Source organism: Brugia malayi (assembly GCF_000002995.4).
Source record: "Brugia malayi strain FR3 genome assembly, contig: Bm_v4_Chr4_scaffold_001, whole genome shotgun sequence".
Taxonomy (NCBI): Eukaryota; Metazoa; Nematoda; class Chromadorea; order Rhabditida; family Onchocercidae; genus Brugia; species Brugia malayi.
This window is the reverse complement of record NW_025062478.1, coordinates 11,379,130-11,451,218: the sequence shown is the minus strand read 5'-3', so window position 1 is coordinate 11,451,218 and position 72,089 is coordinate 11,379,130. Positions and strand designations below refer to the sequence as shown.

General features: G+C 28.1%; 6 protein-coding genes across 8 annotated transcripts; 3 read left to right on the top strand and 3 right to left on the bottom strand.

Moving 5' to 3' along the window:
* Positions 1–20,011: 20,011 nt before the first annotated feature.
* Bma-crm-1 (von Willebrand factor type C domain containing protein) lies at positions 20,012–30,192 on the top strand (the record flags this gene model as incomplete). The annotated part of the gene is made up of 18 exons (XM_043082456.1): positions 20,012–20,152; positions 20,628–20,739; positions 20,901–21,027; positions 21,521–21,594; positions 22,680–22,880; positions 23,863–23,980; positions 24,273–24,379; positions 24,642–24,813; positions 25,323–25,468; positions 25,822–25,982; positions 26,285–26,357; positions 26,664–26,892; positions 27,216–27,356; positions 27,579–27,697; positions 27,931–28,119; positions 28,659–28,864; positions 29,271–29,413; positions 29,994–30,192. The coding sequence occupies 18 exons, from the start codon at positions 20,012–20,014 to the stop codon at positions 30,190–30,192; spliced, it is 2,658 nt and encodes an 885-aa protein (XP_042938390.1).
* A 5,075-nt stretch (positions 30,193–35,267) lies between these two features.
* Bm9077 (Uncharacterized protein) lies at positions 35,268–35,831 on the bottom strand (the record flags this gene model as incomplete). Its single annotated transcript, XM_001896356.2, has 1 exon — positions 35,268–35,831. The coding sequence occupies one exon, from the start codon at positions 35,829–35,831 to the stop codon at positions 35,268–35,270; it is 564 nt and encodes a 187-aa protein (XP_001896391.1).
* A 630-nt stretch (positions 35,832–36,461) lies between these two features.
* On the top strand, positions 36,462–38,666 carry Bm3025 (Uncharacterized protein; the record flags this gene model as incomplete). 2 transcript variants are annotated; one of them, XM_043082454.1, is made up of 9 exons in its annotated part: positions 36,462–36,491; positions 36,680–36,815; positions 37,028–37,245; positions 37,332–37,399; positions 37,471–37,548; positions 37,692–37,744; positions 37,986–38,074; positions 38,277–38,425; positions 38,609–38,666. In XM_043082454.1, 9 exons carry the CDS (start codon positions 36,462–36,464, stop codon positions 38,664–38,666), a joined length of 879 nt encoding a protein of 292 aa, XP_042938388.1. The 2 variants fall into 2 exon arrangements, with proteins under 2 accessions (XP_042938388.1, XP_042938389.1); XM_043082455.1 differs by having other exon boundaries at positions 37,983–38,074.
* Positions 38,667–40,350: 1,684 nt separating this feature from the next.
* Bm9076 (P40, putative) lies at positions 40,351–40,886 on the top strand (the record flags this gene model as incomplete). Its single annotated transcript, XM_001896354.2, has 2 exons — positions 40,351–40,385; positions 40,748–40,886. 2 exons carry the CDS (start codon positions 40,351–40,353, stop codon positions 40,884–40,886), a joined length of 174 nt encoding a protein of 57 aa, XP_001896389.2.
* Positions 40,887–41,298: 412 nt separating this feature from the next.
* Bm4841 (Uncharacterized protein) lies at positions 41,299–43,101 on the bottom strand (the record flags this gene model as incomplete). The annotated part of the gene is made up of 4 exons (XM_043082453.1): positions 41,299–41,567; positions 41,890–42,156; positions 42,407–42,571; positions 42,678–43,101. The coding sequence occupies 4 exons, from the start codon at positions 43,099–43,101 to the stop codon at positions 41,299–41,301; spliced, it is 1,125 nt and encodes a 374-aa protein (XP_042938387.1).
* Positions 43,102–58,632: 15,531 nt separating this feature from the next.
* On the bottom strand, positions 58,633–66,065 carry Bma-ceh-32 (Homeobox protein ceh-32, putative; the record flags this gene model as incomplete). 2 transcript variants are annotated; one of them, XM_043082452.1, is made up of 7 exons in its annotated part: positions 58,633–59,443; positions 62,716–62,868; positions 63,127–63,231; positions 63,532–63,759; positions 63,871–63,926; positions 64,858–64,953; positions 65,997–66,065. In XM_043082452.1, 7 exons carry the CDS (start codon positions 66,063–66,065, stop codon positions 58,633–58,635), a joined length of 1,518 nt encoding a protein of 505 aa, XP_042938386.1. The 2 variants fall into 2 exon arrangements, with proteins under 2 accessions (XP_042938386.1, XP_001896387.1); XM_001896352.1 differs by lacking the exon at positions 58,633–59,443 and adding an exon at positions 61,899–61,971.
* Positions 66,066–72,089: the final 6,024 nt, after the last annotated feature.

Genomic DNA, 72,089 nt, shown 5'->3' with positions numbered 1-72,089 from the left:
ACTCTCCAAATCTTTTTATGAAATAAATAAATTATTTTTAGGAAAGAAAGAAGAGAGAGAGAAGGGAAAAAAAAAGAAAAATACATTTTCCACCTTTTGACCCTATTTTTAATTGATTTATATCTAACAAAAAATTCAAAATTCTCATAAAAAAATGTAATAACTCATTTTCTGATCATTAAATTCTAGTTCTGATTTAAAAAAAAAAACTAATTAATAATAATTTTTGAAACACTTTTCTTCTTTCTTTTTTCATTTCATTCGAATGATCACAGTTTCAAATTTCAAACTGTGATTTTGAATTTTTAAACACTTTTAACTTCTAATTTTTTCTTTGTTATGTTAACCTTTTAAAATTTAAATTTGTTGAAGATTGAATTTTGAAAATAAAATACCACATAGTTTGAGTATTGCAACTAAAAAAAATTTCAAAATGCAATTCTGAAATTAATTTTTGCATTTTATAAGCTTTCATAAACTAAAGGAAAAGCACAATAAATAAGAAAAGTGCAAAGTTTGAAACGATCAAAATAAGTTAATTTATTACAAATTTACAAAATTCCAGTAATTCTTAATGAAATTTGAAAAATTTTTTTTTTCAAATATTACTATCAAATATATTGCATTAATAATTAATTAACTTTTTTAATTATTTTCCAACAATAAAACAAATTGTTTAGTTGCATTACTGTATTTGTCACAAATTTTGATAAAAAATAGATAAAAATGTAAGAAAAAAAGTTCATTTATTATGCAAAATCTAATTTATTATGAATATATTATTTTGTTTGTTTGATTTTTCATTTTTGCTTTTTTTTCTTCTTTTTGAAAATAAGTATTTAAGTATTCATTGTGTACTATCATATATAGTTGCTGTAATAATTGACCGATTTTTTCTCAATTCAATTAATTATTTTGCCTGCGAAAAAATTTATTATTTTTCACTTCAAAATTGATTTTTTTTTTTTGGTGTTTTTACATTTTTTTCTATTGTAATTTGATATTTAATTTTTACATTTCATTTGTTTGCATTAAAATTTATTATAATTTATAAAAGTAATTTTATCAGAATTGTGAAGTCCTTTAGATTTAATAAAGTTTACACTTTTATATGATATTTTTATTGCATTTTTGATATATGCATGGTATTTCTTTTTGATGACACAAAAAGATTGATACTACTGATAATTTTTAGTGATAAATAAGTTAATAAAGAAATAATTTTAGATAATAATTATGCCATGCACTTAAAAAACAGACATTATAAAGTATATTTAAATTTAATCTATGAATTTAATGTTCTTATTAGAATACAGACTTTTTATTTATTAATTAAATTAATTATTAATTAAACAAAAACTGTATTTTATCATAAAATATCCATTGTTCAATTTCAATCATTTAAAAATTAATTTTATTTCAATTGCAATTAGCGAAAAAAAATGTTGATGTTTTGGGAAAATTTAATTTTTTTCTCAAATAAATTTATGTAACATTCAACAATCATTAATATTTCATCACTTTCAAGAAAAAAAAATCAAAAAATGTTTACTTATCAAATCAAAAAAATTTTTTGTTATTTTTTAACTTTTAAAAAAGAAAAGATTGCTTCAAATGCTTTTGATCACGAAATTGTGTGGGATTTAAAATATTTATATTATAAGTAATCGATTAATAATCTTATATAAATTTATATTATAAATAATCGATTAATAATCTTATATAAATTTATATTATAAGTAATCGATTAATAATCCTATACAAATTTATATTATAAGTAATCGATTAATAATCCTATATAAATTTATATTATAAGTAATCGATTAATAATCCTATACAAATTTATATTATAAGTAATCGATTAATAATCCTATATAAATTTATATTATAAGTAATCGATTAATAATCCTATACAAATTTATATTATAAGTAATCGATTAATAATCCTATATAAATTTATATTATAAGTAATCGATTAATAATCCTATATAAATTTATATTATAAGTAATCGATTAATAATCACACATAAATTTCTTTAATATCAATGATAGCTTATTCTCATTACTGTTATTTATTATTATTATTTATTTACTGTTGTTATTATCACTATTGTTGTTATTATTAATTATTATTGTTAATGTGTCATTCATATTATTTAATTAATTTACTACTCAGATATAACACTTTGTTCTTTTTTTTTTTTTTTTTTGTTGATTTTTATATCTAAAATAAATATTTTTTATTTTATGAGGTGATCCCTTTTTCTATAGTTTGATTTTTTAATTTATAGTTTGATTTTTTTTTTTAAAAATAATAAATTAATCACGCGATTTTTTGTACTTTAATTATTTTTAACTTGAATTAAATGAAATAAACTATAAGAGATTAATTTGTTTACTAAGAACTGCATTAGAATAATGATTTTAACGAAAAAATTGGTATTTTAATTTGTAATAATATAACATATTTTCATGATAAGAAGCAAATTACGATAACATTTTTTTGTAATGCAAAAAATAAACTATCAAATTATATTTATAAATTTATCCAATGCAAATGATTAAATAATAATTTCATCAATAATTACTTCATTTTGTTATTTTGATATGATTATGATTACAACTATGATAATTTTCTCTTACAAATTTATTCTTAGATTTGAAATAAATATGTGTGGCTAAAGTGGCCAAGTGGTAAAGCCTAGTTAGGCAAGCCAGATGGCCAATATCTAGTGGCTAAGCCTAACATAATTTTAGTGCTACATCACTTTTTGCTCAAATTTATGTCAAAAATTTAGTTTCTTTCCTGAATTTAATCACAATTTTAACATACTTCAATCAATTTTCTCCATTTTGATTATTTGTTATGATGCTTCATTCCATCCAATACATTTTATTCTAAGTGATGGTGACATTTTCGGTGACATTTATTGCTCTATTTCTTTTTTCTTTAATATTTCTTCGTACTGTTAAGAAAAGATAAGCATTGAATATCATTAATAGTTTTTGATGATAATTGATAACAACCGCGAAAAATCAATATCATTCGATTGCTTTTTCAAGTGCGATGGCTGTTTTTATTTTTTTTATTTTTCATTACGTATTTTCTTTTTTTAAATATATTTTTTGCTTCATTTTTTTCTTTTTTTTTTAACGAATTTATCAAAATATTTAGTGAAAATATTGAGCAAAACTTTCTAACCTAACTAATTTATGCTTCTTTGTAATTTATAATTTAAAATAAAAATTTGAAGATAATCATTTTACATTCTTATATATTAGCATTTTCTTTATTATTATCAAAAATACGGATTTTTTTATAAAATAAATTTTTTTTGAAATAGCTATATATTTGGAAAGCACTTATATAGCTTCCTCCTTTGATCAGTCTTATCATGATTATCAATAACAAAATAAATTAAAATAATCATGATTTAAATGTTTAGTGAGACTTATCATTGAGAAATTGATAATAATTGAGGCTGTTCAACATATTGTAATATTATCAATAACAAATGGTAACACTAAATTGTTCCAATGAATTTGATTGAAATGATAACAATGAGTGATAATAGTGATTAAAATGAATATATGTTAGAAAATATCTTACTTTGCCCATTTTTTATTTGCATCAAATCCATTAATTAGTATATTAATTAGACAAATACTTCCGTCTTTAACATTTTAAATTATATTGGTCAATTATTTATTGAATTATGCGAACAAATAGGTTTTCATTTTTAAAAAAATCAAATAAAACAGTAAATTCAATTCTCATCGCATTGATTATTAATACTTAAAATCACATCAGAAATTAAATTAATTACTGCGATAACAGGACGGAAATATTTGTTCGCAAAAAACATTTAACAATTTTTAATACTTTCATGTGAAAATTTGAATCATATTGAAACTATTCTAATTTTTAAAAAGATTTTAAACCATAAATATGCATCTTATAATTGTTAAATATAATTTACTTATCGTCAATTCAAAAAAAAAAGAAAAAAGAAATAACTTTGTTTCTCTTCTTGTTTTGCTTAAAATAAAAAAAAAAAATTTCTTTCATGTTTAAGCATTAAAAACTTATTTGTGAAATTTCTCACTTTGAAAAAAAAAAATGAAATATTCAACTGATACTTGAAGTTTCGTTTTTCTTTTTTTTTTAAAAAAAAAAAAGAACGGAAATGAATTATTTGTGCAACTTTGTGAAATAACTTTTTCTTCTTTTTTCCCTTTTTTTTCTTTTTTTTTTTTTTGAAAAAAGAGAAACGAAAAAAAAATTAAAAAATTGGTAAGTATAAAAATATGAAAGGTTATGAATGTTCCAATTTATTTATTTTTATCTTCTTATTTCTAAAAAAAAAAAAAAAAAAAAAAAAAATGAATTCTTTTTCCTTTTCATTGTCATTTCTTTAATTCAAAATGAATAATTTCATATCAACCAATTTCTTAAAAAAAAAAAAAAAAAAAAACGAATTTTCCACTCTTTTATTTAACACAAGTTGATATGAAATAGCTCAAAAGAATTTAAGTGAGTTTTGCTTTTTCTGTTTTTTTTTTTTTTCTTTTCATAAAGATTTATACAATATTAAATTGAAGTGGGGAAATTCAAAAACTTTTCCTTAAGAATTTTTGAATTAAATTTTTAAGTATCTTTTTTTTTTCTTTTTTAAATCGATTTTCAATAGTTGTTTATTTGAATATTACAAGATGAAAAAGAATTTTTTTTTTTTCTGTTGAACAAATAACTATTGAAGACTTTGCTTTATTTTCTCTTTTTTTTTAGTTATTGTTAAATTCAAACAATTAGTAACTAATTAAATTAACCAATCAATCAAATTTTTAGATGCTATTTTAGGTATAAATTATTTCAAATTTGTGTTAACCATTTCAAATCTATTTTCTTTCAACCAAAAATTAAAATAAAAATTTTTGTCTGATGAAGGATTCGTTTTTCTAAAAAAAAAAAAAAACTTTATTTCTTATTTTCAAGGTAATTTTTCAGTTGTGACAAATTTATAAAAAAAAAGAAATTAAAAAATAATTGGAAAATTTTTGATTTGAGAAAAATTTGCGAAGAAATATGATCAAATTTCACCTCAAAGTGTATGTAATTAAAATAATTTTTTTTTCTTTGCATAGCAATAATAGCATATAAAATTTTTCAATTCTTAAAATTTTGACTTTTAAATTTGTAAATCAAAGTTTTTATTATAAAATAAAAATAAATTATTTAAAAATAATTCCTATGTGATTATAGGGGTAAAAATTAAATATAATTTTTGTAAGTTATATGTATTATGAATTATTTATAGCATTTAATTGTTTTTTTTTTTTTTTCTTCCAATATATTCTATAATTTTTACCTGTTCACAACCAATCTTATCACTTTTATCCATCATTTGAAGAGATGATAGTAATGATAATAATGATTGATGATAAATGATTTTGATAAAGATGATGAATGATGATAATAATGTGCACAGATGTTAATCCCATGCATTCGTTATTGATTATCAATAGGGTTCGAATTTATTGCTGCGATCTATCATAATTATTTCATCTCTCTCTCTCTCTCTCTCGTACAGCATTTCTCCTTTTCGGCTCTCTTAAACTAACCTAATTATTTTGTTCCAAAGGTATTGCAAATATTCTTCCATTCCACATATCATTTCATTATCAATGTTTTAAAAATTTTAGTGTTACTCATATAATCATTTATTCATTGATAAGTTATGGCAGCAACAATCATATCACATCTATTTAATATGATAATGATTACTTCTTGTTAACGTTACAATATTTTATCACCACTGAAGGATTACTCAAACAATCATATTACATTTTTAAATGGTCATCAATTTGAAATTGTATATTTTTTTAAGATTCTAAATCAATTATCTGCTAAAATTCACATTAATTTTAAATTTATTAATGAGCTGCAAAATACTATGTATAATAGATTTTAGTATATTTATAGATTCATTTATAAGTTTACTTATACCAGTTCTTCGTTTGAATAAGTATGAAAAAGAAATGCAAACGATGATTACAGGTATTGAAAGGGATAAGCGATAATTGCTTCACCTTTTATTTACTCATCGTTTTTATTTACTGTCACCTATCATCATTCTTCTTCTAACCAATTACTCATTTTTTTCTTTTTTTTTTTTAGAGAAAATATAGTATTTTCAATTTCAACCTTTCATATTTTTTCACTAAAATTTAATACAAATTAAAAAATATATAAATAAATGTAATTATATTATATGATTACTTTTATTTATTGTTTTATATGATATTTCTTGAAATATTCCATTAAAAACTAGAACTACATTACAAAATGCTTATAAAAATCAATTCGATCATGAAATAATTTCAATCTTTATCTAAGAAATTTTTCATAGCATAAAAAAGTTAAAATTTGAAAAGTCTTTAAAGCTTACTGTTTAAGAATTATTCTTTAAAATTTTATTTCAACATCTTTAAGACCTTTTTTTAGGAAAAGAAATACAAATTGGTATAGTAATTTTTTATTTCATTAAACTATTTCAAATGATAAATTGTTTACAAGAATGATAAAAGCAGTAAGCATCATTAGCTACTTCAATTTTTATGAAATATCTACCAGCCATTTCTAAATTTCATCTTATTTAATCATGCTATCTAATTATTTATGTTTGTATTTTAATGATCTAAAATATATAGATAATCGCTAAATTTAAATTAAATTAAGAAGTAAAAGTTTCAAAAAACAATTTTGAAAAAAAAATCATTGAAAAGTCAGTTTAAGGCTGCAAAAAAAGAACAAATAATTGCATAAATTAGCAGTACTTAATAAATGATTATATTTCAAATTACAAATTTATTACACAAATCAATTTCGGATACAGAATACAGATAGATAGTGATTACCGTATTCTCTAAGAGGTATTATGTTCGGTGCGAACTACTGTATGCTGTAGGTCATGTGCAAATTGATAGTCTATCGTATGCTATTATGATCGTATCATCTGGTGCGAACTACTGTATGCTGTAGGTCATATGCAAATTGATAGTCTATCGTATGCTATTATGATCGTATCATCTGGTGCGAACTACTGTATGCTGTAGGTCATATGCAAATTGATAGTCTATCGTATGCTATTATGATCGTATCATCTGGTGCGAACTACTGTATGCTGTAGGTCATATGCAAATTGATAGTCTATCGTATGCTATTATGATCGTATCATCTGGTGCGAACTACTGTATGCTGTAGGTCATATGCAAATTGATAGTCTATCGTATGCTATTATGATCGTATCATCTGGTGCGAACTACTGTATGCTGTAGGTCATATGCAAATTGATAGTCTATCGTATGCTATTATGATCGTATCATCTGGTGCGAACTACTGTATGCTGTAGGTCATATGCAAATTGATAGTCTATCGTATGCTATTATGATCGTATCTCATCTGGTGCGAACTACTGTATGCTGTAGGTCATATGCAAATTGATAGTCTATCGTATGCTATTATGATCGTATCATCTGGTGCGAACTACTGTATGCTGTAGGTCATATGCAAATTGATAGTCTATCGTATGCTATTATGATCGTGTCATCTGGTGCGAACTACTGTATGCTGTAGGTCATATGCAAATTGATAGTCTATCGTATGCTATTATGATCGTATCATCTGGTGCGAACTACTGTATGCTGTAGGTCATATGCAAATTGGTAGTCTATCGTATGCTACAACTTATATGCAACCTAGCTTGTAAATAAATTGTTTTTTTATAGATATATAATATCATCAAAGAGCTTTTCAACAACAACAAAAAAAAATATCTCTAATATAATTAATTATGATACTTAAACTTGCAATTGATTTTTATTTTTAATTTTTTTTTATTTTTTATTTTGTAATTTTTTATATATTTTATATTTTTTTAATATTTTTAATTACATATTTTTTTAAAAATAATTTTAGTTTAATTTATATTTTAATCTAAATTACGAATGATAAAATTTATATTCGAATTATTACAAAAAATATTATATTTCAAATATGCGTTCACTTTGTTCTCCTTCCTAGCATTTAAATTTAATACTTAATTTTGAGTTAATTTATTAAAGTTAGCAAACAAAAAAATTGCATCGAAATTTCATTTATTTAGAATGAAATTTTTTTTTTTTTTTATTAATGATTTTATTTTTTTTTTTTTGAATAGAATATTATCAACTTTTATTTCCTTGTTTCTCCTTTCTTTGCTCATTTTAAAACCATTAACTCATTAGTAATTTTATAGTTTACCAACAGCTCTGTCTTTTTTCTATTTTTCTTATTTTTACATCAAATTGCTATCTGAAATTTAAAATTATCGCTTATCAAAAGTAAGGAAAATTTCTAAAAGTTATATTTTTCATGTTTTTTTCTTTACTATCCATGAAATAATTATGCAAAAGCGAAGAGTAAAAATAACAGTATATCAATTGGAAATGAAAAAATTATAATTGCTGTTCATCCTATCAAAGCATTTGTAATATTTAAATGATAAGAAAGAAAATTTTCTCCAACTAGTAAATTAATAAATGCTTTTGTAATATTTCTTGAATTCTTTAAATAAAATTATTTTTTAAGTTATAAAGCAATCCTTAAAAATTCAAAATATTGAATTGAAATTATTTAGAATATCTCAGCGAAAAGAAAAATTATTTCGAGGGAAAAAATAAAAATCACAATTATATTGTTTAGGAAAAACAGACCTCTTTGTTTTTCAAAACTTTTAAATCAATTAATAATGCAAAATTAACTTTTAATATAAATTTTTGCAGGGCAAAAGCTTCACATTAATCTATTTCTCATAATTTTTTCTCCTTATTTTATATTGTCCTTTTACTTATAAACAATTTTTTCCACCTTTGTCCTTTCTAATTTGCAATTTTTCATCTTTGACTCCCTTCTTGTTTTTTTTTTTTTTATCTATGAGATCAAAAACTGAAAAAGAATTGCAAAAAAAAATTGATTTTCATATTTGAAATAATCATAAAATGATATCATTTAACAATAAAAATTCCCAATTTTAAAATAATAGTTTAATTTCCAAGCATATTTTTCCAGAAATTATTTTTTTTTCTTATTTCATTTCTTTTCTTATCCTCTTTTTTTTCATTTTTTTTTCCTTTCTTCAAAAAAACAACTAATAATTATATGAGAAATTAAAAAAGAAGATTTATTAAAAAAAAATTAAAGTTTTCAAAAAGTATAATTTTCATTTCACATGCACTAATTAGCCACGCTAAAATAAAATCATGAAATTAATAATGAATTGTAAGAAATGAAAATAATTTTCCGGATGAATAAATAAAACGGAACGGATAAATGAATAACTTGTACATAGACAAAACGAAACAAGAAAAAAAAAACGGAAAAAAGGAAAAAGAAAAAAATATAGGACATTAACAGCTGTGCAAATGAATGATTTTAATTTTAATGCACTGCTTACATTTTCAAAATGAAATCTTCCGTGTTGATTCAATTTTTTATTTTTGATTCTTTTCAATTTAAATATCAATAGATGCATAAAAATTGGATAGCATAAAAATTTAATAAATAAATTTGGTAAAAAATATTTCAACTTTTTCATTTCCTTTTATTATTTCTTCATTGATAGTTTTCAAAAATAATTCATATAAAATAATAACATTTTAGATAATTTTTAAAATCAAAACCTTACCAAATCATTTATATATTTAAAATTAAATCTTGTTATTTTCTTTTTTTTTTAGTGAGTTATTACCATTATTAACATTACCGTAATTAATATAATTAATATTGGAATTATTAAGGATTTTGATTTAAATTTTTCTGATTTCTTTTTTACCCAATCATTATTAACAGTATTTTAATTAGCATTGGGATCATTAAGGATTTTAATTTCAGTTTTTCTAAATTTCCTTTTTACACTATCATTATTAGCAGTATCTTAATTAGCATCGTAATTATTAAGCGTTTTCATTTAAATCTTTATTACTATATGCATTTTGCATAATCCTTTTTGCTAAACTTTACAGTTTGTTCCCGCTAACTTACATATCAAATCAAAACTTTCAAGTCTAATTTTCCAAATTTGTTAACTTATTGATACTCTATACTAGTCAAATTAACTTCCAGCAATAATAAACAAATTTAATTGAAACTTTTTTAATAAAATTATTGAAATCAATGATATTATATTACATCCAAGAATTTTCATAGACTGTTTTTCCTATCAATTAATTTAAAAGTTAAAAATAAGAACAGATCTGCTGATAAATTCATTTAATTTAGACAAAAAAAATTTTTTTTCTTTGAAAAAAGGTACAATCTAACTAATCGATAGTGCTATAGGTTCAATGTAATATTTTTTCAACAAATTTTATCAATTATTTACTAATAATTTTAGAAATTCCCAGTGTCTTTTTTGTTTTTGTTTTTTTTTTTTTTTTTTTTTTTTTTTTTATTTCATGCATTTTTTGAAAATAACTTTCTAAACGATACATATGCATTTGATCTTTTTTTGTTTTTGAATTTAATTATAATTAAATTCAATTGATTACTGTTAACATCTCATTTATCAATTCTTGTTTATCATTTATATTATTTTTATTATTTCTTTTTTCTTTTCACTTCCACTTAAATTTCGACCAAATTAAAATTAACAATTTAGGTTATATTTCGATTTTTATTATAAATACACCTATTGACAAATATAGCTTTATACTTTCTATAATTAAAAGGATGGAATAAAGAATAAAAAGCATATATAGAAGGAAGGGTTCATCAAAGGGTCATATGGGAGGGGAAGGAGGGAGAGAGAGAGGAAGAGAGAGACAAGAGTTACAATAAATGATTGGTCAGACCTAAATGACCAGACGTCATTTATGTTCGGTCAATCATTCCATTCATCCAAATATATTTTAACCATCATTTAATCACTAATTTGTTTCCTCATTTCACTTTCCTTTATTTATTGACATACAATAATTATATATAATTAATTATAGAGAATTTTCCAATCGAATAATTAATGCATTCAGTGATTATTTTTCAATAGTATTTATCGCGCAGCTTTCCATTATTTTATTTAATATTTGATATTAAAATTTATTTAGAAAAATCATTAAAATGTTTTTATTTTTAGCATTTATTTTTACAATAATTATACATTGATTAGTATTAATTAATCATTTTAATGAAGTTTGAATTTTTGTTCCTTTTTTTGTTGATAATCTTTTTAAACAATCAAATGATTATCAGTTTCATGACTAATTCCTATCATCTTTTGTAGGATGATCAACTGATCAATTTATTATTTTTGATGCTATCTGATTTCAAATTTAGATAGAATAATAATATCTAAAATGTTGATGACATCCTAATTTTAGCTTAATACTTCTTTCCTCTCATATGATTATCATTTATGAAATCATTTATTTTCTAACATAAATCAAAAACTGATTATTATTTACTGTTTTTTTTTTTTTTTTTTTTTAAATTCAAAGTTTTAATTTTAACTTTTGTTAAAAAGCAATTTGCAAAGAATATTAATTGCAGTAATAATATTAATATTGGTAACATAATAATAATAACAATGATAATAATAGCAATAATAACAATAATAATAATAATAATAATGGTGATACGGTTTCCAGTCATTTTGTGACTTTTTTTTGTTGTGTATAACATTAATTTTTAACTTAATTGCATTACTTTTATTGAAAACCTTTTATTGATAATAAATGAAATAAAAAGAGAAAAAGACAGAGAGAGAGAGAGAGAGATAGGAAAGAGAGAGAAAGAAGGAATGGAAATTGAAGAAATGAATATTAATTATAACAGAAGAATTATTACAAATAGAAATAAATTTTGAAATGATAATTTAAATAAATATTCAATTACTATTTATATTAAATTATGTTATACAAAATATTGAATGGATGGATGGACTAAATTTGAGCATTGTTTCATTTTTTCTTTTTCTCCTCTAATGTTTAATCAATTATTGGAAATAAAACTTTAAAAAAAAAAACGATAAAAATCTCACAACTAAAAATAATATTTATATAAGAAAAAGAAAAAACGAAGAAATAAGGAAGAAACAGAAAAGTTAGAGAAAGGAATGTGTTATCATCAATATTTTGTTACGTCTATTTATCATTTTGCCCCATGAACAAAATGATTTCTTTTTTTTTCTTTCTCTCTCTCTCTCTCTCAAATTTTCAATTTTTTATTTAAAAAGAATAGAAATTTTCATATTTTTTTTTTGAAGCATAATTTTTTTATTTTTAAAAATATGCTATCAAATAATTGTATTATTTATGTGAATTTTTAAAATAATTTTATTTTTATCATAACCTTACAAAAAAAAAAAAAGAAAATGAAGTAAAGTTTCTTTGCTTTTTTCTGTAAAACTATCATAAAATTTAATTTATAACTTAAATTTCTTTGCTTCTAAATGAGCCGCGAATTCCTACCATAAATTATTATTTTTTAATGTGTACAAATGTAGATAAGAGATGAAATGTATTCACAAATATTTTTTCGTTATATATTGACAGATCGCTAAATAAATATAATTAAATCATGAAATGACAAAATAATATATGGATTTACATTAAGTAATATGAAAATAATATATATGATTAAACCATGGAATGACAATATATGGACTTAAATTAAGTAATATGAAAGTAATATATAATTAAATCACAAAATGTGGAATTGAATTGAATAATATAAAAGTCATATGTAATTAAATAAATATAGTTAAATTATGAAATTACAAAATAAATAAATTATAATAACTAATTTATACTAAAACTACAGATGGCAAATAATTTCTACTTGATATTTGGTATTTCAAATACTTCAAAAAATTATTCTGACAAATGCGACAGTTGAAAGTAACTATATGAAGTAAGAATTATTGAAATACAAAGCAATTTTTGAAACTACTACAATTATTTTTTTAAAACATTATTGTTATCACTAGCATGTTATTATCATTATTATTATTTTACTTCAGCGCAATATTAGATAAAAATAATTAGTATGAAATGTTAGAGAAAGCTTAAGTTAATATTCATCAAATGTGATAAATTAGCAAGCGAATGATTAAAAAAGCTGCAAATTAGATTTTTAAAATGCCATTTTAGTATACTGAAATTCTATTAGTGATAAAATTACGATGATAAGAATATAAGTGATCAAATTTTTGTTTTTCAGAATGATTTATAACAAACAATTTTGAAAGTCTTTTCTCCCATACTAATCGATGAATTTCTTCCTGGTTTTAATTAATTGGTAATTAAGGAGAATCTCGGGAGAATGATTTAAAATCAAAATATTTATTTATTTAAGATATGTTTAAAATAGTTTTTTATCAGCACATAGGTACATACAAAACATTATAATATACAATTCTTTTGATCTTCCAATTTTTCTTATTATTTTAGTCATTAATTTCAACTATTTTATCAAAATCATTAAAAAAGAACTCAAAAAAACAAACAAACAAATAAATAAATAAATAAATAGATCATTTTAACGAAAGCATAAAGAAATAAGTTATGGAAATAAAAGAAAAAAAAACTTTTATTTTTTTCCTTTCGTTCTTTATTTCAAAAATCGAAAAATGTAGACTACATTATCGCTAATGCAAATAACTCTAAAACTAACATTTGATACCTATAAGATTCTTCAAATTAACTACTAGTAATTTGATATAAAAAGCTTTAATTTTAAAAGAAGAAGAAGGAGGGAGAGAGAGAGAGGAAGGGAGAAAGAGAAAAAGAGAGAAAAAAATGATTTGATGTTATTTTATGTCAATAATAATTTAATTGAAAACTGATGATGGATAGACAAAACAAAGTATTAACATTTAGTAGCTATCATTAGATATGATAAAAAGTTAAGACAAATAATTAGCTGTGAAAGAAAATTAAAAAAAAAGTTAAATTATTAAAGTTAAACTTGTCAAAATATCTATAACGGATGGTATTATTTATACAAAATTAAATTTTTGAAAAAAAAAAATCTATAATAAAAGATATTATTAAAAAACTATCTTTGACATTTGAGAGTAACTGAATGCATCATTGATGGTAATTTAATATCATTTTTCTAACATATTTCTTTGCTTATATAAAAAAAAAAAGGAAGAAAAATTTCTTTTTTCTTCTTTCATGTCATTTAATCGAACGTTAGAATATTTAGTTTTGCTAAAGTTAAATAATATGCAAGTTTTTACCATTTTTATTCTTTTTATTATTTACATTCTCATATCTATGCTAATAATATGAACAGTAATGACGACAATGTTGGAAATAATAGTAAAATCTATATAACGATAATAATAATGATAATATTAGGAATAATAGTAGTATCAATATAATGATAATATTAGCAATAATAGTAAAATCTATATAATGATAATATTAGAGATAACAGTAGTATCTATGTATGATAATATTAGAGATAATAATAAAATCTGTATAATGATAATAATAGTGACAATAATAATAAAGATAATGATAATGTTAGGAATATAGTAATGTCCAAATAATAATAACAATTGTAATAAAATGTAATTTCTCTTCTTCCCTACTTTTTCTTTTTTTGTAGAGATGAAATAATGTGACATTATCAATGTCATTATTTAATTGTTTCTTTTGTTTTGTCTTCTACAATGAAACAAGAGAATTTTTCACAATAATGAAAAATGTTTTAATATTTAAAATTTTATCAAATAGTTTTTTTTTTTTTTTTTTTTAATTTATATTTTAGAATGAAATAAATGAAACTATAAAAATTATTCATCCGAATAGTATAATTGCAACATTATATCGTCATATTGGTATTTATATCCAATTTTAAATTTAATTTACATAAGATATGGTACATTGATCTGATTATAATTATTACTTTAATCTGAGGTATAGAATTTACAAACTTTGTCCTTTTTTTTTTTTGAAATAATAAAGAATTAAATTATTATTTTAAAAACTATTAAAATGGATGTTTTTTTCCCAAAATTTTTTTCCCTAAATCATTTATATTCATTAATTTATCTATTTATTTGTATGCTAATTGTGCTTCTCTACTGATTAAATTAATATATAATATCTCGCAACGATGCAAGATTGAATGCATCTGAGATCGCAAGCAGAATATATTTTCCAAAGTTTCAAATTTAGATTATAATCTAATCGCCCGAGGACAATGTTCAATTAATCTTATATTTCAATAATTATTTGAATTTAACAAAAAAAAAAAAAAAAAACACTTTTATACGATGAAATGGTAAGACGCCTACCTTAAGTAATTTAAAGTCTAGTTAAAGTTTTTGAACTTTCATATCATATCTCAATAATGATTGAAAAAATATTTGATTATTAATTCTAAGCAGTGTTTTTTTATCAAGGCTGAATTTTGATTTAATTTTAGAATATAAATCTTTTTGAAAAAAAAAAAAAATGGTGTGAAATAATTGCTAATCAAATATTCAAGGAATTAATTAGGATTCCATCAATCAAATACTTGAGAAATTGATCAGAATTTAATATTTAAAATATTTACTAACATAACGGTAAAAACTAAAAGAATTATAAAAATATATATAATAAGTTAATATGTTAATAATTTTCGCAATATCTTATAAAAAAAAAAAAGAACTCATAAACTTTATAAGAGGTTTTAAAAGTTTTACATAACTGTAGCAAATATTTTCAAAAATGATTAATTAAAATTAATTGATGTAGGTGTTGGAAGTAATTAGAAGTAATTTAATTTGATTGTCAATTGAGATAAATTGATTGGACAGCTGGTATCAATGACCTTTTCCGAAAGTGAATATTTTAACAATGACTGATATGCTTATTTGTTTTCACCAATCAATTTTGATAATTGGTTCATTTAGGTTTGTCCGCCTGTCTTTCTAATCTGACGGTGTTGTTTTTGTATTACCTGGATGACGTAATATATTAGTTTATTAATCGATCATTTTGTGTGAATTAAATTGATGCATGATGATGACAATAGTAGATGAGGATGATGAGGATGATGATGATGATGATATCAATAGATGGTGATGTTGGAATGATGATAAAAATAGTAGATGGGGATGATAATGATGATATCAATAGATGATAATGTTGAATGATGATGATAATAGTAGTAGATGGGGATGATGATGATGATATCAATAGATGATAATGTTGAATGGTGATGATAATAGTAGTAGATGGGGATGATAATGATGATATCAATAGATGATAATGTTGAATGGTGATGATAATAGTAGTAGATGGGGATGATAATGATGATATCAATAGATGATAATGTTGAATGGTGATGATAATAGTAGTAGATGGGGATGATAATGATGATATCAATAGATGATAATGTTGAATGGTGATGATAATAGTAGTAGATGGGGATGATGATGATGATATCAATAGATGGTGATGTTGGAATGATGATAAAAATAGTAGATGGGGATGATAATGATGATATCAATAGATGATAATGTTGAATGGTGATGATAATAGTAGTAGATGGGGATGATGATGATATCAATAGATGATAATGTTGAATGGTGATGATAATAGTAGTAGATGGGGATGATAATGATGATATCAATAGATGATAATGTTGAATGGTGATGATAATAGTAGTAGATGGGGATGATAATGATGATATCAATAGATGATAATGTTGAATGGTGATGATAATAGTAGTAGATGGGGATGATGATGATGATATCAATAGATGGTGATGTTGGAATGATGATAAAAATAGTAGATGGGGATGATAATGATGATATCAATAGATGATAATGTTGAATGGTGATGATAATAGTAGTAGATGGGGATGATGATGATGATATCAATAGATGGTGATGTTGGAATGATGATAAAATAGTAGATGGGGATGATGATGATATCAATAGATGATAATGTTGAATGGTGATGATAATAGTAGTAGATGGGGATGATGATGATATCAATAGATGATAATGTTGAATGGTGATGATAATAGTAGTAGATGGGGATGATAATGATGATATCAATAGATGATAATGTTGAATGGTGATGATAATAGTAGTAGATGGGGATGATGATGATGATATCAATAGATGGTGATGTTGGAATGATGATAAAAATAGTAGATGGGGATGATGATGATGATATCAATAGATGGTGATGTTGGAATGATGATAAAAATAGTAGATGGGGATGATAATGATGATATCAATAGATGATAATGTTGAATGGTGATGATAATAGTAGTAGATGGGGATGATAATGATGATATCAATAGATGATAATGTTGAATGGTGATGATAATAGTAGTAGATGGGGATGATAATGATGATATCAATAGATGATAATGTTGAATGGTGATGATAATAGTAGTAGATGGGGATGATAATGATGATATCAATAGATGATAATGTTGAATGGTGATGATAATAGTAGTAGATGGGAATGATGATGATATCAATGCATGGTGATGACAATAGTAGTAGATGAGGATGATAACAATAATATCAATCAATATATAGTGATGTTGGAATGATGATGATGGTGAATGATAAAGAAATTTGATTATGGCTTATTTCTTGAAAGTTTATAAAGTGAATATATTTAAAAGCATGATATCAGAACGAAATAGTACTTGAAAATTAAAAAATTTTGATTACAGAAATTATGTACCAAGTATATTTCTTACTTCTATGAAAACTTGTATGAAAATTAATATGAATTCAATTACTAATATGAATATGTATTGTAATATGTATTGTTATAATTTAATCAATCGTTAAATATCTATATGATTTTTTCAAATTTTTTAAACTGGCGTTATCAAAAAAAAAAAAAAAGAAAAAGAAAAATCCGTAATTTAAAACTAAATCCACTTGGAAAGTTATAGATTTTTTCAGGTAACTCTTTTTTCTAATAATATAATTACAAAAAGAAAAATTTATAATTACATCGAAAGATTTTCTTTCAAATAATTATAAAATGAATTTTAAGCGTTGCATTATAAAAAAAAAAAAAAAAAAAAACAAAGCAATATCGTTTGATTTATTTAGTAATAATCATATAAAAGAATTTAAAACATTTCATGGTCGAATTATAATATCAATTGATTAATTAATTAAGATTATTTCGATATTAAATTAAGATTTTTATAGCTAATAATTTGTTTGAATGAAAGAAAAGATAGGAAATTCTTTATTGAAATGTAAACAACGTTGATTGTATGTGCTTATCGTATTAAGCTGCTAAGTAATGTCATGATGTCACCTTTTCATTTTCATTTTTCATCTTAAGCAAAGCAAAGTGATTTTTAAATTTTCATTTTAAGAAAGAAAAATTCACTTTTTTCTTTCATTAAATATAATAATATAATTTTTTAATTGTTATTATTACCATAATTATTATCATTACCTTTTATCACTATCATTTTCTTATTTTATAATATTTCCCTTTCATATAATCTTCATTAATCGTTAGTACTATTTATAAATACTTAAAAGTTAGCACAAAAAAATTGGAATTTTAATAAAATATGTATGTGAATGAATGTGTATGCATGTCAGCGTTCATGCGTGTATACGCGTACGTGTTTACGTGACACGTGTGCACGTATATGTATGCGTGCATGTGTCCGCTTTTTATTGCTTTGAGTTATTCGATTCGATGATAGCAATTTTGATACCAACTATTTTTAAATAAATATTCATTGCAAATAGTTTATACTTTTTCCTTTTACTTTCTCTTTTCTTCTTTTCCTCTCTCCCTCTCTCTCTCTGTTACATCCTTATCATGTTAGATAAAATACTATCGACTTAATTTTCATTTGTAAAATTGTAAATTTATTTTAATTCATTTTTTCTGTCATATAAAATTTACAATTTTTATTTTTTCCTTCCATAGGTTTATAATTTCAATGCATATGCAATTTTGATTATTAATTTTAATTTCAAATAAAAATTTTTCTCTCAATTCTAACATTAAAAAAATATTTGTTCATTTCGTAAATTTATTCTAATTTATAATTTTTTTTGGTTATAATTATAACAAAAATTTTAAATAAAAGGAAACGAAAGGAAATGACTGCATTTTTTTTTCTTTTCTAATTAAACTTAAAAAATGATTATTTTGATCATCGAAAAGATTTAAAAATTTATTATTATCATTTAATGGGGTGAAAAGAGACGAATAAAAACGACAGATTTCAAAGAAATATAACTTGTTGAATTTTGAAAATAAAAATAATAAAAAATAAAATAAACACATAAAATTTTGAATCATTCTTGCCCTCTTTTACTTCTCATCAAACTGGAACTCTTTTTCCAAACAATTTTTCAAAAAAAAAATTTTGAAAAAGATCCGTTCATCTATTCATGATGAATCACCTCCAATATATTGTTATACCTTTATTGAAATAACCTTTCAAAACTTTTCTATAATACAATTTTTCTTGCATAACTTTTTTTTTAGTACTTCAAAAAACAAAAAGACTTATCGATTTTAAATTGGTAGGCTTTAAATTTAGTTTATTATCTTTTAATTTATATAATTTGATTAAAAGTTAAAAATTAACACTTAATTTCTCATTTAGAAAAATAGAACTGAAAAATACAATTAATTTTAGTTGTTCGATGACTGCTTTTTTTTATTACTTAGTAAGAATCGAAATACTTATTTACTGATTTACTTATTTATTATCATATCCATGCATTTTTTAATTTATCTTTTATTACTATTCAATTGAATTTCTAGCAAACTGCTTTTTTCTCACTTTGTATTTTTTCGAATTTCAATTTTACTAGTATAATATACGTACAAATATCATTTGAATTCGCTACACAGTATGAATATTTTACAATTTTCGTTAATAAATGTTCTCTCCTAATTTAATAATAATTTATTTATGAGAAGTTTAAATTGAAATTTCTTTTTCATTTTAGAAATGTGGCCGGAGAATTGCTTGAAAGCGAAATGTGACATGGTCTATTTGCATAAATGCCCGGAAGATTCTCGATTAGTAATACCGCCACCGCCACCTGGAGAATGTTGTGCACCACCTGGAGAATGTCATTGTGATATACAGGTTAGTTATATATTTGTTTCTTTTTTTTTTTTAATAAATAAAATTAATTAAAAAATGCAAAAAAAAAAAAAAAAAAACAAATTGTTTGTATTTTTTTAAAAAAAAAAAACGAATAAATAAATTCGATATTAGTTGATAAAATAATTTAATAAGTAAAGTTGTATGGAAGTAAGAGTTTCTAACGTATGTTCTTTTTGATATTAAAATAAATTATTTGAGAAATATCGTTGAAAAAAAAAAAAAAAAAAAGGAAAAGAAAAAAGAAGGTAAAATCATTTGTTATTTAATTTTATATTATTATTTCAATAAAAAATAAAAAAAATGGATTCGTATTCATTGTTATGTATCTTAATAAATTTAGTAGGTATAAATTTAAAAACCATGGATTATAATTTTTTTTTTTTAACTTGCAAATTTTTGAAAAATTTAAATTTTATTTTATTTTTAAAAAGAATTATCAATATCAGCATTTTAGAAATGTTATCCATTGGTACCAGTATGTGAAAGTGGTCTTGAACGTGTTCTTGTAAAAAAAGGTATCAATGAACCAGGTCATTGTTGTGATATTTTTGAATGCAAGCAACCAGGTTAATTATCATATTTTATATTATTTAATAATTTAATAAAATTAAGTTAATTACTTGCTAAAATTATTAGCAAATAAAATAAATAATAAATAATAAGTTAAAAATTGTAAAATTTAACATTTAAAAAATTAAATTCATTTTTTTTTTAATTAATTTTACAGAATTGCAATGCGAGAATGTACATTGTGACCGTCATTTTTTGGATTACAACGAAGAAGAATGTCCTAATGATAGCATTCGAACTGCTAGTTATGTACCAGCTGGAACTTGTTGTCCAATTAATCCTGAGTAAAGTTATTTTCCTCTTTTTTTGTTTATTAATAACTAAATTTATAAGTTATAGGAGTAATTAGCTATGTAAGTAATTTAATGTTATATAAGTAATTTAATGAAGAATTCAATAAAATGATATAATATAGTAAGAAAAATAATGTTAAGAGGAATAAAATGTAATATATAACAAAATGAAAGTTAATTAAATTAAATTAAATAATTTTCAAAAAAAAAAAAAGGTGAAAGAAAAATTCTGATATAGCAAAAAATTTTACGAGCAAATAGTATCATCATTAATTGTTGTTTAAATTATTATTGATTAATGTTTGATATTTTCTTAATTTGACATTTGAATAAATAAATTTTATAAATAAAATAAAAATTTTAAACAAAATAGAATAAAATAGTGAGACAAAAATTTTACTAAAAAATTTTTTCAAATTATTTTAATCAAAACAAACTTTGAAATTAAAATTTTAAACCAAAGAAAAAGAGCAAAATATTGCAGATGTCGATGTCGTGCATCAATTTGCATGCCAGCATCATGTCCCGAAGGTCAAAAGGTGAAGATTTTACAAAAAGGTATCATTTGCATTAAGAAAATGAAAATAATAACAACGTAAAAAATAATGCTCCTCTTGAAATATTCATTTTAATAATAGAATGAATAATTCTGTTGTCTTTTTCACGTGAATCCGCAATAAATTTTACACGTAAAAGTAATTATTGTATTACTCGGAGATAATAAAAAAGTAAATTAGTTATTAAAAACTACAGTCATACTTAAAAGTGTACAATAATTAGTGAGTGTAATGAGCACTAATTAAATTTACTTCATTATAATTGAATTGAAATTAGAATGAGGAAAACTTTTTAGCTATCTATTTATTTTTACTTTTTATTTTTCAACAATTTTTATTATAAAATGGTATGTGTTTAAAAAAACAAAATAAAATGTTATATGCTTAAAAAAAAAAAAAAAAAACAAAATAAAATGGTATATATTTAAAAAAAAATTGATTGATATTTTATTTTGCGAAGGAAAAAAAAACAAAATAAAATTATGATACTAATTTTATTCATCTTATCATATCTGAGTCACTCATTTCATTCATCTTATCATATCTGAGTCACTCATTTCATTCATCTTATCATATCTGAGTCACTCATTTCATTCATCTTATCATATCTGAGTCACTCATTTCATTCATCTTATCATATCTGAGTCACTCATTTCATTCATCTTATCATATCTGAGTCACTCATTTCATTCATCTTATCATATCTGAGTCACTCATTTCATTCATCTTATCATATCTGAGTCACTCATTTCATTCATCTTATCATATCTGAGTCACTCATTTCATTCATCTTATCATATCTGAGTCACTCATTTCATTCATCTTATCATATCTGAGTCACTCATTTCATTTATCTTATCATATCTGAGTCACTCATTTCATTCATCTTATCATATCTGAGTCACTCATTTCATTTATCTTATCATATCTGAGTCACTCATTTCATTTATCTTATCATATCTGAGTCACTCATTTCATTTATCTTATCATATCTGAGTCACTCATTTCATTTATCTTATCATATTTGAGTTACCAATAACATCTACCTATTCACAGAATAGAATTATGATTAGTTAAAGTTTACAGGTGACGGAACACCTGGACGATGTTGTGATCAATTTACCTGTGAAAATGGCGATGACATGATAAGCATAAATGGGAAACGATGTCCATATAATGGTGAAATCTACGATGACGGTGAACGGTGGCATACAGGTAGTTGTGAGCAATGCAAATGCAAAAGTGGTATCGCATTATGCAGTAAAATGACCTGTGCAAGTCCTCCATGTCAGTTCTTCTCCCTTTTTTTAAAAAAAAAAATAAATTAAAAATAGATTTCAAAGTTAAAACTTTTAAATTTCACATTCAATCATTTGCATATTAATTATTAAATTTACAAAATGACAAATAATCAGTTCCCTTCAAACTGATAAAATTAAAATGTTTTTTTTTGAAAAAAAAAAAAGAAGACTGAAAATTAGCATTGTAAATTGAAATTTTATAAAAAAATTAAATTAAATTCTATTCTAATTTCATTCTATTTTAAGACATTTTTATTCTTTAGTCTAAAAAAAATTTAAAATATGTATGATAATTTTGTTATCTTCCTTCTTTTTTAAATAATCGGAATAATTTATACTCGAAATTATGGAAATTTCAAATTAAATTTAAATCTAGATTAAATTTAGAATTCTAAAATATTCTATACGAGTAGTTTTTCCAATGGTTTTTTAATGGAATTGTTTTTTTTTTTATAAAAATATGCACACGAGTAGTGTGTTATCATCTATACTGCAAAATGCTATAGAAAAGCAAAGTACAAGTGTCTTTATCACTGCTTATCACTTATCAGTATAACAAACGAACTGAAATACATTGCTTAATAGTAAAAAAAAAAAATTCGATAACATAATCATGAATCTGTTATGAGTAGTAAGTGAATGAATGAAATTAAATAAAAATAATTAAGTAAACAAATAAAAAAATAACATATTAATTTCTAATGAATAAGTCAGTAAATAAATATGAACCTGAACAATTATTTTAAAATTTTGTACCATTCAATTTTGAATTAAAATTCTAATTCAATTTCTTTTTGTTTAAAATTTAGAATATTTTTATTTCTTAGCTTTTTTTTTTCTTTCGTTCATTCAAAATCAAAATATATATATGATCCTTCCCTCTTTCTTTTCTCAATTAATTTTTATTGTAAATTTGAATGCTAAAAATTTTATTACCCTAATTTTACAATTATTTTAATTTAATTTAGCACATTGTACTTGGGTAGCTATACCGGAAAATGAATGTTGCCCAGTATGTCTTGGCTGTCAAACTGATGGTAAAAAGCATAAACGAAATGAAACATGGCAAAAAGATGATTGTACAACGTTTGTTATTGCATAAAAAATTTTTACTTTTAAAATTTTAATTTTAAAATATATGAAACGAAAAAAAAATGAAATTTGTTTTTTCTAGAAGAAAAAACAAATAATTTTTTTTTAAGACTTAAATTATATTTTTAGTGAAATAAAAAAAAAAAACGAAATTTAATTCAATTATTTATTAAATTTTTCAAATTTCAATTGCTTATTTTTTCTCACAAAACAAAATTATCTTTACATGTTAAGTTTTTTTTTTTTTTTTTTTTAAAATATTTAGTTTACAATTAATTTGATTTAGTTGCTCTTGTGGTCCAGATGGTGTACATTATTGTCAAAAACATATGTGTCAAGTGGAATGTGATAATCCAAGAAAAATTCCAGGCCAATGTTGTCCTATATGTGATGGTTAATTGATTAAATTTTTTTTTTTTTTTTTGTTTCTTAAATATTTTGAAAAGTTTTTTCTTCCACTTAATTATGATTTTAGTAAATTTAAGAGAAAAAATCTTTTAAACAAAAAAAAAATTCTGATTTTTGTTCATTTCTATACGTTCATCGGATTTTTTGAGAAATTTTTATCTGCTTTATTTTTTGAAATTTTAAATCGTAAAAATTTTGGCAGTGAAAAAAAAAAAGAAAAAAAAATGTTGAAAATTTTTTTTTTTAGAACCAACAATAATAGTAAATCCAGCAATTTGTCCATCATTAGAGCATTGTCCATTACGATGTGAAAATGGCCTATTGCGCGACTCAAATGGTTGTTTCCAGTGCAAATGCGCACCTGTACAAAATGTTATCAGTGGCAATTGTCGAGAACTTAGCGATGTTACCTGTGATAAGTATAATCATTTCACTTAATTACATTTGCAATTGTTTTCTTCTTTAAAACTGTTAAAATTTTTTTATTAGTTTAAAATTATTTTTAAAATTTAATAAAAAAATCCATTTTTTCTATGATAAAAAAATTTTTCTTTCATTTATATATTTAGTCCTTCGTTTAAATAAAAATATAAATATTAATTAATTATTATTCGTTTTTTAAAAAAATATGTGTAGAAAAAAGATTTCGGAAAAAAAAATCTTTTTTTTTTCCTTTTGGTCGTCATATTATGAAAATATATTAGTGTAAACTTTTTTTTTTTGTTTAAAAAAAAAAAAAAGAGAATGTTATTTTTTTTTTTGAAATTTATCAAAAAATTTGAAAATTTTACTCTTTCATACGAGTATTAATTTATTTGTTTATAATTAAAAAAAAATTTATTCAATTTTCTTTTCTCTTATCATTATTATTTGAATCAAAAATTTGCATTTAAAAAATTTATTATGCTTTAGTAATTTATGCTTACAGAATTTGTGCTCATGGCTATTTGCGCGACGCTAAAAGTTGTCCTGTATGCAAATGCGCCAAATGTCCACCGCTTCATCAATGTTACAAACATTGCTTATATGGTTTTGAAAGTAATAATAATGGTTGTCCAGTATGTAAATGTCGAGGTATACATAATAATTTATTCTATTTTATTTATTTTTTCCTTAATATAATATAAATTGAATAATTCTAAAGAAATAGCCAATCTTTAAACAGTTAATTAACTTAATTAATTAATTAATGATATTAATTCAAGGTCTTTTTTCGTCTAAAATGACAAGAATAATCACAAATGTAAACAAATAAATAATTTTAAATAATTTAACAAATTTTGCCAAACTTAATTATAAACTATTAAAAAAAAAAACAAACAAACAGTTTCTTAAATGGACGGAATTGCACAAATTATCGACAAACAATTTTAAATAATTTGTGAAATACAAAAAAAAAAAATAATTAATTTGATTTTTGATTTTAGCAATGAGTCGAATTGATGCCAAATTGTTATCATTGCAAAAAGAGCCCGATGGTTGGGATAAATGTTACTCATTTAGCACACAAACGGGTAAATTATATGAGCGTGATAGTGGTGAATGGTGGAATGATGGCTGTCGACATTGTTTCTGTGAGCAAAAACATGTTAGTTAGCTAATTAATTAATTAATCACACAATTTTTTTTTTTGAATTTTTTGATTTACAAAAAATGTTGAAATTAATTTTTATAAAAAAAAATGTTGAAAAAATAATTTTTTTAAAAAATAAAAATTTTACTCATTCAAACTTTCTTTTTTGTCAAATTAATGTTTGTTTTTGTTTGACACTAATTCATTTGCACATATTTATATTTATTTATTTGTTTATTTATACAACTTTATATGGTTTTTATTTTTTTTTTCTCTCTTCGTTCTTTTTTCTATTCTTTTGTCTTTTTTCTTTTAAGGAATTTTGTTCACTAATTTCATGTCCACAAAGAAATGAATCATGTCCTATTGAACATTGGAAAAAAAGAGAAGGTATTGCGGACTTTTTATTTATTTATGTTTTTTTTTTTTCTTTTTTTTTTTTTTTTTATACGATTTCAGGTGTAATTTTTTTCCTGAAATTAATTAGAAAATATTTTAATTGACATATATATACCAAAAAATAAAAAGTATAAAAATAAATATATCAAAGCTGAAAATGTTAGATAACGAAATCTTTTTATTATATTAGAAATAATTTAGCAAAGAATAAGCATGAAGAAAGTTGAAATAAAATGAAGTTTTTTTTTTTTTTAAATTAGTATTAAAATTTTTTGTTAATTACGTTTATATTTAAAGATGCTTGTTGTGCAAGTTGTGATTTAAAACCATTGCTGGAATTATCGAAGCATGAGCATACAGTATGTCAAAGTGCTGGACGTTTATTTGTTGACGGAGAAACGTGGCAATTAGCTCCTTGTACGTCATGCACATGTCGCGTAGGTAATGTCCTATGTCGTGTGGTCGAATGTCCACCAATTGCATGTCCCATACCTATTTTTGACGAAAGAAATCAATGTTGCCCTAAGTATGTTTTTAAAATTTCTTTTTCTTTTTTTTATTCTTTCTTTTCTAAAATAATTTACTTTTTAATAATGCTAATTAGGATAATTTGTAAATCATCAATTATCGATCATTCAATTAAAATTGATCATTAATTAGCTGATAGTTATTATTATAAACTAGACGACAATGAAAGTAAAATCTAAAAGTCTGTTAAGCTAAATAATTTATATAAAACATTAATTAATAAGAATTTTTTTAAATGCAAAATTTCTGCATTTGAAACAAAGATTTCTGTATTAATTTTTACCTGCTGTGTTTGGAAATGTGAAACTGTTCCTGTTTCAGATGTCCGGAAGAAACAAAATCGTCAGTAAGCATTCCGGAAGTGACACTATCAAATATCGTTAATGTGGTATGCACGGATAACAATTATGTTGTGCATGTTGCTGGATCAAGTTGGAGGACAGATGAATGCACCTCATGCAAGTATATACATATATCTATAAATTTCTATTTATAAAAAAAAAAAATAAATAAATAAAAATAATAAAATATATATAAGCTAAAAATTAGCTATGCTAAAAAAAAATAAATAAGCTAAAAATTAGCTACTGCATTCTAAAAAAAATAAATAAGCTAAAAATTAGTTACTAAAAAATTAAATATAATTAATAAATTTTAATTTGAATTATATCACTGAAAACTCAGATGTGTTGCAATTGACGGTGATGCAAAAATTGAATGTTTCGAGGAGAAATGTCGACAGTTAACAGATTGTCGTGGAATACCATTAACAATCAAAGGAAGATGTTGTCCTGTTTGTTCTGGTATATTAATTATAAATTATAATCTTAATTTGAAAGCCAAGAAAAAAAAGTTTTTAAGATATTTTTAACGAATTTATTAAACATTTCAAAATTTCATAATGCATGACAAATGCAATTTTTAAAAATTTCCTACTTTAACAAAAATTTTTTTAAGATTAATAAAAAGGCAAAAAGTATGATTCAAATTTTTGTTATCGTTTTAAATTAAATTTTCTTTTAAATATTAATTTTAGATGTGCTATCATCTGGTGCAGTATGCAGTTATGGTGATAATGTATATAGTGTTAATGAAGAATGGCGTGATGGTCCATGTCGTAATTGTACCTGTCAACCAGGTGGTGGAACAATATGTAAAGAGCAACAATGCGCAAAATGTAATGATTCCATACAAATACCTGGATATTGCTGTCCAATTTGTAAAGGTTCTTTTTTCTTTCGTTTTTTTTTTTTTTTTTTTTTTTTTAATTTTCAAATTTTTTCATTTTTTTATTTAATGTCATGTAAAAAATTTTTAAGAAATAAATTTTAAATTGATTAACTGCTTAAGACAACCATCATTCCTCACAGTATTATAGTATTGTTAATACTTCTCATAGTATTACAATATTTCTATTTACAATATCACAATATTACATTTTTTACAATATTATAATATTATCATTATTTCTCACAATATCGTAGTATTATCATTATTTTTCATAGTACCATAGTATATTCATCATTTTTTACAGTAATCATCATCATGTATTCATCATATATTACTCGAGATATATAATAGTAATATTTCAAAAAATATATTTGTAATATTCAATTGAATTGTTAAAAATTTAATTCTTTTTTTAAATTTTAATTCATTTTATATTTTTTTAATACATATTTTAAAAGAATCAAATAACTAAAAAATATTTTCTTTTAAATTATTACAAAAAAAAAAACAAGAAGAAGAATTATTATTATATAGATGTAGAATGGCGATCCTTTGGCGAAGGCCAATTTCAATCAGTATTATCAGATGGCAATGACTCATCATCTTCGTTATCATCAACAACTTCACAAATGAATACAATGTTATACGGAGTTTGCTTAACCGGATTTATCCTTATTGGTGTCATCGTTTTCATTCTTATTTATAAATTGATCAAACAAAATAAGAATAATGATGAAAAGGTCTGTTAATTAATTGCTAATTTTTTTTATTCAAATTAAATTTTTTAAAAAAAAAAAATCTAAATATGATAAATTATTTATTTTATATATGTGTGCTTTTTTTAATTTTCACCAAGTTATTTATGCATATTTTTTTTTTTTTGTAACAATTTTTAACCCAATATAATTAATTTTTTTTTTCAATCTTACTATTGTAGAAATTGAAGTGACTAATTAAATAATTCAATGTCATAGATATTTTTTTCATACAAAATTTATTTATCCGACTGGATATAATTATTATAACATTGATCTTAAAATCTATTATTTACTTTGGATTCTTTTTTTACTTACTTTCATTTATTGAAAAGTTTTAGTATCTTTTTAATCGATCAATTAATCTTTTTAATTTTAGCATAATTTGCAGAAATCGCCAATTCATTATAATAGCTCAACTGTTTTATTGTCAGCTACAAAAGCGATCGGATCAACTCCACAGTTGTATGAAGATATGCCAACTAGAAGGGATAGTTGTGATGATGGACAAAGTGAATTACTTATTTCATCAAAGTAAGTTATAGATTTATTTATTGTTAAAATAATTCAAATTTCATCAATTATCATTATTATTATTAAGATTAAGATTAAGAATTATTGTATAATTATGAATGATATTCAATTCAATCATTGACAAAGAAATATTTAAATATATTTTATGAAATAATTACATTTAAACATATCTTTAATTATTGGCATATTTGATTATATTTCACTCATTATAGTTTATGGATTTTTTTTTTGACGTATTTTTTTCATTAATTTTATTATTTATTTAGTTTTGATTGTCTAATCAGTTCAAAATTGTTCAATTTAAATTAATTTGCAAATTTGATAAAAACTTCATCATTTTACATTGATTATATTCACAAATTTAAAAAATATACATAATTAATAAGTATATTTGACTTCTCATCTTATTTATTTTTCAATCATTAAAATTTATAAAATTATCGAAAAATTATTGAACGTACTTTTTCTTTTCTCTTTTTTTTTTTTTTTTTTTTTTTGAAAAATTTTATAGTACTAAAAATTAATTTCTTTCAAAGAGAAAAATAAATTTTTTTAAAAAAAAAAAATTATTTTTCTTTAGCTCTGAAACAAGTTCCGCATCATCATCCAATGGCAGCTCAGGATACGGACCACATTACGATACATTACCATTAAATCCAGTGAAAAAAAGTGTTAGTCGAACAAAATCAATGGATTACGGTATTCGACGCGGTTTTGGTTCATTTAAAAATAACGCATTTGGTAAATTGGATAATAAGCATGGATCATGCAATGTATAGTGGAAAAAAAAAAAAAAATTGCACACATATAAGTTGAAGAGAAATGAAAAAAAAAAAAAAAAAATTTCATTTTAAAATGAAATAAAATTTTTTGATTTATTACTTTTTATATATTATTAGTATCATTTTCTTCACATTAATTTATTATTATTATTACTATTCATCCTTTTATTTTCTGTTTTTTTTTTTCTTTTCTATTGCGCAATACTTTTAAATTTCATTATAATTTTTCGAAATTTTTGCATAAATAATAGTATAACAATATTTATAGTAATGATAGTAACAGTAATTAGTATGCATTTTTAATTTTGTAAAATAAATAAGATTTAATATTTATGCTTATAATTATTTTAAAAAGATGATTAATAGTGACAATAATAGTAATAGTAATAATAATAATAATAATAATAATAATAATAATAATAATAATAATAATAATAATAATAATGATAATACTAGTAAGAATAATAATAGGAGTGGAGAAGAAAAGAAAAATATATTGTATGAAATTTTTCCAAACTAATTCAATTTTTTGGAGTTCTTTAAATATTTGGATAAATTATATCAGTGATTAAATAATACGAATTAATCAATAAAATGATTAATTAATTATTAAAGCTAGAAATGAAAAATATAATGAAATAGCTTGGTTATGCTCATTTATGTATAGAAATTTAGAAGAGCTAATGAAATTTTCACTTTTTACTGTTTAGTTTTTATGAAACTTATTATAGTGTAAATTTGATAATAGTCAGTAATAATTCCCATTCTTTAATAATATTTTGAGCATATAAAATGACAAGTAAAATTAATTACTTAAAAGAAAAACAATTTTTGAGATTGATTAATTATACGTATATTTTTATAATTTAAAAAATACATCTATAATAATTTATACATATGTGAAATATTGGTGGTGCTTGTGTTCATATAGCTCTTCGGCTATATATTTATTTTCAAAATTTCACATAATTTCTTTCAAACAATCACTATTCTCAGTTAACTGTATGAAATGTAAGAATACTATTCAATTTCTAATTTTTTTTTTTTTTTGATATTTCGTGAAGTTTTGAAAACCAATATTTATTAAATTTGCTTTAGTTTCCTTTTCTTCCAAATACATTAATCTTTATATGAAAATTAAAAAATGATTGTAAAACGAAAGAAAAAAGAAAAAGAAACTAACGAATTGCAAATTCAAATATGATAAGAAATTGATTTCCTTCACCTCACATTTCAACTTTTTACTTCACTCTAAATGAAAAGTACTACATTTAATTAAGTTTACTTGCAATTAGTTTCGTCACAATTTTTTTACAAAAAAATTGCATTCAAAAAAAAAAAATTCTCTTTTGTTCTCACCTCCGATCATTTATAGAGCTTTTTTTCGCTTCTTCATCTTCACATACGAACTTTTGTTTAAAAATTATTTGATTTTTTTTATTTATTTAATGAATCAATAATCATACATATTAACTGTCAGAATGTCCAAATATTATTTTATCTGCTCCCTTTCTTCTGTCCTAAGAAATTTGAAATTTTATTTCAAATTCAATAAATGCACCTTATGAGTTGAAATTTTTTAACTGCAATGTGGAAGAATTGAATTTATCTAAACTTTTACGGATGTTGTTTAAATTGATGAGCAGAATTATGAATTGGAAATATTATCATAAGTTAAATGTATAATTAAGATGTAACAAAATAAAAATGCACAAAATAATGTATAAAGTTATTGCACAATTTTTGTGGCTCTTCACTCGTTTAATCTTTTTTATGCTATTTTGATTGCTAAGATATAAAACTTAGAGATAATGCAGTAGAATTTCTTGATTTTACTTCTAAAATGTCTTAATATCGTGTTTTTTCTGAATTTTTCAAAAATTTCACTTCTTTTTTCCTGTTATCTGATTTGTTCTAGTATGGGAATAAATGCTTGAAGATTATATTACAAAATATCAATTTGTATTGTGTTTTAAAAAAATCTTCATCAAAAATTTTAACCATATTCTATTTAATTTTATTTCGAATCAAAAAAAAAAAAATGACATACTAGAAAGAAATGGAAATTTAGAACGAAATACTACTTGCAGTACATTTTTTCCTAACCAAGCATATCTTCCCATTCTTCAACACTGTACATTTGAGAAAATATCCATTTCTTTTTTTTTTTTTTTTTGATACTATTTCCAAATATTTGTAATGAATCTTGGAAATATTTCATTTTCATATTTTTCTTTGGTGCTCATATTTATACAGAATGCGTAATTAAATATGCATTAAAAAGTATATTATTTAATGTTTACCTAAAAATTCTGCCAAATATTCCTCTAACACATACACAATATTTTAGATAATATCATTGTTTAAAAGTTATCTCAGGTGTTATATGATTGAAATTAACCAGACATTGATTTTTTTTAATTGATTATTTTTTGTTTTCATTTCGTATCTGATCGCTTACCTTTCCTACTATGATATCGTCTGGATCACAGTGTAATGATTAATCACTTCAAAGTGATGAGACTTGCGAGAAACGTCACTAAAAATAAAAATTGAAGATTAATTATGATTATAAATTAGGTGGGTATATAAACTGAATGGTATAATGTCAAACTTAATGTATGATTATAGTGATTCATTTATTACTTTTATTACTTATTAGTTAGCTAAATATATATAATATTCATTTTTTTTACAAGCAAAACCAGGAAAAGCGCAAATTTTTAATTTCAAATCAGCTACATAAAGCCCTAATATGCTTGATAACAGAAAACTTCTCTCAAAATCATAAAATAAACCTTAAAATACTTGATATATTATCTCTCAATTCTTGACACATATCATTTTTTTTTTTTTTGAAGAACTGCAGAATCTTCAAAAAGCTGACTGAGCAGTATCAAAAAATCAACTCTAATGATATTGATAAAGAATTTTCAAATGAACTGCCTTTCGCATACAATGATAATTCACATTACCTTTCTATAAGTAAAATTATCATATATCTGCAATGATTACCTTATTCAGAAAAGTGAAACAATTCAATTTTATTAATGGGTAAAATATTTAAGAAACACAAGAATACGAAATGCAGTAAAATAAAATATTTTCTTAACATCGTTGATTTTATTAATTATCATCCGATCCACAGCTGCTATTTTTATATGATAAAGATTTCAGAAACAACAAATGTAATTTAGATTTCTTTCTAATTAATTGAACTGATATTCGAAATCTTTGCCAATAATATCAAAAACCTCGAGATATCACTAATCTAAATTATGAAAATGACCAGAAAAACAAAAACAAATTGTAATTTTCCTGAAGATTGATTATTCCGAATAGATCGTCAATCAATTTTTAAGATTAGATGAAGAGATAAACATTTGTTTGGGAGGCTAGAATAATAGTTGATTCAAACATGGCAAATACCACGAAGAATTAACGTAATATATAATTATACAAAGTTTGCAGAAAATTTCTGAAAACTGTCCGAATATAGCTGAGAGCATCAAATACAACAAAGCACAATCATAATCTCTAAATGATAAAAATACTGGAATGTTTTTAAAATTGCTATGTCATTCAACTGAAATCAAATTTTGCAAGAAGTATAAAAAATTTCTGAATGATAAGCTGATATATAGGAACACACTGAAAATACTAATCGATGAAGTTTGAGAGAAAGAAAGAAATTTGAAATTTTTTTTTGCAACATAAACTTTTCACTCATAATTTGATATAATATTACTAAATTTAATAATTCTAATAGAAATAATGCAATTTTCAACACATAATTAGCATAATATCCTGAAATTCTTGTCACCTAAAATACAACAGTTTAAGAAACAGAATAAACCATTTCATAGAAATAAACAACAAACCAGAACCATTATGAAATTCAAATAGAACCAAAAAACTGCAAAAAATATATTAGCAAAAGAAAATAACATTATTCGAATTGAAAGTTCATAGCAGTTCAACAAAAAAACAATTTGCATTTAAGGTTAGAAATTGAAAACAAATCAAATATCTTATGTAATAAGTAATATAATTCCTGAAATTAGACTTTTATAAACTGAAAAAAAAAAAAAACAATAAAATCATAATCCTACAAATTTAGTTGAAAATAATATTATAAGAAAGATGTGTGCTATCTATTTTAATTAATAAGAAATAAGAAGTTGTTATAATTTCTCAATGACTTCATCTTTCATGATTTATGCAAATTTATTGTGAAAGGTTTTCATAATTTTAATATTAATTATGTTAACATGGAAAAAAATAACTCTTCTTATGCAAAACAGTTAGCATAATTGTCACTTTTTCACAATATTTATTGTTTTTTTTTTCCTAATAATAAAACAAAATTTGAACAAAGCAATCATGTTACTACCTACGATTATTACTAAATTTTTCACTTATTTTTTTAAAAAACTTATGGAGAAAAAACTATTTTCTTTTAATTAATTTATTTTTTCTTGAGGAATTTATGGAGAAAAAAGAAAGAAATATTTCCTTTTAATTTATTTATTTTATTATTATTTTTTTTAAGAAATTTATAGAATCTATATTATCGATTGAAACGGTTGGCATAATTGCTTGATGATTCATTTTCAAAATAATTTAAACTATTAGGTAACAATTAAACAAAACTTAAACAAGGCAATCATTTTACTATAATCATTGTACTATGATTATTACTAAATTTTTAACTTATTTTTTTTTAAATGAATTTATAGAAAAAAGAGAAAAAAACTATTTTAATTAATTAATTTTTTTTTTTTTTTTTTTTTTTTTTTTGAAGAATTTATAGAAAAAAAAAAAGTATTTCATTTTAATTTAATTTTTTTTTTTTTTTTTTTTTTAAAGGGTAAAAGAAAGATTGCTTGTCTACTCTTTTTTTTTTCCAAATATTTTCAAAAAAATCAAACAAAAATTGAAACAAAACAATTAACTTTTTTATTACTATTATTATTACACTATAACTATTACTAATTTTTTAATTTAATTTTTCCTTTTTTAAAGAACTTATAAAAAAAAAAAAAAAAAAAAACAAGAAAGAATTAATTATTTCACCGTATTGTCGTTGGTTTGATTTGAAGTTGAAACCATTGATTCCACCAGAAAAATTGTTCCATTTGAAATGATTCATTCGACTGCATCATTTGATCCATTCGTAACTGAATCCATTCATTGCACTGAATCATTCGTTGTCGCATCAATCGTAACTGAATTCGCTGACTCCATTGAATCATTCGCTGTTGTAACGTACGTAATTGAATCCATTGATCCCATTGCGACATTCCTTGTTGTAACATTTGAAGTTGAATTAATTCTTTCCACCATAGCATCCGTTCTTGTAGCATTTCTAGTTGAATCTGTTGATTCCATCGCATCATTCTACATTGATTCCAACGAATCCATTTATTTATTTGTTGTTGTATAATTCTATCCTGAATCAAATAATTCCATTGTGTCATCTGTTGTTGCTCCATTTGATGACGAAAGCATTGATTCCATTGCATCATACGTTCTCGCATCATTCTATGCTGAATCCATCGTCTCAATCGTATCAGTCGTTGTCGCTCCATTCTATGTTGCAACAAGAATTGATTCCATCGTTGTCGTTGTTCCATTTTAAGTTGACAAATATTAATCGTTTGGAGGTAGAATGAACCAATTTTTTTTTTTTTTTTTTTCTGCTTCTTATTTTCTAAAAATTTGTGAATAATTAAATGGAAATAAAAGAAGTGAAAATGATGAAACGCATATTACTTTGATCAAAAATTTCTAGAATATTCCAAACCATCTAAATTGCACGTAAGCAATAATTCATTCCGCTTTGGAATGGCTCTTACAGGCACACAGTTCAACTAATCCATTAAATGATGCAACTAAAATTTGCATATATTTTATATGGGCGTTATTTAGACAATTGCATCATACGTTTAGTTGTTATTTTGCTCAAATTAACGTATTTTACAATATTGCACGTATTTGACGAATATTGCAAGTGGTTTATAACCTATCACTTTGCACGTACTTCACGAATATTACGAGTGCTTTATAACTTGTTACCTGTCTCGAACTGTTTATTTCGTTAACTTTACAGATATTTATGTTGTCATTGTCAATCGGTGACAAAATTGTTGAATTTTGGGTTTCTCACTGCTGTGAGTTATGTAGGTTTTAATGCTGGAAGAGTTGTTTAATGGATACGGGGAAGGTATATTTTGGGTATCTGCTTGGGTAGATTATTTAATGGAATGGTGGAAGGAGCTATATGCGACAGTGAGGTAGACATTTGATGAATGATGATTTGAATAAGAGTTTAATCTAGCCTAATTATTGACTTTTAATATTTGTGTTATTATTAATAGTTAAATTTGTAAATTTAAGCGCAGAAGAAATTCAGTCTTAACAAAAATTACGATTTAATGTAATTATGGTTAGAAATTATTTAATCATGAATTTTTATTTTTAGTTAAATTTGCTCTTTGAGATGGGTGATTGGATTCATTGTAATGTATGCATTCGTATGCCAACACAGGGTAACGAACAGTATCCATTTTATTTTACATCATGTGGTCATATTATTTGTGGTAAATGCTACGAAACAGGTTAGTCAGTTTTTTCTTCCTTCATATCACCTGACACATTCTGAAATAATTTTGCAGAATTATTGAATTTTATTTTAACTTTAGTAGCTTTAAAATACATCCTTATATGTTGATGTATTTGAGTGGACTTTAAAAAGTTAATTCGACAAAAAGCTTATACTTATTTCATTTTTTTTTTTCAAATTATGTGCTTCATAATTTGACATTTTCAGCTCCTGAAAGTCATTGCATGCGATGTAGCAAGCGTGCCAATGCAGTGAAAATTAATCGGAATCTTCGGAGCGATTTGCAAATGTATTTTCGAAATCCAAAAGAATTGCTGGAGCAATACGTGAAGAATTTGAATGCAGTTTTGGATTTCCAAAGCGGCCATCGTCAGCATTTACAAAAAGCTAAGCAGGAACAGGCAGGTAGTTTACATGAATCAATGGTAAATTTGCAGAAATCGGTATCCATCAAAATTACCGATAAATAGATGAATTTACTAGTGGTGCAATTGATTGTTCGATATTACAGCAGAAGAAAGCAATGAAGTACGTAATATCGGCACAGCTCGTAATGAAGCAGAAGACCGAAAGGGAAAGGTTTGTTTAATTTCATTCTTAGTAACAGAACCATAAACATACATTTTGTAGAATTCTGCAGTGGTTTTCAGGAAAGCTTTGGCTGAAAAGGAATCGTTGATAAGAGAAATTGACAAGCTTCGACATCATGCTCAAAAACTGGAACAAATGTATGTATACTAATTTTCATTACTTTTCATCTCTTTTTCAATTTCTCTCATTATTCAGGGTAAAACAAAAAGATGATGCATATATATTAATCTTTCAAGCTTCTATTCATCTGTTTGAAAAGTCCAAGTTCATTGTCCTTCAGGTTGTCTATCAGTTCTGTTTCACGTAATAGCCCTCATTCAGCTGGTCGAAGTAGTAAGTTGATTTGCTTTTCATGAAATATATGCTTTGCTATGTCTCGTCATATACTGATAATTGAAAGCCTTGAAATAATGCTCCTCTTATACTGATTCACGGGACTTGGCTTTGAGAATGATTTAAATTCATAGCAAGATCTTCGAGCAAATGATTATTGCAGAGTGAATTCATACCCTAGAATTCTCTGCTTTTCAAAGCTTCCTGAAATGATTCCAGAGTGATATTCTTTTTCTAGCAGGAGGTAGCTTAGCTTCGACAGAAAGAAGTGGTGGAGGTTCTTCGGGACGTTTTGCAACTAGTACTCCCATCAGCGATTGTTTGGAAACGGTACTGAGATTTGTTTTGATTTGTCTTGCTAAAGAAATGCTTTCATGAATCTCTTCTATATTTTTTCTTTTTTCTATGCCAAAACATTTGGTTAGTCTTTCTGCATTAAGCGAATGTATGACATCGTAACAATCTTTTACTGGAATTACATAATATTCATTTACTACATGTTCTGGCTTATTGCAATTCATGTAACTTTTAGGACGGCTTTAAATTGGCTGCAGATAATCGTTCACTTAGCCGAGTAGCTGCTGCTTTTTCTCGCAGTGGTATAGAGCCAAGTCCCATTGCATTGTCAACTGCTATCATTACAACACCTGATATGTTGGGTTTAAGAAAACGCTCAGAGAAGTAAGTTAATTTTTTGTTCAAGGCATTTGTAATTAGATGTGTAATACATCAGCAAAGCCAAAACTAATCAGTCATTCAAATAAATTGAAATGTTATTAGTAGTTGAGTCTGGAAGGAGGGAAATTAGAAAGATATGAGTGTCTTGCTAAGGTTTCTGAATGATTTTCATAAATCGTTCTTCAGACTAGAGAAAAACTGGTTGAATGGAAAGGGAACAACACCAAATCGCATATTTTCGTAGACTTTCAAGTGTCATAAATCATTTTTTCAAATACAGTGGTTCGATGCATTGATTCTCAGTTTAAAATAGACTGTGATTTTTGTATTTCGTTATTTATTCAATAATCATTTTATGATCTTTTTTTCAGTTATAACTAGCAATTGTTCACTATTGTAAATAGCTTGTAAAAAAGAATTGAATATTTATATAAAATAAATTATTCCAAATATATTTGTACCTAATTCAATTTTTGTATTTCTTTATTTATTCAGTAATTATCTTATGATTTTTTTCTCACCTATAATCATTTTCTTGATTATAATTCTAATTTTTTTAAGAATTCTAGAACATTTCATCTCTCTATACTGATGTAGATAATTTTGAATGCTAAGCATCATCATCCTTTGCTTATATTTACGAGTAATTAAATTTTAAGAAGTGCGTGATTAGCGTGTAGTACAAATATAAAAAAGTTGGAGGAAAATTAATTTTGTTTCAGTTTTTCTTACAGTGACTAGATGTTTTCGATTGGACGGCTTCAGTACAATGCATATTTTTTGTGAAAAGACGAAAAAAAAGCAAGATTACAGAATTATATTTTACAAAGTCGAGTTTTAAATCATCAAAGTTTTTACATTCACTATTTTACCTTGTATGCAGCTAACGTAATTATAATCTGGCTTTTCTATTGGAATTTACTTGCTGGTTATAACAATCTGCAATAAGTTAAATATACAGCATTTACTTGTAAGTTTTAAATGTTTCGTACATAAGATTGTATTTGGATAAACATGTATTTTGCGGTTGCTGAAGTTTAATGGCAGGAATGATCGCATTTATCACTGACCAATTTCATGATATCATTTCTAAATGATTTATGCAATTTTCTCTTTTTTTTTTTTTTTTGATTACAATGACAGCATGTATAAAGAAGTAATTTGAAAGTTGCTGCGAAATACTTGATTTCTTTTTTTCGGAACAAAATTGTGAAAAATGCGATAATTTGAAATAAAAGTTGAGAAACAGCACAGTAACAAAATAATTTCTAGTTTTGGTTTCAATTTAAAAGCCCAAAAGACATAAGCCAATAAAGAATTTGCAATTGGCAAAAAAATGAAATTATACCAAAGCGAAAAATGTGTAGAAGTTAAGAATAGACAAAAGTGCCTCACCATACAGTGAATATAGAAACGACTTGCAAAGAAAAGTGAATCAGCAAATATTTCAATTTGATGAATTTATTTTTCACTAAAAGAGAAAATTGGAGTTTGACATTACCGTAAAGAAGAAAATTGGAACTGACTAAATGTGAAATGAGAATTTTGACATTGATTTATACTGCATACTGCTTGTGAATGACGTGACATACTTTTCGAATATGATTTCAATAAATTCAAAAGTTTGATGAAATGGACAAAACACTTCCAAAATTTACTCATTTGAAAGATCTTTCGGGATCTCTCATTGAGGGCTGTGATCATCCAAAACATTACGAGCAAAATCTGCCAAATATTGACTGGTTGGCCAGAATTGACTAGTTGGAAGACTTTCTGGTATGTTCTCGATCTATCAGCATTTTATCTCGAACATATCACAGTAATAAAATACAAAGTAGTAAATAACTTAAGAATAAATCAATATCTATTGAAAAATCCATCACACGTAGAAAAACAAAAAACTTACTCAGACAGTATGAATTTCAGATATGCAAGAAACGGAAGGGGAAAGTGAAACGGAAAGGTTATAAACTATCTAAAGAGAAGGGTCAATTGTCAGAGATTCATAAACAAAAGATAATTTTGTTGTCACAAATATTCGTCATTGAGCACATTCAAATGATTTGAGCACATTCCACTTACTTTTTATAATTCCAGAAAAATTGGATATATATTTGTTAAATTTCAAAATTTTTAAGAATGGTAAGTTTAAATTTCCTTATTTTGAGATAAAGTTTGCATATTTTGAAATAAATTTATAAAAGAATTGAGAAATATTTGTATGTATATCATAGATGTAAAGTGAGATTTTATGAATTTAAAAACTAATCAATTAAGTGGTATAAAAAATAATTCATTTGATTTCAAATTTCATTGTGCTACCAGAAGGATGCCAAATCCGTCAGCTAAGGAGGATGCTTGGGCTTTTGGGCCAATTGGTTCACCATTTCCTGATAATCCGGTCCGAGCTACCGGACAGCAAAATATGTGTAAACTATTAGATGAATACTTTTTTCTCACTTAGGATGCTCTATTATTTTAGATTTTTGCATTACAAATTCTTCATTTCAGTTCTGAATGCATTTTGTACATTTAATGTTGTCTTCTAATTTGTTCATGGGTTAATGAATGAAAGATAAAATATTAAAAAATGCAATGATAAAATGAAATTATAAATTGATCGCTGCATTCTGATTCCGCGAAAACATTCGATTGCTATGCGCCTTTCTTATGCTTGCGAAGAATGCCCACATTGTGTTTCGCTTTCTAGAATAAAAATTTCTTGTGTGTCTTTTAGCGACAAACAAATGACCAGTAGTTCGTCGCAGTTTATCTTCTTGGATGAAATGATATGTTTTTCTGCATGTCTTTTGTTTGTTAATATATCATTGAAGACTACTGATATACGAGTTAAAAATTTTTTCTAAATATGCAAACTAACGAGATTTTGTTTTGCGCCTCATGTGCGCTCGCAGTCCATTTCTGCTAGTGAAGATTTTGCTACAGTACTTGCACTGAGGATGAGGTTCATGCGTTTGTTTATGACAGCTGAATGATGCTTTATGGTTGAATGTCCGTCCACAACCGGGTACTTTGCACTCATAGATGAAGGGTTCACCGTGTGTTTTCTTATGTGCTATATATTCGTTGTAAGTTTTCGTGATCAAAGCACAGCCGGAATAAAAACATTCGTAGCTTCGTCCATCTAAAAAACTCTTATCATATTTGTTTTTTCAATTGGCAGTTTGTTATAGTGTTTGACAGTTAATTGAGTAATCTGATAAAACCATAAAATATGATAAAAAAAAAGAAAAATCTGATAAAACCATTAAAAAAGAAAAGAAAAAAAAACTTCATGAAATAATCTTATTATATTCCATTTCAAATAACTGCTTAATTATTGTCGCGTATGGTTGCAACAAAAAGTATAATTGTGATTTTTTCACTCAGTGGTCATAAATGTTCTATAAGATATTTCACGTGCATTCTATTTCAGGTTGGCATGTCTGTCAAATTAGCAAACTAACGAGATTTTTTTTGGAAGTATTTCTTGTGTTTTGTCAATCCATCTTTGTTGGTAAAGAATTTGCCACAGCATTCACACTGAGGATGAGATTTATGTGTTTGCTTGTGATTGTAAAATGTTGATTTATAGTCGAATGTTCGCCCACAACCAGGCACTTTGCATTCATAAATGAAAGTTTGACCATGTGTTTTCTTATGTGTTATATATTCTTTGTAAGTTTTCGCAAGTACAGTACATCCGCGATAATGGCAAGTATAATTTTTTTTATCTGAAAAATTTTTGTCAATGCTTTTGTTTTTTCATTTTTAATTTAGTCATTTAATATAATAAAACATAAAAATATTATTCCTATAAAAAAATATCACATTGTATTTTAAGTAACTTAGGTAATAATTAGTTGTTTACTTATTTCCTCGCTTGGAGCAAAATCATATGTCGCTTCTCCAATTTCATGCTTTTGATAAAAGTAAACAACTACAAGAGATAGAACGAGAAGTTGTTAAGCAATTTGTCATAACCTGTTTCTGATCCTTCATCGGTATTCCCCCTGTAGTCGAGGATATTCAAACTATTCGAGAAGTGTTTGTTGCTGATGTTGCTCTGTTCAGCATTTCCATGTTGACCGGATATGCCGTCCGAGGAAAGAGTAACTTGGTGAAAATAGATCGGAAGGGCACTTTGTTCTGAACCAGGTAAGTGTATATATGTGATAAATGTCATCGGTGTCGTAACTTAGATCACAGAAAGCTGTTTAATTGTCTTTTCACATATTTGAAGCAAGAATCTTACCTGTAATGGAAGGATATCTCACTTCATTATTATTCGTTTTTAATTCTCCATTAACATCTTCCCGCACATTCCTATATGAATCCATATCTGTGCCAAGTGATGCTTCCAAATTAGTGTGGCCGATGAAGCCATAACTATTGGAGAAGCCAGGATAAGGAGCATTTCTTAACAGATCAGTCTCCTCAATTTCACTTAACGGAACGAAATCAATCAACTGCGAAGGATCGGACGGAAATTCTGAGTCAAACAGTGGCTCAAAATTGGTGTAATCGAGGATATTAAAGCTGTCTGAGATGCCAGAAATGCCAGAACCTTCATCACCGGTTTTGAGATTAGTTGGAGAGAAAGTTTCATTTTTACCAGAAGCGATGCAAAGCAGAAGATTGAACCAAATGATGAATGTCATAGATGCAGTGAAGAACATGGTGAAACACAATTTTGTGAAATGACAGAAATATTCAAATGGAAGCTTTTTATTTCAGATTGTTAGAATTAGAAACCAAAGGTTAAACAGTTTTAGGTTTAAACACCAAAGGTGTCCATTGTTTGTCATAATTTTTCTTTTATATTCTCGCCTTCATCGCGCTCAAATAATAGTTTATGAATGCTCTTTTAAATCCTTGAGAAAGTGTTACAATAGCGTGTACGCAAATCTGGTGCTTTGAATATTGCTCCATCATTCAGTAATACTTGTAAAATCGACTCAAAATGATTTTGAGGAATGAAATTCTGATCATTTTCGAGGCATTTAATTTGGTGCATTTAATAAAGAGGCATCTACATAAAGGAAACTGAAGAATAGCTGGATTAAATGTCATCGCATGTGCAATATTAAATAATCCTGTCTGCTTTGTTTAATAAAATATGTTATATTGCATGGTCAATAAAATATTGAATGAATTATTTGCATATTGTAAAAATTCTAGGTTCTAAATTTTAGTGATGTAAATTAAATGACAATTGAAAATATATTGACTAATTCCCGATATTTATTCTTTCAATTGATTATATCCAATTGCATGTATACTTCTTTCCATCTGTTTTTCTAAATTAATTTCCTCACCTAACAAGAGTTAATAACATTTCATGCATATGATTTGTTTTCCATTAATATTTGAATTCCTTTAATATTTGAAGATATATTTGTTTGTTTAATCAAAAATTAATTGATAATACATTGCTGCTTGAAGTAATGAATTTAGTTCCTATTTATTGCGTCATTTGTTTTTTATTACGAATAAATTTGGTGAAAGGAATTGTCAAATCTACTGCCCAATTTTATTTTGATAATAAACACTAATTTTGTTGTTTTCGCCATAGACTATGCCACCAAACAGTTAAAAGTGCAGGGATGTGAGTTGTGACAATAGTTAATTTGTTCATTACATCAGTCAAGCTAAAATAGGAAACCATAGTCAGTACCTCATTTGCTTTAATAACCTAATTAATATTTTGTGATATTCACTCTTTTTCCCTTTGATGATTTCAGTATTTTGTAAATAATGATGAAATAATGAATTGAAAATTATTTTAGTTGCAATTAGCCTTGATGCGCTTCAGTTTTTTCTCAATTTTTAAATGGAAATGAGTTTTATCCATTTACTTTAATATATGTGCTTTCACAAAATTTGACTTAAAGAATGCTCATATCAAGAGACAATAGAAAATTATTTGCTTGAACATTTGGTCATTCTTTTTTTTTGCAGAATGAACACACATATACACACACACACACATGGAGACCTTTTCATGGTGATCAAGGAGGAGTCACTATCATCTACAATCGTCTTTTCTTCTCTAGTAGTACGTATTCCTGCTCTGTATATTCGACTAATCTATAAAGTCAACTAATCTTCACGACAAAGTTTTTTGGTGCCACGAGCCGGGAACTATGTTCAGCAATGTAGTAGCAAACATCGAACCAGTCAAAGAAAGGTTAGTCGATCTTCTAAAAGAAATAAATGCTATATATTGGCATTTACTTTTCTTCAGAGTTAAATATAACTATGGAACAATAGGAAGAGTTATACAATCTACGGATAAGAATACTAAAGGATAATCTCCAAAGAATTCAAGTACGTATTACGATACTCGAATCAGACAAATGGCTCAGTTATTTCCAACAAATTACGGCAGCGAAGCGAAAAGAAGAAAAAAAAATGTCATCAAAAGAACAACAAATATGCATTTACTTCAGTAAAATATGCAATTTTTCATCTAACCATATCATATGGAAAAGGATTAGAGTAACATTTGCGTTTGAGCTTAGGGTTAGGCTTAGGATGACACTTATACTTACACACATTAGATGCTGCAACATTTTTCTCGTCTGATTCTCGTCTGACCCATAAAATGGAAGACATTTTGATGTGCATTGATAAGAGCGCTTAATTTTCCTCTCTAATTTTTGTCTGGGTAAACTGTTTTATGATCCGATCAATGCCAGTTACCTGTCTCTTCCCATATGCTACTATGTGGCATTTATCTATCTGTATAGATAAATGAATGCTTGCATTCATTTGTTTGTTTGCCACTTGTTAGAAGCCCCGAAAATAACTTTTCTTAAGAGATTTAAAATTTATCCAAGAAAAAAAGAAATGATAATGTGAGATAGCCCAATGGTGCGACATACTATTCTCTCGACCATTTACCAGCACTCTTCGTTACAGAGGATGGGTGGTCCTTGTCTTCCGACATTACACATCTCGTTGACATCTAACAAACGGTCGGTCTCATTGACGCCATGAGTAAATGTACAAGGAAGAGAGGAAGAGAGAAGAGGGACCAAGGGAAGAGGAAGTGATTTACCAGCAATTTAGCGGGTCCTCAACTCTACAAAGACTGTTCTATCATAGATAAGCTTGTCCTTTCCATCTTACAATTCATTGGCTTTTTTCTTTTAGTTCAAACATTTCCTCCTTTCTTCTCTCTCTCTCTAGTTGACCTTCCGTACTATTCGTTTCATCTGTCGATGGATGTATGAGTGAAAATATTTCTGTCCATTATTTTCAGTTGTTGTTAGTTCCTATTTTTCATTATTGTAACACAAAAGGTCATTCAGTCAAATTGATTTCTCTATACTTGTGACCTTTTATGAACATATTGGTTTAATCACTAATGAAACAGTTCAGAGAGTCGCAAGTGTTGGTTGTAGATGAGATCCGTAAGGAAGAGTTGACAGTATTATGGCTTTGTAGATACTAATCTTGACATTTTCTTCACGTGCATTTCCCGAATGTTCTGTATGCCTTTGCTAGTATGTTGCTAATCTCTTAATCGATTTCGGTTCCAAGACAGGTAAAACACACTGGCTTTGATGTAGAACTGCTTCTGTCCATTCAGAAGTATTTCCGCAAGGATTTCACCAATTTAATAAACATGAATCATAATATGTAGAAATAAGACTACATTAAATTCATAGAACTAAGGTTGGTTGAGTATTTCTTGGACAAACGTTCGTTTCAATGTTACGTAAGAAATCATTTATCTGATGTTCATTCATCTTTCTTGTAGCTGAGCTTCTTTGCATTGTTTGTTAACAAAGAATATGTATTGATTAGACTGTTTACAATCAGCAGCTCCTTATTTAGTTAGTCCCTTTTGTTGTTTATCGGTTCTTTGTTAACTGTAAATCACATTAGAATTTGAAGAGTTAACAGCTAACAGTGTTGTAAATACGTCTTAAGGTTACTATATAAGAAGTTATAACCTTTGTTAAGGTTAGCTGGAACCGCCCTCTCACTACTTACTCGAACTTTCTAATACTGCTCAATAACTGTGGTCAACGATAATCTTTTCAAATCAAACTCTATTTCACAAAATCACATAGCGATTAAGAACGGTTAATTATCCACATCAATAAGAACAAACGAAATGTGAATCATAATTCCTTCCAGAGTTATTTTTTAATCTTTACATACAAAGGTTAAAGGTGATTTGGTTTTAAAACACGACAATATCGCATGAATTGCACAGGTTTCTTGGGCTTTTAATAATAAATACAGTTATTTCTAGACTGAAATTCTTTTTACGAAAAATGTGATAAAAGAGCAATTGAAGGGACTGTGAAAACATGCGTAGAGCGAACAAACATGAAGCGATTTTGAGAGCAATAAGTGGCGGTACTGGAAGGCAGTGATTTACAAAAGATTACATAAGAGAACAATAAATGGAATGGAACAGAGAGAGGAAAATTGATTGAAATAGATTGCATTCAGTGAGATAACTAACCATCGCATTTGCGCTCTTGAAACAGCTTGTGCAGAAAGTCCTCGGTGAGAGAAGCGCTGATGTCCAGTCGCTATCCTTTCTCTCCGAGATCACTGCAACTTGCAGTACTCTGTAATTAGTTATCTATCAATGACAAATAAGGCAAGTACTTCTCAATTGCTTGCCAAAATAGGTATTAAGAACTGAAGAAACTTATTTGTAAAGCACTCTTTCAACAGCAATCTGTGACAAACTGCTTGCTCCTTACAGGTACTGCGATTCTTAATGTTAACAGTTGAGGACAGATATGATAAGCGAAGGGAAGAAAATTACTCACAGATTATTTGTCATTGATAATTTTATTTGATATATTATAATTCGGTTTTTCTGTCGCAGATTTTAATGTCGCGAAACTCTAAAATATGATATGAGAGTTGTGAATATGAATAAGGAAATATTTTCTATGAAATTCTTTGAAATAATGGATTGTTTGTTTTCAATCTTATGTTTAACTTTCAAGATTTTTGGACATAATGCAATAATTTCTATATAACATAATGTTCGCTGTGACTGAGTGAAATGAAATGCTTTTTTGCATACCTTTCGTGAATTAGAAAAACAAAATAATTCGGCCAAGAATGGATGGAATATTCCTTTCTCTGTTGATATCCTCAATGTTTGTTGATGTATATTTAACCTTGTCACCATTGTCAACATCTTTTTATACAATTGGTTCTTAGGTTGTCAGCAGCAGTGTTGAGTGCGAAAAAATATTCAGCATCTAATGAGTATGTCTAATGAATTTTCTATTGTCACTGTTTTAGAGATGTTTCATAACACATTTCACATACATTTTATTTTAGGCTGACATAAATTTTGTTAGCTTTGGGAAACTAACGAGGAGACTCCGGAAGACAATTTCTTGTGAGATTTCAGTACATCCATACGGCAAAGGAATTTGCCATAGCCCTTGCGTGAGTCTCACTCTCGCACTGAAAGTAAGGCTCAGGCATTTGTTTGTGACTTCATAATAATGATTTATAATCGAATGTCCACCCACATCTGGGCACTCTACACTCATAGATGAAGCATGAAGGGTTGACCGTGTGTTTTCCTATGTGCTATATATTGATCGTAACTTTTCGTGATCAAGTACATCCGATAAAGGCATAGTTGTAAAAAAATATTATTTATTTCGAAATTATTGTGATTATAGCATTCATAATTGTAGTTTATAAAGCGATCATAATCATATTGTCAGTAAATAATTATCAGTTATCATCTTCCGCTACTTTATGCTATCACTTGACATATTCAAATACTATCACTGATCGATGGTGCAAAATGTTGCTTCTCATGCAATATAAATTTATTTAGAGAAAAAATAGTAGTGAAAAAAGAAAAGGAAGAAAATGTTTTAACGTACATTCAAAAAGAAAATGTTTAACTCCCAAAATTGGTCCATTCTATGACAAATAAGTACAAAAAATGCTTACTGCTTCATAACGACAAAAAATTTCGGTTCAAATTCTTTCGTTTTCTTTTTTCATCCATTTCTGCCGTTTGTTTCTATCTGGAATTCAAAAAGAAATTTTTGCATTTGCAAACTGTTAATAGCAAAAAAATAGCTTTTTGTCGTAACTAATTTTTCTTACTTGCAAATATTATGTGAAAGTGATAAATTAAAAAACTACGATAATTTCAAAGATTATCTCAGATATTTCTAAAACAATGAAGAGAAATTTTTCAAACTGGAAAAAAAAACTAATGTATCACATTCGTGATTTCAAGACATCACGATAAACGATATTATTTGTGATATAATTGGTCTACCTAGTTGTCTAGTACGATCACGTTATTACTAGTAATATGATCGATCTGTCTATCTTACTACTAAATTATTAGCAATATAACTAATGTATCTCTGATATGATTGATCTATCTAGTTATTCGTTACTTGAACAGTATTCATTACCTATCATTATTCAATACCTGATTATCATTTATTCTCCTTTTAATTATAATGCATCCTTTTTAATGAATTTTAATGTACATTGGGAACATTGGAAAGCACAATTGCGCGATCTTTTGTTTCTGTTTATGTCTTTTAGGTTACAACAAAAATTGGAAGTTAATTAATTGTGGTAGCAAAGTTATTCGGTAGTAAATTTACAAGAAAAAAAAAACAAACTTCGTATTGACATAAAGAGCGTCGACGCCAAATGAGAAATAATTTAGCAGTGAAATGATTGCAAATCGAATCGTAAAAACGATTTGACGCATCAAACGCTCGAGTTTTCCATCAACTTACGGAACAATAAACAAGTAGGAAAATTTGGTTTTGTTTATAGCTTATCTTCATCGTCTTCTCTTTATTTTCACCGTAATTTCGATACATAGATAAGTTAAATTATTTCTGAGAAATTTTTGAAGGTTCCTTTATAATCTCTTTTCAATGAGAGATTTCCAAGATTTTTCGGTGTTGAACACTTGGGAAGTTTTTTTTTTTCTAACTGAACAAAAAATTTGTCGTTTAATTGAGTAAATATTTGGAGAAGAAATTTGTTCTGCAAAATTAGGCTTTTGTTAAGTTATAGATATTTGATGTGTACTTCTTATGATGCTTTATTTTGAGTGGAAAACAATCTTACGCATACTGAATTTAAGTCAGTATATTACTAACAAACAGCTATAAAAATAAAAACAAAATATTAGAAATTCCAGTGATAAAATGAAATCATAAATTGTTCGCTCATTTTGATGTTCCGATTGCTATGCGCCTTTTCTTACATTTGCGAAGAATGCCCAAATTATGTCTCACTTTCTGGAATGAAAATTTTTAGGATGTTTTATAGTGCCAAAAGAAATGATCAGTAGTTCAATCCAAGAATGCAATGAAGTATTGTTATTATTTGTCATCAAGACTTTACTGCCTTTTTCTACCATTGGATAATTGGGACATAGTACTATGTACAACTATATGACATAAAAGAAAACTATCTCATTATCTACTAAATTTGTATCGATCTCCACGGTCTGTTTCATTATAAGTATTTATTTTTGTAATTAACAAGCTATTACGCCATTAGCATGAGAAATGATCGTAAAAATAACGTGAGATATCAGTTAAATATTAGTCATAAAATAATCTTATCCCATTCATTTTAAATAATTTAGATGGTAAGAAGCTTAACTAACTATTATATCATTTAATGGTTAATTAAGGTTATCTCTTCCCACAACGAATGTTTATGAATTTTTCGCTGTGAGTTTGGTTCCGATTTTCGATTCTTTATTTCATGAAGCTGAATGATGTAAAAGCGATAGAATAAGCGATAGAACTAAAAGTCATTATGCAATTTATCATTACCTGTTTCTAATTTTTTATCAGTATTTTCCTTATAGTCAAGAAGTGCTTATCACTGTTGCTCTTTCATCAGACACAAGCTTGACTAGAAGTGTCGTCTGAAGGAAGAGTAATTGATGGAAATAGATCGGAACGACATTTTTTTGTGAACTAGGAAAGCGCGTATATGTGACAATGCCATCGCTGTTGACGTCAAGTGAAGAAGTTTCACTCTGAGCATCTAAATAAGTTAGAATCACAGGAAGCTATTTACTTGTCCTTTCACATATTTGAAGTAAAAGTCTCATCTCTAATGGAAGAATATCGCACTTATCATCACCGTTTTTAATTCTCCGTCACCATTTCTCTCCACACATTCTTATATGAATCTGTATATAAGCCAAATGATGAGTGTGGCCTACAAAAACATAGTTGTCTGAGAAGCCAGGAATGAGGAGCATTTATGATCTAAATAGTTTCAGATTTCGATTCTTTACTGATTACATCCTCAATTTCACTCAACTAAACGAAATCGGAAGTAAGCAATACTCGAAATTGTTGTGATCGAGTATATCAAAGGTATCTGAGATGCCAGAATTAGGTATTATTTGTAACGATTTCATCAGCGGTGTTGAAACTAGACAGATAGAAAGTTTTATTTTTATCAGAAACGATGCAAAGTAGATGATTGAAACAAATGATGGATGTCATAAATACAGTGAAGAACATGGTGACACTCAAAATTTTATATAATGACAGAAATGCTTAAATGGAAGTTTTTCATTTCAGACTGATTGAAATTAAAGATCAAAGGTTTAAACAGTTTTTGATCCATTCAATTCGAATTATTTTTCATATTATTTGTCTTACATTCTCATTTTCCAGTATTGATAGTTTACGAATGCTCTTTTGAACCTAGGAAATCGTTATTTTTATTCCGCAAATTATTTTTTTGTCTATTCTCCTGCCACAAAATGTTTTCGATAAGTGTTGGATAATCATTTACTGTCCAATGATTATGAATGAATTACCTCGACAAAAAGGAACATTCCTATATCGCCACTACAAATTTGTTACAGCTGATAATAGCAATATTTGGTGCAATTCAAAATCTTGGAGACAGTTCTGGAGTAATTTGAAAGTGGCAGTTCATCTCCAAAAGAAATTGAATTATTTGATATTTCGTCTTAAAGACGAAGCTTGACTAGTGCAAGAGATTATTATATCGCTTCGGAAAACTGTGATGTCATAAGAAAAGTTTTTAAAAAGTTTATAACAAATCTTTTTTAGTCACTTTATATAATAATCATGGGTAGAAAATAATCATTAAAATAATAGAAAGAATTCGGCTACAGCCGAATGGCATAGGTGAGAATTTGCATGCAACAAAACGAAGTCATTAGACGCAAACTTTTACTGGACGGAAAGAACTAACAGAACCTAAAACAAAAAGGGCCTCAGGAAAGACTGAAGTAATCTTAACAAAATGATCCTACGTCGACTACGAAATCAATGAAATGCTACAATGATATTTCTATGAGTAACAAAATCAGAAGACCGTTTTGCAACATGGACCATAGGAATAACCAATGCCACATTCTACGGTCAGATATCGACAGGGAACTCTTAAAGAAGAACATCAGGACATGCAGCAAATGATTGCAGTACAAGGAAATTTCATGTTTTCTGCAAAGATCTTCACAGCACGGTCTTAACAAACGTAAGGAAACCACCTGTAAACAATGAATCAAAAAAGGAAAAAATGAATTCAACCACATAATAAATTCAATAAACGAAAAAATATTGCAAAGAAATGTCAATCTAGAAGCAGCCAGAAGACTAAAACGGAATTAACGGATTGAAGCTTCATAGAACCGATGAAAAAGAACTGAAAATTGCTTGATTTGGTAATAAGATACCAAAAGGAGTCTTTCCATGGGCAATCTTACTGCGTAAGCAAATTTAGAATGAAATTCCGAAAAAAAAAAAGACACAATATTGCTTGAGGTAATTATGGTTGACTGCTTAATAAATGAATTACAAATCATTAATTTAAATCCATAAGACAACACGACAAATTAAGAGTGAATTATTAGAAATAACCTTGCTGGAGCCAATTACTTCTTAAAAATTCATCCAATAAAATAAAACTGAGGACTTCATTACTGCACTCAAAAGATGAATCAGTGATAGCTTGAAAATTGAACAGAATATTTGAACGGATGGAATTTAGAAGCAATATCTGCAGATCAATCGATATCGCTAATACCAAATATCTCAGCCATGAATATCTCATTCAGTAGGCATTCGATATCTAAGATACTGAAAATAAGACATTAGAACAATTGAAATAAAATATCAAAAAGAAGTACATCTCTGAAGTTTGTTGGCCATAGAAAGACTTAAAGGTTAAATTAGACAGCAATTACGGTCTTTTCTTTGCTTGGTTAAAATAGTTAATCAAACGACTTGAAGAGCTTCTCAGCTTTCAGCTCCTTAGCGAAATAATCGAAGAATGTCTACAATCCAACACAATCAAAGAAATGTAGTCCGAGATATGAATCAGCCAGTAAATCTACGATAGAAGTAAGAATCGTTTATGGCTCATCATCTCACTTCAAAGAAATGAAAATCATAAACGAAATTTCAATCCTAAATCAAAAAAAAAAAAACTCTCGTACTGAGTTTGTTTCGTTTCCTAATAATGAAAGATGGGATTTTACATTGATAATCTGTCGATTGAAAGAATAAAAAAAACGCTTAGAAATTATCAAGAAGAAATTTCTCAGAATTAATTGACATCATAGTAAGGACATCATACAATCAACATTAAGTGAAATGAAATCCCGCCATTTTATAATTCGTTTCCATTCGGTACGATTCACTAGGATATTTTATTCTTAAAATCCTATAATGATACAATTTAAATTATTTTTTTCAAATTTTATGGAAGAAGAATATTTCTTTGGATCAAACCATTAGTGAAGACGATGGAAACGAATGGCCAATTTGTAAAAGAGCAATTTATAACTCTCTTAAATGAAATGCAAATTCACATTTTCATTGACGAATTAAATACGGCGTACGTAACAGCAACATATGTCAATGATCGAAGGAAAGAAACATTTTTGATCTTTACCAAATCTTATATTGCAATCATTTCAGGTATGATAATACTCAGAATTGAATTACGCTCAGTACTTGTTGGACTGAGTTACTCAACTTGTAATAAAGTAACTCGAACTCAAAAATATACGAACAACTTCATGGTCGAATTTTCAGTGTGTAATATATTGGGTATAAAATTATCCTCTACTACCACTTAGAATCGAGTTGAAGAAATAAGAAAGGAAGAATTTCAATTCGTCGTACTGTTAGCAAACATAATTCATTTGATGTGTGATAAGTTGGAGGCTTTCAGTTAAAAGATTATAAAATTATAAAGTGTGATGCAAAGGAGAGAGATGACTAAAGGAAAAGATATTAAACTGACAGTGGTGCGAAATCAAAATTAAAAAAGGCTAAGAAAATGAAAGAGAGGAGACAAGTTAATTGCAAAAGTGGCTGTTCACAGTTCCCATCACAGAAATAAAACTTATTGACGAAAATTATTTTAGTAAATCGTTAAGATTACCAAGAAAGATTGCTTATCGTGGATAAAACCGATTACAACTGAGAAAAATCAACCTACAAGTGATGATTACAAACTTGCAGAATGGATGCTAATCGGGCAAGCATAATGGGATGGTTGGACTGCAAATGGAATTTCTATTACAATGAAGAAAAAAGTTGTAAAGATCAAAAAGAGGATTGAAAATTGAACAAATCATGACTGGAAAAAAATAGCACATTTAATCTATCTCCAAGTCATAATATTTTCATACAATGAAAATATGACGAATTATATCATACTTGAAATCTCCATATTCTATAAGAGATTAAACGTAAGTTTTGGTTGTCAAAAATTAATAAACGCGTGACACTATCATATCTAATTTTTCAGGGACTTGAGCTAAGCGACATAAATGTTTGGTTCAAGTTGGATTGATTATCTGAATCGTTTTGAATCATCAACGAATGAATTGCATTATTTACATTTTGCAGTGCAAAAGTCGTGCATCCGACATTAGTGGAAAGTTTATATGCGGAAAATCTTTTAAAAGATTCATTGTTATACTCAGAGTTAAAGCTGAGCAATAATCAATTTCAGTTGGTTTTCAAAGTTGCAATGGAAAAAAAATATCAAATTAAACGACTTATGGTAGAAAAGAGAATGTTGGACTGGAGGAATCCACGAAAAATTAAATGAATTGACGAAAAGGATATTATGAAGAGCTATCGAAAAGAAGTTCTTACGGGAAGAATAATAAACATTAATACCCAACAACAACTAACACATGTAATTTTCGACGAGTATATTATGATTTGCTTAATTTACTTTCTTTCTTTCAGTGCTTTTTTAACTTGTCAACTTATTTCTGTAGCGAATTTATTTCCCAACAATCAAATAGTAAAGATAAACTCATCAAAGAATAGTCTAATGTTTTTAATGTTTAGATGGATTCTGGAAAATATGGAACGATGAATGTCTAATTGGTTTTAAGCAAAGGACTTGAGGAATAGTAGGAAAAGAAGTAATATTAGTCAACGAACCTGAAACTCCTTGAAGTATGTGAAAAATAGCTGAGAGAAATGAAATGTAAAAGTAAAGAAATATAGATGCTTTTTTTGATCTGAAATGTCAAACCAAATAGCTGAAGAAAAACCAATTCAAAAAGGTAGCGAACAAATGCAGAAATAACAAGCTGTCGTTATCTGTAGATTTGATCAGATGATTACCGCATTTCTCATATAGTCAGAGGAAATTAAACTGTAACAATTTAGAACAAATTGCTTCCGATAAATGAATGACGAACAATAAAGTACAATATTTTATGTAGTTGACTGGTTATCCATAGAAGAATGAGGATTAATGAAAATTTTGGGAACGAAATTAGTAAAGCTAGAAAAATTACTAGAATTAAGACACTTTGAAAATTGATTGCCTTCTGATAAGTGTCTTCTTATTGTTTACAGTATCAATTATTATGAAGCTGGAATTTGATCTAATTAATAAAATGATTCATATTGATTTAAAAAAACGATATAGGTTCTTAATTTCTACTGTACTGTTTACATCGATAGAGAGAGGCTAAGTGTTAGGATATATCTTAAACTCTTCAACTAATATTAGCCCAAATTGGTTTGTAAAGTAATATGATAATATCAAGTTTTGGTAGCATATCCTAGTTTATACACAAGTACACTTTTTGGTTTCATCTTCGATTCCCTTCCTCACAAAAGCTCAGAAGCTGTGATTCCATGTCATTTGAATAGTCCCTCATCATTGAGAGTAGATAATAATGACCTTTGACCTGTCATTGACACAATGGGTGTCGTTTCGTGGGAGTGCTAGTTATAAATGCTTGTTAAGTGGTTAAGTGATTGCTTGTTCACTGCAATCATTGTTTAACGAACGTCTTCCTATCTATCCATTTATTTGTAAGAATTGAGTTACAATGCAATTAAAATGCTTGCAGTAGCAGAAGCGAAAGGAGAAGAAATGAATCCAATAAAAATGTCTGTAATTCTCGGGAACATCATAGAATTGATCTCACTCTTTTAACCATAATGATTTCCGATTGAGTTTCATTCAATCAACATTAAGCAGTGAAGGTAATTTCAGGACCAGGTGTTTAAATGGGTAAAAGTCTCTGTAGTAGGAGTGCAAGTGTCTCCCTATGATTCCAAATAGCTTGAAGAAGGCTGTTTGGACACAAAATATTATGTATTCATTGGCTGAGAGTGTCAGTAGCAAGGGAAGAGACGGAAAATGACGGAAATGTTATTTGCTAGGATCCTCAAATAAAGAAGAAGCTACTGAGCCAAAAGGGATCTGCCTAATGAGGTCAGGGAACTCTTTGTCCTGAAATGCAATTTATCCGCTTCTCAGTCTTTTTCTGCTGATGATGCTGTAATTATATTAAGCTTCAAAAGTTGCTGACATTAACCGGCTAAAACGCAATAATCGACTTTCCAAGAATTTGCTGAAGAAATGAATCTATTCTCGACTGCCCCGATGATTATTTAGTTTAGTACAACTATGAAATGATTGCTTCTCTCCAATACTTCAAAGAAGAAATTCTTTTAGTGTAAATGACGAGGATGAAACGAATGAATGACTAACATTCACTTCTCTTTTGTCTTTTATTCAATCATTAAAAGATGACACGAAATACCGGAAAGCAATCGAAAAACGATTTGGAAAATAGTAAAAGAGATTAGAATGCCACTTTACTCACTACTCATTTTTAATTTTGAAAAAGTACTTGTTTGAAGTTAGAAAGTGATCATAACAATTGTCGTCTCATTCCCTTTACTCCTAATTGTCAATTATCTATCGAAAATGCCACAGAGAATAAGATGAGGCCCTCCCAATGTGATTATACTAAAAGAGACGTGCTGCTTGGAACGATGACTGCATTAAATATTAGATTCAATTAACAAAACAGGTTTCAAATGTTGATGATTATAATTGATCGATGATGAATGATAAATGACACAGAGCTGCAGCGTAAATTTAGATATTTTGAATATATATGGCAATCACTAAAGGCTAGGCTCTTCAGTTGGTGCATAATTTTAGCATAAATTTTCATTTTATTATAGTGCAAAAGGCCTAATATTAATTTGATAGATTTTTATTCCTAGCATGTCTCAAAATTTAATTCTCAGTGATTAGCATGCATAAAGACAGTATATACTACCTCCTTCAGTTCACGATTTCAAACATTTGACTTTGACCTGTGCAGTTAGTTCCAGAATTCAACCTGAAATAGTATCTACAACTGATACATTCTAATGAAATAAAGTTGCGATTAATTTCGATATTAATTGAACAAGCACGGACGCCTGTTCCAATACTACCCGTGAGCGGTTCTATCCAGCTGAAATGATTACATTAATACTGTAGTGAGCCGAGCCAGCCATCTTCGTTTATCTAATTCGATAATCAAATTTGCGAGGCATTCATTTCTCGACATTCAAGTTCCACCATTTCCTTTTATCACTACCCTCAGAGAAATTTAAAGGTTGAAGTCTCACCACTAATGAAATTCTATCAAGATTTCCGAAAATTGTTAATGAAGCGGGAAGACGAGGAGTTTATTGTCAGCCACATTATTATCATTTATCATTGTGATCATTATCAGTGATTTCTCTATTCACTGATATCTATAATAACAAATGTGATACCTGAGATAAGACTTTTTCCTCCTCCATAACTTCATTTAATATTTAAACATATCAGTGCTGTTTTTCAGCACCTTCTTTTTTTGAAAGTTGCCTGCTTATGAGCACAAAAATTTTCAGTTCCGTCTGATTGCCCGGTCTAATCTTATGCACAGTTACACTTGACACTTAATTATTGAACAAAATAACTACAAGTACAATCACATAATCATTAACTGTAAGAATCAATAATCAATCATTCATTTACTTTGATGAGGAAAGAGAGGTATGCATGCATTGATCAATTAATTAGCATTTTCACTTCTACTTCCCCGCAGATTCCATTCTATAGAAAGGTCATTTGTTTGGTGAATTTTTTTTTCAACATATGTAATAATTCATAATTGATTGAACTGTAGTGGACATAATTTTCAGAGCGGTCAGAAATAGAGAGCAACTCATGATGAACTGACCAGAGATAGGTAAAAACCTTAATGTGTGTTGTAGTGATCCGGTCAGTGATAAATTATAATTGATGATTCTGACTGACCAATAAGTTAAAATACCACTCTTTTGTGCAATGCCACTCATCTTAATTCCTTCTGCCGTCTTTATCTCATTCCATTCCTTTTCCGCTTTCAATTTTACTCATCACTTTCGATGTTAAAAGAATTGTTGGAAGAATTTCAGAAAAGCACTAAAACTATTCATTTTAGAAATAAGTTACCAATGAGATGACCCATTGCATCTAAAGTCCCAGGGAAATATTCCAATAATTACCCGAGAATTGAGGAATCACTTCCTAATGATTCTTCCTATAACATTAATGGAATTATTATTACTCTAAATGTTGAGGAACAATGAATATAATTGACAGCTTGACAACACGTCGTGCTGAACAGTAGTAAGCACATAATGATTAGCAAGTGCTAGTTTTGACCTTCGAGAAATCAGCATACTGTAAGATGAGATCAGCCGACTGCGGACTTTGTTTCTCACCGATCCCTAATGTGAACTACCCGCGGGTATCAAGCAGAAGCAGTAGTGCTGCCCAAGTTTACCCCTTCTCTTATGGAAAGAACCATTGGACTGATAACTCTAGTGAACAGGAAGGAATGGGTATGGTCCGTGTTAGCATGTTTCACTGCTTCTACGACTATTGCTACTATCAGGAGGGACAGATAGTGTATCAGTTCTAACACCGTTATCACTTATCGATGCCTTCCCATCTTTCTTTGTCAAATTCGGTTCCACAGATTGCTCCCTGCTTGTGGAATGTGAAGAGAAATTTTCTTGCTGCAAAGAGCCATCAGTTACAGTATTATGTGCATTTGCTGAATATGTTTCATTGCTTTTCAGGTTCAGAATTTCATCGATAAGCAGCTTGGAACGTTTTGGCGTCGTTGAAATAGACGACGAATTATTTCCACAATTTGCATTTCTTTTTCTATCAAGTGATATTTTGATGTTACTCGACGTTTCAGTCCTTCTTGTTTCATGTTGTTTTACCCCACAACTTGGGTTTGGTTTAAGATTTGGTTGCACCAAAGTGGAAGAGATGTGCTTGGACAACTGCTGTTGCAAGCTTAACATGGCCGCGGGTTGGGCAAGAATTGGGTTTAGCACAGCTGCATTCAGAGATCGATTCATAAGCATTCGTAGCGGATCAAACTGCAACGGATCAAAAGCGTTTGCAGTTCCAAACATTGTCGTAGAGGAGGCTGCGTCGATAGGATGCGGCAACGATGGTTCCGCTGGCATCTTCGTCGCAGTCAGTGAGGCACATGCAGCTGAATGTTGCGACTTCTCCGTACTGCCGCATTCTTCCGATGGAGTGGGTGAGTCAGCAAGCAGAGAGCTATCGAACATATCTTCTTCCATTTCCGAATCTTCCGAATTATCCGATTCGGGACTCTTCTTCACACCGTTCAATTCGTTAGCTCTGAAATAATACCACATTGATAATATCATACTGATATAATACATATTGATAGGTTTCCCTGTTTACTTCTACTATTTCCTGTGAATATTAGTGATGATGCTACCGTTGTTGCCGTTAATACCACGAGGTGTCACTCCTTTACATCTTTTAAATCAATGCTCGCACATAAAATAGAGGACATTTTGATGTGCATTGACAAGAGCGCTTAATTTTCCTTTCTAATTTTCGTCTGAGTAAACTGCTTTATGATCCGATTAATACCAATTACTCCGTCTCTTTCCATATGCTATTTAAGACAGATACATAAATGCCGCATTCATTTATGCATGTGTCTGTTTGCTTATTAGCAATTTTTTTCACGAAATAACATAATTTGTTAAAAGCCCCGAAAATAACTTCGCGTAAAAGCCTTAAAGTGTCTCTAATTAGAAGAGAGGATGAGAGATTTGTGGACAAGGACGGAATGATAATGTGATAGATAGAGTAGTATACCACTCTCTCCATCATTCTTCTCTCAGATGATAGGTTTGTGTTTGTCGTTCGACATTATACGGTCATTGACGCCGTAATTGGTTGGATCTCTTACGTACAGAGAGGAAGAGAGAAAGAGAGAGAGAGAGGACAAGGGGAGAGAAAGATAGAATGATTCATCACAATTTAACGGATCTTCAAATGCGAAAGAGCTTTTTTGCAGACATCTTAAGACAACCTTTTATCTTCTCACCTCACCGCAATCGATGTCACCTTTGAAATAACTGTCATCATCTCGTCATTAGTTCTAATACCATTTTAGAACGCTAACTCTGACTCTAATGCAAATGAATGCAACGTGACACTTGTTGGTATGCAGCACACAGTATCATTCGTGCAGTTGTGTGCTGCCGAAAGATTGACATGCAGTGGCAGTTTATGAACCATCTTTATGAGAAATGAAACATTAGTGAGATATGGTATGGTTAAAAGAGAAGTTGTAGTGCAATTCTGCTCTTTGCAACTTCCACTTTGAAGTGTTTCTTCAGCAATGTTACTTTTAGAATTTAATGCTTAACAAAAATTAGTTACACTTTGATATTATATCAAATAGTCAGCAAGTTAGCCAACACGAGCTTCTTAACTGCGATAAGACGTAAATGTCGAGAAATTTAAATAAGTCCATACTACCGTAGACAGCCTCATATATAGATGTATACATGTAATTGATACGGTAATCAATATGCACGTTTGGAAGAGAGAACAAATACGAGGGTAGACAATCATTGGAAGGCAAAGAGCATTTGATTGGACTCTGATGACAGGGGAAAATGTCGTCTGGTGACAACGATCAGCAGATTGGCTTTAAAGCAAATAATGGAAAACGCGGGAAGAGAGCTGTACCCTGCAAGCAGTTCAAGTTCTACAAGTGAAGGGTGTCATGTAGTTTCAGCCATCTTTAGATGAACGCTGCATGTTAACACGTCACTGCATGATGCACTCGTGAAGCTTTAGCAATACATATTCCAGATAAAATGTCACATGGTATTAGAGTGAAGTGTATAGTTTATTGAAATGGAATGAAAGTGAGTGTTTCTCTTCTTAGTGATACAATTCTTGAACCAAATTTCATCTGAGAGAAAATTTTCATTTTTCTACTACAAGTTTAGCACAATTAGTGTGTCATCACAGTGCTCTCCTCTTAGCAGTTCTTTGTTGTAATAGAAAACTGCAGTTGAGACAAGCTATCTCGAGTTAAACGAATCACTCCCCTCACATTATATCAATTTGTGACACTGATGGAAAGGCAGCATGAGAAGTGAAAGTAAGGTGTGAGAAGTGCAGACTTTATCATTATTTGTAGTTAAGGAACAGGTAGTCATTCATTGTGTCACTTACTCCACAGCAATCTGTGATAAGTATTATCAGGATGGTGCACAGAAGAGGAAAGGTAAAGACCCTGAATTAGTCATCAAAGGTATCTTCTGTGTCAGGGTAATTGTGTTTCTGTGAACATTTTTGTGACTTACTGCATCTTTTTATCCTCCCGTGTTAATACTCTAATGATAGCATCTTCTCCATTACCCCACGTTAGTGATGATGGGATAGTGAAGAGAAACAGATTATAAGAGCTTAAGAATTGGCGTAAAGTAGCGTTCAAGGTTTTTGAGGTGCACTTTCGGGTGAGAAATAGAAATGGAGATGGGAAGAAAGATGGGAGATAATGTTAGTTGGTTCACTGGAATTGCTGTGGGGTGTAAAAGAGACGGGAAGTGAAACTAGTTCCCAGAAGTGTCGACCGGGGAGTGCCGATCTTCTTAAGAGCATCGTCAATTGAGCAATACCCTCTTCTCCCTGCTCTGTAAGTAATTTGAGCATTTGCTATCGATCCGAGAAAGCAGATACATCCTACACTCTCAATTTGCGGTGATCAAAGTGATAAAAACCTGATTCGATTTGATTTGTCTGATTATTTCATTTAGTGTTATTCCTCTACTATTGTGAAAAAAGTAAAACTGAAATGTGGTAATGAACTCTTCGACATATGCTCTTTGATCCTAAAACAAAGAGTACAAAGAATGAGCGAATACTGAGAGAGAGAGAGAGAGAGAAAGATTAAAGGATTTTTGGACCAAAACCATTTTTGTCTTATAAAAAGTACAGTACGGACAGATCTTCCAGAATACTTTTCAGATAATGTTGCTATTAATATAATGGAAAGTGTTAAATTTAGACTGGATGAGAACTGGTAGAGTAAAAATTAATCACAGAGATCGCGAATTGATCATTTTTCTGCACAATTTGCTTGCAATTCAAAAGACAAGGACCGGTGATAAAAAGATAACAGGAGTGATAATGATCGTATTAATTATGACGATTATTTCTAATGACTGCGATGAAGACTTAAGCATGCTTATGCGACAGCGATGATGCTAATAGCTTTGCAATTCAAAAGGGAAATAGATTTAAATGATAATAGACATAAACCGAAAAAGCCGAATTAATCAAAATGCATTATTCTTTACAAAATTTTGTTACTATTAATAGTACGTTTTCCACTAACACACTTTAAGATTGAACTACAATAGATACATATGTTTTGATCTCTTTGAAATATTGGCATTCAGTAAGAAAACAAGAAACGATCAATGAAAAGATTAGCATTTTTATTTTCTAGTGATTTCAAGGCTTCATTTCAGCTTCCTCGGAAGTATCTATGAAGCCTTTTTAGATACACATTGCAGTCATATATTTAGGAACAAAATGTAAAAAAAAAAAAAAAAAAAAAAAAAAAAACATACTTGTTTTTGGCAGCAGCAGCTCTATCACGTTGCCGCCGATTTTTGAACCAATTTCCAACTTGCATGGCAGTTAAACCCGTTTTAGATGCCAATTCTTTTTTTTTACTCGGATTCGGATACGGGTCTTGCAAATACCATTCCCGTAGTAATGACCTAAAATGCAAAGGAATGGCCTTATATGGAAATCTAGGAATGATAGACAAAAGTCGACATTACATTCTGCAAATAACTGATCGGAAGTGAGCACTTGACAAGTCAACTACTCTGCCAGAATTAGACATAATGAGTAAAGAATAGATTGTCAAGCCAAGTATTTTGTTAAAAATTCAACTAATTTTGAAATAAATCATTTTTTCAAAGAAGCCAATTCTAGCTATCTCTTTTTTTTTTTGGAATCAGTTCAAAAATGACCTTGTCCTCTCCTTAAAGCAATGTGTCTTTTGCTCTCCATCCCAAATTGTCCGTGGCATTGGATATTTTTTTCGCACTCGATATTTATCCACCGGTCCTAGTGGCCTTAATATTAAAACAAATATGAATGCACCACATCATTCCAAACATTACCTATTGTTCCTGATTTCTCATATATTTTAATGACTTATCTTTTCTGGAAGCCTAATTGTTTCTATCGTTAGTAGCAATTTTAATTATAAAGATGAAATTTGAACTTAATAGAAAAAAGTAACAGTTTATCGGTCAGTCAGCCAAATCATTTGATTAGTCAGTTTCTTTGTCGGTGTAAATTGTTCAATCGATTTACAGCAGATTACTGCATATTGCAAAAAGAAGAGATTAACAAAATGAACGAAAGTTCACCTTCCTCTCAACTTTTCCGCTTCCTGATAATGAGCTTCCTGCCACATCGCCTGCAGTTTGCTATGTGAACCATTGGTAAATTTGTGTGATTCAAGTATCCTGTACATCTCTTGGAAGTTTCCCATGTGGAAACACACCAAAGCTCTAGCGCGAAGCACAGATTCATGGTTTCGCAGTACGGTTGTTACTTCATCAGTGTGCTGCTGGTGCGAGATTGACCACAAGAAACTGCAACTGTCCACAGTTATGAACAAACAAGGAATAGTGATAATAAGTTCACGCTGATACGTACGTGCTCGTGATGATTTATGATTTGGAATGGTAAAATGAATAACTTACGCAGCTAACCGCTCAATATTTCCAGCGTCTTCAAGTTGCTCACAGATCTTTACAATCTGAAAAAAATGTTCCAAATCAATTCAACAAGAGAAATAAATAATAAAGTGTCCTCAGTTCTTTCTTCCTCCTGCTTCACAGTAAAAATTATATAGTGACCACTGGAAAATGTCACCATTTCGAATACCATTCTTGACCAGAAGACGGCATTGTTTAGCAATCATTGATCAAACGTAGCAACATGAGACATATTTATAATTCCAGCATCTTAGCCGAGGTCTACTCTATGATTATTCTTGTTACTTACGCCAAACTTTTGTGCTCTTAAGAGAAAAAACTTTTTTCTAAAGCTATTATTTGACTTGAGTTTTAATTCTGTCACACTGCCAATACAGTTGAAATGAAAGTTATTTGAGGCTTCATATTATCATTTTCTTTTATATGATTGCTAGGAAAAGAGATATTACATTTACAAGTTTTTTGGCATTTCAGATTTACTTGATCAGTTTAAAAAGTGTATGAAATTTTGCAAAACATTAATGGATGGATAAATTGATATGGATAGATAAAGGAAGAAAATAGAAAAGACTAATGCAAATTTAAAATTTGCAAGGATCAGATAATGCTATAAGTTGCCAGTTCTTCAAAAGCAATTTAATTATTTAGTGGATTTCATTTCGAGCTACGCCGGCGGGAGATATATGTGTTTTAGAGTATGTGAAGAAGAAATTAAAAAATAAAAGCAGTGATATTGAACAGTTTGCTAATTGAAGGAGATACGCTTAAACTTATCGATAATTAATAAGATGGGATAATGGCCATTAGTGCACATCGAGCTATCTATCTATCCGTTTATTAAGCCAAACAGCTATTATATAATGTGCAAATTGGCTGAAACAAAGCATACAACCGCTTTTCTGTGTATATTCAATTTCATCGCGGATGAAAAGCAGAGAAAGCAGTAATGAAAACTTTCAAATAATTTCGTACCTGTTCACCAGTGAACGTCGATGTTTCTGGTTGCAACATGGTACCAAATGCAAATGGTCGTAACGGAGGATATAACGAATTTCCTTGTGGGTAGCCCTAAATTTAAATGCTTTTAAAGCCCATCAATAAAACTATCACATCATTATAGACTCTTCCGTACAGACTTTCTTTAAAACTCCGTAGTATAATATGAATATAGAAAGTGAAAGCTTAATTCATGCAATGACCTCTAACCTAACGTAGTCAGGTTACAATTAGGGTAAGTAATACAAGGGATCTGATGCTGATTTTAATAGGAGAAAATAAAATCTTCACTTTTAATTATTATTTCTGCCACATTAACTATAATCATCAGGTATGTAAAGCATGGAAAATAGGGATATGTTGTGATAACGAGGCTTAATATTGGGATAATGATATATTTGTGTCAGGTAGCTTAAGCTGAAGCTTTCATGTTAGGCTCATTAGCATTCTCGGCACCTATCCATTTCATCCTTAGACACCAGTCATTTCTATGGCTTGTTGTCTCTCCGAGGGATCATCATACGCAATTTCACCTATTATTCTCTGATTTCTCACCTCATCTCAGCATTTGGAGCTTATTTCTCCACCTGTGGAGCAATGACCACTACTTCAGTTAGTATAGTCATAGAAATGAAGCTAAATTAAAAACTTCTGCAGACAGCATTGCTATTACTTTTGGTCAAATTACAAACAAACACATTGATATGTAAGGTATATGAGAGTAAAAGGTATAAAAAATATTACTTAAACGATGACTCATTGAAGGCTTATTGGCAGTACTCTCTCATTAAAATATTGCTATTACAAGCCTAAACTCAGCTATACACAGAAACCTTCTTCTCTTTCCATTGAGATTTCCGGAAAATAGGAAACCGTACTTGCAAAAAGCTTTCTGGTATTACTTTCAATACTTCATAGTAAAAATTTGTAAATGTCATCAAAATTTCATGATTAATTAAGGTATTTACAAGTAAAACTTGATGAAATTGCACTCCTAATCTTATCCTAATAGCTCTGTCCTCGATCATTTGACAACTGAATTGAGTCAAAATTTTGTTATCCAAAAATGCTTGCAAAGTGAGTTTGGAGAGTTTCGTAAGCAATGCCTAGCCTACCTGCATGGAATTTAGCGCCACATGCATCCACAACTTCTGCAATTGTTCGGCACCGAGCAGTCCACTCATAGTATCACAGTAAAATCAGTAGTACAGTAATGAGACCAGCAAATAGCCCGCAGGCCAATCGACCCAGAACAGATCGCTTCTCCAGCCAGTCACAGCACCAGCGCCACGCCACCGTAATACCAATCAGTAACCGCAGTAGCAGCAGCGACAGCAGGCCATCTGTCGTCAAGCTTCTATGTTACTATGTCTGTCGCTTTGTTCTCGTTTCTATCTTCCTGTGCATGCATTTTTTGTATGTCTCTCTAAGTCTCTCTGTTACCTCACACTCTCATCACCCAAATAATAACTTCACCTAGTCCATCTGCACATTTTTAAGGCGGGGTCTGTATCTCTGATTGGTCCATCACCAAACACTCTCGTTGTCTGTTTTTCACCGTCCTTCTTTACTCTTTTCATAATCTTCTCATTCTATGTTCTCCCCAGTTGCTCCTTCTATAGTGCCATCTATTTTTCTTTCCAGCATGTGTACGTATGTGTAATGTGTGGGCGTATGCATGTGAGTGGTGTATGTGTGTGGGTGTTGGGTGGTGCGTGGGTGGTGGACATTAAGTGTACCTGTTGTTATTGTTAGAGGTGTCACCGATGATTTCTTTCTGTACACATTTCAAATCGTTTTATCAAACCCAAAAAGCCTTTCTCGACTATTCCACTTATCACACTTCTTGACACACATTTAGCGCACGTGATATCGATCGTGCATGCAGAACTCACGTAAACATTTACGTACAGGTGTATGCAGTTTATTGGAATGAGAAGAGGAATCTACAATTTACTGTGATGATGGCAAGACTTTTGAGTCATCTTACGTCTCCATAACAGATAAGATGTTGTTATTTCTGTTGCATGCTTAGACTTGCTTGATAATGCATACAGAACTGTCCTCTCAACGCTACTTGCAACGAACTACTACAATTAAAATTCTAGCATACACCTGCACAGGTAAATGGACAAGAAGCATGCATGGTTGCATGACGGAAAAATCATTGTCGAAAGAAACGCGTGGTGCTGATCAATCGTTAGACACATTCTGCGAATTAAAGATAGCATGAGATAAACTGAAATAAGCAATGCTAACTGATAAAGCGATCTGCATGCAAGTTAAAAGGTAGGATCAGGTAGTGAATATTCATTCCGGTTTGCATATATTAGACTTGAAATGTAATCTGCTAGAAAGATATTTCTGTTACTAAATCTTTCAAATATTATCCATCATAGTAACATTTGTTTACTATCGTCAACTATCCTTCACTTAATCATAATTTTAGCTTTATCAACAGATAGTGACATATCTTCTTGTTTCAGAAATATCGAAATGGAAACATTAAAAGAGAAAGAATGGCGAGAAATGGATCCGAACAACCAACGAGATTGCTCTCTTCGATTGAAGACAGCAATCTTGGAGACGAAATAAGATGATGACCATTGAGATTATCTATAATTGTAGATAACCTTTCAATGATTTGTTAATCAACAATGAAGCAAAGCACTATGAAAAGTGTACGCATCTCACAGGATATGTCTCCTAGTTGTTCGGTCTTCGATCACGCCTTGCTACCCTTTCATATTTTAATCGCTCCACAGGACATCATTTCTCTTATTAAATTCAAAAAAGGAAAAGGTGAAAAGAACTGAAAAGAAATGGATTGCGATGAGAAATGCCATCTGTCTGCAATTCTTCCCGTTCTATCATATTGCAATTTAGGAACTGATCTTTGACAAAGATACAAAAGGAACTCATCTTTGACAAAGATGTCACATTTACTTACTTGCAAACTTCTGAAATATCATACTAGTAACATCACAACAAACATTAAACAAAAACTTCAAATAAGATAGACCAAGTGACGAATGTTAAGATAAGAAGGACGGTAGGAGTAAGAAATAATCAAGAAAAGTTCTTAGCTAGGTCATTCATTCCTTACTGTTTGGCCAGATTTGTTTAGCTAAAAAGTTAATCTCTGTCCATAGAAGTGATGTGCAGGTGAATTGATACATGTCTGAGTATTATTTGCCTCCATTTTGAATTCAGTTATGGCGCCGATAGTATACCATCAGATAACAGATCGTCTCACGAAAATCTCACCTTATTATCCTTTCAATTTGGAGGAATGCATTGGTAATATATGGTCTGTACATAATAATTGTCAAGAGATATGGTGTGGAGTGGTCTTATTCTGATCTCCGCAATGATTTTACATATGTCATTGTCTCAGTACAAATGCCGCATGGAACCTGAACTGTTACCTAATCACCTCTTTTCCTCTCTTCCTTTCTCCTTTTCCTCCTTTCTTATTCTTTCAAACTTGAAATTTTCAATTAGTTGACGACGATGACATGACATGCCATGCCATTAGACAATAATTGCGGTAACATTTTGTCTATTTTAAGGATATGGATTGGAGATGAAACTCTTTCATATAATCACCAATGGCTTGATAATGTTGTCAGCTACAGCGTTATGCCATTGTTGACTGCAAAGATGTCACCAAGACAGGTAGCCTTTCAGTCAGTCTCGACGTGCTATCAAATTTAAGCCAAGCTTTACTGAATCTTTTAATCTTCCTTTGAGTAGCATTACATCCACATATTTTCGTCCTTCACATTCTACCTGCATCTCCCGAACTGTACATGTATATTGTAAGAGCAGAGCAAATTGATCTCAAGGACGGTTTCGAGAAATTCCCATTTAGTTAGGAACTTGAATAAGGAGATCTACATTTCCCATGCTACTCTTAAATATCACTCATTCTTGAAATCATTACAGCGAACAGATAATGGACCAAGAGACAAACTTGATATGAATGTGTGCGTGTTGTGCGTGTATGTATGTATGTGTGTGTGTGTGTGTGTGTGTGTGTGTTGATACAAATCGATAGGCAGAAACTCACTGCATTGAAATTCATTGAATTCGTTCCATAATATCATCAAATTGAGCTGATCTAATCACCTTTTATATAATTGTCATTGCTACTCAATAAGGGAGGAGGAATAGACAAGTAAATAGACACACACACACACACACACACACACACACATACACACACACACACACAACACACACTTATCATTAGGCTGATGCAATTGAAGTGATCAAATGACAAGTAATCAGAATATATAACAATTATTACTACATTATTATTATTACGATTACCATTTTGCTTGATTGCAGATGCTTTGCTTCTGAACAGGAACGGATCTAATGAACTTGCATTGATACCTGAATTAATTAATTATTCATTTTTTAAACAGAGTCAAGGATACAGTTGGCCAAGTAGTAATCAGAGTACACGGTGGAGTGAAGAGGGAAGAAAGAGAGAGGACGGTCAGCCAAGATGCGTCACTGATTCATAAGTGGTAGTTGTTATTCCTAGTGGGGGGCACATATGCGTGGAGGATGGCCTGAACGACAACGATTAACTGAAGTGGCTTAAAATAAGTAGCAGCGGTAGAAGTAGTAGTGCTGGTAGTGGTGGTGGAAGAGCATAAGTGCTTGTAACATCCAAAGTAAACAATAATCAGCCATAATCATCTCCCTAAGATACTACACTATCCAGGTAAACAAATGCGACGAGCAGGTAGATTTCATTTCAGTCTTCTTCTCCTTTCAGAGTATACTATCTCTTGTGCTCTGATCGCTTCTATCCGGAATGGAAGGAGCATCTTTTGGCAACAAGTTGTGTAATCATAAGCAGCAACAAACAGTTTCCAACGATACTATGGCATGTGCTCACGGGTGTAAGCTAGGGGAATGTATCATGGAGACTCACGATGATCTGACCTGATCTGATCTGATTTTTAAATGCTCCATGACACTCATCGCTCTGCTAATTATCAAATGTGGAAAATATTTTAGGAAAATTGTAGAAAATTTCTGCAGGAAGGTGATCAATTGTTTGATTGATCCATGTAATTAGCATATCCAATCAAATCCGATAATATGAAGTGTCATGCTGAATTGAGAACAAATCACTTCTCTTGCTTACGCTCCAACAAATTATCCTGACAAAGGTCATTTAATTAATAGTGTGCTTTGCCTGTTGGACATATGCTACCTCTCTTTTTTACCTTCCTTTGCTGGAAGAGGTCACATGCCTCGGCTAGGAGGGAGAGACGTAAAACAGAGCGGTGCACGAGTGTTGAACACCGTTGAAGTATATTAATCAGAACATCTGTTAGCGGACAGAAACAATAGACTATTCCTTAAATGGCTGAATTAATCCCATGTGCACATACATATACATATCCATCCATCTATCATTATTACTATTATTATTGTCATTATTATTACTATTATTGTTATTATTATAATATTATTATTATTATTACTGTTACGCTTTTATTATCTTTTCTTTCTCATACACCGACAAAATAACAATAAGAAGTCCATTCCTTTCTATTTCTTCGTTCACAACGTTTTTGGACATTTAAAGCTGAATTTTACGAGCAATGGATGAAAATGCAATGCTCTATTTTCGCAGTAGGGGTTAATGTAGTACCGATATTCAGACGCTAACATATGGCCAATGGTCAGTCCTCTCGATAACGACTAAATTAAATAGCGGTGGAAGCTGCCATTATTACTGTTAATGGCATCCATAATACTAAGTTAAAATATCTAAGAGAATTCAAAACTTCTCTTAGAGTAAAACAGAGGTCAAAAATCCACACGGAAATGACGTGAAATAGGCGTGTTCTACATAGTTCATTTCTGACAACAAAAGCAATTTATTAGAGGTGAGAAAGTCAATAAAAAAAAAATAATTTCTGATAATATCAGCTGTTTCTCATTAATGCTACAGCCTTGAACGTTTCATGACTAATTCTTCGGGCGCTATTTGTAATGACATCATAAAAAAATATTTCCCGGCTAATACTGCTTCCTTGTGACACCCATATCCGGACCAATTGGATAGAGTTTTTAATTTGAACTGGAAATTTCCCAGTACAGCAAAAATTGATTTCTTTGAGTGGTAAGTTAGAAGAGTTAAAAATATATATGTCAGAGAGGGGCAGAAATAAAACACAGGACACAATCTTTGTTGTCATATAGATATATACCATAGGTACACACATTCACACATCTCCTTCACATATCATCACAAATAGGATTATGTGTGCTGTGATGATAATTGAGATGGAGGTGACAGCTTGTTGACAATAATTTTAGTCTTACTGTCAATAACAAATCTCAGTGATAGAGGTCAAAATGATGGCTAATCGTTCGTTATTTGTAATATAATGGATTATAATTTCACGATGATGATGAGCACAGTTCATTTTTGTCCTCAGTCACAAGTTGATTTAGTTATAAATTGATGATGATGGCAGTTGTCAATTTGCACCTTGAAGGGCATCTCTACTTACTTCTATCAGAAGTTTGTGTCTTCTTATTCAAGAACATTTATATCAACAATAAGATATGACCTCTTCCGTCCGCATATTGGTCGATTAACTCGACTACGGTATCTCAAACTCATTTCCCGTGTCTCCTTTCTTTTCAATACTATTTCCTTAGTGCTCTATCAAAAAGAACAATTAAACGGTATCGTCGGCGAATTCCTTCTTCTCATCATATTGCTGGTAATGCGAAACGCGTTAATGGATTGCTGGTTTTGTTGAAAGAGCGGGTAATGTACTACTACTCCCCTATATTATGCCGCGTTAGTGAGGCATGTAACTGTTTATGTAGGGACATGTCACATGTCAACCATCACTGATGGTAATAAAGGAAGACATCGTGTGTGTGACACTAGCTGTGCTTCTGCTGGTAAAGCGAACTAGCTGCATATGTGGAAGAAGTGCCAGACTAAGCTTGATGTTAACAAAGTTAGAAGGCACATTCATCCATGGAATTAATTAGCAGAAGTATTTCATCGCCTTATTCCTCCCATCAGCTAATTGTCATCTATGTAACGAAAGAAATTTTTGGCATCCCATTTCGGCTGAAAAGAGCACTATTTTGTCACAGTATTTTAGATGCAGAATAGGTGAAGAAGTAATCTGATCTTTCATTTATCGGAATCG